Source organism: Protopterus annectens, chromosome 7.part0, assembly GCF_019279795.1.
Source record: "Protopterus annectens isolate FY-2018-M chromosome 7.part0, PAN1.0, whole genome shotgun sequence".
In the NCBI taxonomy this organism is placed as follows: domain Eukaryota; kingdom Metazoa; phylum Chordata; order Ceratodontiformes; family Protopteridae; genus Protopterus; species Protopterus annectens.
Genome location: NC_056739.1, coordinates 573,107,351 through 573,179,439, shown reverse-complemented (window position 1 = coordinate 573,179,439; position 72,089 = coordinate 573,107,351).

The following is a 72,089-nucleotide window of genomic DNA, read 5'->3' as shown; positions in this document are numbered from 1 at the left end:
CAGCTAATGGTCAGAGTGTGAGAATTAGGAATGCGGTGGTAACAACAGCCTTAGTACATAAGGATGGTAGTAATGAGAATTGTTTATCACCTGCTAGTAATTTACATAATATATCAGTTTTTGAGGATGCTAATACTAGGGTTGATATTTATGAACATGTTGATACACCTAGTGAGAATACGCCTTTAGATGCATGTGTAGCCAATAGTAGTAAAGTCAAAGAACTGAAAGAAGTGAGCACTACATCTGGGGGTAACCCCTCTGCCCCTTTCCCTATTGCTGTCCAATGGAGGGGGGGAGGGGGGAAGGACCGCTCCCTAAGCAGGGGACGGCAGAAGAAAAGGCAAGCAGATTTGAATCATATAGGCCCAACCCTGAAGAAAATGTGGCAGGGAGGGAGAGATCCTTGATATGGAATATCTCCAAGAGGAATCTAACTCAGGATGAATGTAGCATCTTAGAGAAGGGCTTAACATTTATCCCTTCCTATAAAAGTAATATAACAGATAACATCACTGACTTAAAACTTTTTACACGGAATTTACAATTAAAATTAGATTTTGGTAATGCTGCGACCAGTGAACATGGGTTCAGGAAGCCCAGCACATTTATCCCTAACCAGCATCCCCTAATTGATGCTTTCTCCAAACTGGTAGAGCAAGAACTATACCAAAATGAACTTTTAAATAAACGAAGAAATTGGCATGGTAATCTCAGACCAGCACAGAGAAGAGCACTCACAACTCTAAAAAGTGACCATAGCATTATGATCAGACCGGCCGACAAAGGTGGACCGACGGTCATAATGGATATGGAGTTTTATGTTGGTAGCATGAAAACCATGCTTAATGAGGAAAACATCTACAATAAAATTAATATGTGTAAAGTTAATAATATTATAGGGAATGTTGTAGATAGTTTGAACTTTATGTTCAGTGAAAGTAAAATTAGTGAAGAGTTGTATAGATATTTCATAGTGGATAAACCCACCATTCCATGCATTCAAGGGATACCCAAAATACATAAACATGGCAGCAACCCACCTATGAGACCTATAGTTGCTGGGAAAGGTTGGGTGACTGAGCCTATTTCATTATATTTAGAGCATATTCTTAGGCCCATTGTGAATAAACATGTACACATTTTAAGGGATACGAAACAATTTTTGGTTACCCTATATGAAAGGATGCCTAACAGACAGGGATGTGATAGTAACTTTTTAGTGACTTTGGATGTTCAGTCGCTGTTTACAGTTATTCCTAATAAAGAAGGGGTTAATAGTATTAAAAGGTGCTTAGAAAGAGATGGCACCTATTCTAGAAGTAAAATAGAAGTTATCTGCGATTTGATGCAAATTGTTCTGATGAATAATGTTTTTACTTTTGATGGTCAACTCTATATACAAAGGGATGGCGTGGCTATGGGCACTTCTTGTGCCAATAGTTACGCCAACCTAGTTATGGCAGAATGGGAATATACACATTTGTTTCAGATGAGTAAATTCAAAGAACACGTACTGTTTTATACACGTTTTGTAGATGACCTTTTCCTTATTTGGGAAACAGATGAGAATTTCCTCGCAGAACTCTTGGACGAGATGAATACAGTCACTGATTATTTAAAATTTACAATGGTTAAATCCAGAGAAAAAATCTCATATCTGGATGTATTTGTGGAAAAGTTACCCAATGGCTTTTTAAATACAGGAGTGTTCAGAAAATGCTGCTATAGGAATACTTATTTACATAGAAGCAGTATGCATCCTGAACATATTTTTCACAACATTATTAAGGGTCAGGCTATAAGGGCATCCCGTTTACATTCTAATGACACTGATTTTAAAAATGAAATTAATCAGTTAAAACTGAAGTTCTTGGATCGTTCGTATAGTATGACTGAAATAGATGCAGGCATGTCAGAAATTGATGAGTTAAGAACAGGTAGAGCCATGCCATATTTTGGAGAATGCAGTAATAATTCTGCATTTAAAGCTATGAGTATTTATGATGTTAACAGTATTAGAGTACCCATTTACTACACACAAGATGTGAAAAAAATTAGAGATATTTATAATAAACATTGGGAAATATTGCTAACAGATCCTAGAATTTCTAACATCATTGATAATCATCCCAAGTTTATATATAAAAATAAACCTAACTTACATAGGATGTTGTGTGGCCCCAATAGAGTGGACAGGTCAACATCAGGAGTAGAAGATGTTACTAAGAAATGTCACAGATGTAAGTACTGTGAATATATTAATGAAACTAATATGTTTATACATCCCATTAGTTCACAGCAGTACACGTTTCAAGTAAATGCTACCTGTGATACCATGCATGTGATCTATTTGGCCACATGCACACAATGCACTGCGTTCTATGTAGGCAAAACGGATCGGAAGCTTAGGGATAGAATCAGGGAACACTTGTATAAGATCAGGACAGGATCCAATAACAATGCACTATCTAAACATGTCAGTAATACTTCTAATGAACATTGCTTCAAGTTCCAAGTAATACAGGTTAATCCTATTACTGTTCGGTGTGGTGACATCTGTAACAGAACAGAATTGAAAGAAGTTGATTGGATTATTAGACTTACAGCTGACTGCCACCCAGGCCTGAATGATAGAGTGTCTATCAAGCCTAAGCTTAAGGCAAGGAAGTTACGCTCCTGCCGTTGATTATTTTTGCAGTGATATGCTTATGGACTTGTATGTGGATACATTTTAGACATCTGTACACATCCCCCCCCACCTCTTCCTTTCTCCCCCCCCCCGTGGTATTCCTGCAGAATCCAGTATATGTTATGTATACTATCTATATAATGTATTGTGTTTGCTTAAGAACATGAGCTCTATGGGTAGCGGTACATCATCTTTGCTAGATTTGTTTAAGATTGCATTACTTATATAGGTATACTATCTGGTTATTATTCATTTATGGACAGTCTATTTAGTTATGCAGCTTGAGTTGTAAATGACAGCGCCCCTAAAGTTTCTTCTGGCAAAATTTCTTATGGCAGAAAATTTTTATGGTTGATTTTTTATATAACTAAACAAATGTGTTTTAGATGCATGAGTAAGATGGGATGCAGTATGCAATGCTTGTTGATAACATTTGAATAAGCATTCCATAAAATTTTTTTACCATGGTATTACATTTTTAAAAGTTTAATATACATACTTTTAATAGTTTTGCATGTATGTATTTTGTATGTAATAGGCTTTAAAATTTCAGCGCTACCACTTTATTTTATTTAAACTATTCCTTAACAGGTAATGACATCATTTTTTCAAATGGAAAGTGTATTTATGTACCTTGTTTGCATAGCATTTTCAATGGCCTGAGGAAGACTATTGTTGAAAGCGCTCACCTTTTTATGCTAATTAAAGTTTATTCCGCCTAACGCTTGGTTGTTCTTGATTTTGGAACTTTGTTACAAGCTATTGTTAGACGGAGGGAAGCAGCTGTTTCTACATGTGCTGCTTTGTCTGTTTGAAACTGCTTTTCAGAGTGTTGAAAGAACTACTTCAGAGTGGTGAATCTCCAGGTTTGAAGAATTACAAACCTGCTATTTGGATTTTTTCCAGTTGGATTTATTTAGCTGAGTAACGTACTTGTTGTGACTGCCTGTTTGTGCCTTCCACTTTTTACCTTTATTTATTACTTCTTTCTTTGGGAAGGTACAGTGGTGCACCTTTTTTACATATTTTGAATCTTTTTCTTATATGTTATTTGTCTGCCACTAATTTAGGCAAACTCGATCTGAGGTAATTTTGAGAGAAACATTATAGGTAAAAGCCTGGCTCAAGAGTTTGGGAGGTGTGAGCTAAAATAAATGGCTGTGTCGGTTCCGAGGCTCGGAACCAAGCCCACAGTCAAGGATTAGTGAAGATCGACAATACAGATGGAAGATTATGGTAAGACATAACTTCTTTTTCCTTCTTTGCCATGGATGGTCTGCACCTCTCTTACCAAGGCGTTTGCATGTTTGGTAAAGCCCTTGGTGCCTCATAGTGCCTTTTTTTGGCAGGGGCTATCTTTTGTACATTAAAACCTATTGCATTCTAATTTGAAGCACATTAGTTTGAGTCTACTGAATGCCAAGAGTCTTAGCAAAAAATGCCTGAACTTGAGGCTCTCCTGAAACCTAAAGACATTCATATATGTGCAGATGTTTATATTGATCACTGCTGCAGTAGCGTTACTTATATAGCCAATGATATAACACATGGCCAGCTTACAGTGCTTCAGGGCACCCTCCATGCATCCCAAATGTCAGTTGACGAGTTGAGCTGACAAAAAAGACAAGTTTGGATGACAAGCTCTTCAGAGCTTTCCTGCTGTTGGAAAGAGCATTCCTCTGCAGGCTTTTGATGACCAAGGGTTGACTTGGGCTGTTCCTTTGCTGGGCAGATAAGTTCCTTTGAGGAAAGCCTTCCACATTTAAATAACTTGTTTGACTTTTTGTTCTTTTCTGTTTAGGAATTTGTTTAAGCAGTGAGTTTGTGTTTAATTGACTGTCAGGAGCAAGTGACTTAACTGTACTTTTAAATGGGAGCAAGCTTTTCCTGTAATTTTAAAAGTTGATTAAAGTAATGTCTAACCACTTTTTCTGTGGAGAAATTGTGTTTATTTTACTTTCTGGTGTATTTTATTGTGTTTGCTTTGAACTAAGTGACTTTTAAAGATTTTAGGCATTTACTGGCTCTTGCTGCTAGTTTTCCCTGGAAAAGAGCCACAATTTTCGCTTTGACCGTGGAACAAACTACCTGTTGGTTGGTCCTTTTTCCACCCACAAAAAGAAAAACTTAAGCAAATACCCTTTGCTACCAAAGCAGGTTTAGGAATGTGCCTAAGCCTCAGGTGGGTGACACTGCTGTGGCCATTAGTTGTACCTCAGACCACTCATCTTTTACCCCAGATCCCTCTGGTGTAGCACCTATAACCACTATGGACTAGGGGCTAGCCATGTCCCCTGCGGCTGTTCGGGTCCTCTCACTGGGTAATGGAGTGCAAGTTTTGTTGGTCCTGGGAGAGGGAATGGGGAACACGCCCCTGTTTAATCAGAATATTGTGCCCATCCCTGGGGAAGCTGTTGCTCCCATTAATAATACTGTTGGCCTCATTTTTTTTTGTCAGAAATAAACAGAATGCCAAGCATGACAAATTTCTTTGGATAGGAGTTGTATATGAGTCTAGCTCACAGTATAATTCAGGCTATTTATCTTTCCTGTACTTTAGTTTAAGGTAAAAGAAAGAAGGATACCTATTTCCTGAAGAGATTCAAGATTCTGAATCTGTGCAGGAAAATGCAGGGGCAGATACAGGATTTTTTTCCTCAGATTTCTCATTCAGACTCAGAGGAGAGCTCAGTTTATGATTCTCCCTGTGGGGATTGCTAGACTGTGCCAGTATTTTCAGTGGGAGAACACTGAGGTTTCTCAGTCCTTCAGAAAATACTGAGTTATTACAGAAGGATTTTCCGGATCCTATACCTATGCCTCCTGTTCTGTTGCTTTAGAGGATGTGTGTAATAAAAACTTGGTATGCTTTATAGACAGAATGCCTACCTCACATCTGCTACTAAAATCACTCTCTCTACTTCCTTCCTTATCCCCTGCCTTCTCTATGGCGCCCCACTACTAACTAATCTTCAGTCCTTGTTAAAAAAACAGCTTACCACCTGCTATAACAAAATTGCAAAATTCGCCACCAGCCATAAGTCCTCCACTCATCACTGTTTCTCCCTCCATAAACTAAAATGGCTAGAACTTCCCAATCAACTAACTTACACTCAACTAACTCTAGCCCATAAGCTTATTCTAAACCCCTCCCTCTGTCCCTCCCTTTCCTCTGCCTTTAAAATGCACCTACCTAACAGAGTTCTAAGATCAAATAATCAAAATCTACTAGAAGTACACAAACCTACTCATCCCCCAGGCAAAAACCTTCTCTCCTTCAGCCTCGCTCGCCTCTGGAACTCCCTACCTCCACCCATCCGCACCACCTCTAACCACTCTACCTTTAAAAAGTCTCTTTTCTTATATCTAGCATCACAGTGGGAATGCTCTTGCTCCCACCCTACATAACTAACTCTACCTAATTTCTTTCAGTATCACACCCTACTTTTATTTAGTTACTATGTTTCTTCTCTAATCTGTATTGCTGTTTACATTTGTTCTACTACTATCATGTTTCTTTCAATGTATTAACTGTTATTACTGCTATTCTGTATTTGATAAGTTGGATTTTTATTTCTGCCTACGTAGTATTAATATCTCTCTGTACCTACATTGTCACTGTCAAATGTTGAATGTACATTTTGTCTTGGAGCTTTTCTCCCCAGAACTCCATTGAAAACGGGTTCTTTTTGGCCCAATGGACTATCCTGGTAAACCAACTGCAATAAATAAATAAATAAAATAATACTGCTTGCAATTTTCTTGATAGTTAGCCAGCTGTTCCTAAAAAGGCAGATGGCAGATAGAATGTTTGAAGTTCCTCAGTCTTTTAAGTTTTTAATAATTGTCTTAGTTTCTGGTGTCATTCTGTGGAGTAACAATATTTGACAGCATGGAAGGAGATGACTAACAGACCACAATGATTTGCCAGGCATGGTCTGCACCTCTCCCCTCCAGACTTTTGAATATTAGCTAAAACATTGTCTTACTCCATAGTACCTTTTTGAGGCAACACCAAACTGCATATCAGAACCGAGAAAACCTAAAGGTGTTACTGCTCAACGCTAGCAGTCTAAACAAGAAACTTCACTCCCTACAAGCTGTCCTCACCCTGGAGAATGGTGACATATGTGCAGTCACTGAGTCATGGTTTAATGCCGCGGAGAGCACACTGGCAGCATAAGGCTATAATGCCTTCCACATATTTAGACCACCTACTACACAAACAGGGACTGAAGGAGGAGGTGTCTCAATTTACATAAAAAATAAGTATACCTCAAGGCTAGTCAAAGAGGGTGATGCACTTGAGCTTCTCCATGATCAGATCACCATAGGCAAAATTCCATACCATTTCCTTGCAAGCTATTGCAAGCTGTAGGTCCCCCTCTGTGACCCAGAAAACCCATAACACATATTTAAGCTTACTGGAGAAACACTCACCATCCAACCCAATACCATACTCATGGGTGACTTTAATTACCCCCATTATTGACTAGGAATCATATTCAATACCAAATACACAGGCAGGGAGATCCCTGGATTTTGTAATACAAACTCCCTGGACCAGATTGTCGATATGCTGACCAGGGGTGCAAACGTATTGGATCTGATCCTCACTAATATGGAACAGCACTGCACCCCCCCAGTGTAATGTCCCCTCTGGTAAGGTCATACCACAAAATGGTCTCCTTTGAAGTACAAATAAAACCTGGAACCCCAGCTAACCCTGGAATATTTAAAAACTACTCTAAGGCTAACTTCCTACTATTAAGTGATAAACTGGCAAAATTTCAGGCCCCCATAAACCCTGAGAATACTGCTGCCTACACGGAACTTATCACAGAAACCCTATACAAGCATGTTAATAGCTGCATAGAGGCAGCTGTACCCAATAGCAATAAGTACAGAACTAACTCAAAACAATCCTCCCTGGTAGAATCCCATCATCAATATATTGTATAGCAGAAGAAAGATAATCATGACAAAAATTAGAAGGTGTAGCATTTAGCAGGATAAAAGCACTCTCATAATACTAAAGAAACAACTCAGTGAATTATTAAAGTCTACTAAAGCCAAATCTGAGTTAAATTTGGCCCTCCAGGCCAAGGACAACTACACAACATTCTTTAGCCATCTCCATAACCTCAAAGCTAATACACAATTGTGTGCAGAGCTCATTGTTAATGCAGCCACCTATATTGTGCCAGAAGATATAGCAAACCTACTGGCAGACAAATTTGGCTCTGACTTTACCCATCTGTCTCCCTCAACCTCCCCTCAGAACATACCATCAAATATAACTTCCCCTCCTATCACTAGGGAACAGGTCCTTAATGCCCTCTCTAAGGCCAGGAACACTGCATTGATGGGCTCAGACAATATCCCAGGATGCCTTTTAAATAATATAAACATCAGGCCCTCTGGAATCGCTATTTAACCATAGCCTCCAAACAGGCTTCATGCCTCATGAATAGAAAACAACAATCATCCTTTTACACAAAGGTGGGCCACCTACGGACCCTGGAAACTACAGACTCATAAGTCTCGCTAATCTCATATGCAATGCCATGAAAATAGTTATCATGAAGTTGATAATTAACGACATAGGAAACAACAACAAATGACATAGGAAACCTCCAGACAGTGGACCAACCCAGTTTGGTTTTGTCAAGGGCAAGTCCTGCCTACTCATTCTGGTGGACTTGTTGGTCTCGAGCTACTGGCAAACCTTGAGCTTTGCTATCGGCCGTGTCGGAGCCGAGGATCGGATCTGAACCCATCAGTGAGAATAAAGGCGAGATAAACAACTCACATGGAACGTTATGGTAAGTGCATAACTTCTTTTTTCAGACCTTCGGATCTGTTGTTAATTTCTTGTGAAGGTAAGAAAAGGGGCCGATCTGTGTCAATACAGGCTATTTCTTAATGGTTGTCAAAGGCTATTGCCTTTTGTTATACTCACTACAACAAAACTATTCCAGGCACGGTCAAAGACCACTGTACCAGGACATTGCTTCATGTATGGCTTTTTTTAAAGGGATGGATTCTAAAAGTATTCTAGAAGCAGCAACTTGGTCATCTATACAAACTTGTAAAGGCATTACAAGCTTGATTCCTTCTCTAAGTCTACATCAGGCTTTGCTAGGACCATTCTCCAGGGACTCCTGGATCCTTCCCCTTCCACCTCCCAAATTTTGTAAGATATAGTAATCTACCTATATAGCTTAGTTTACTGCAGCGGTGATAAATATGAAAAACATAGTACAGTTATGTAAGTAAACTTGCCATAACAGTAGACATTTGAATGACCACTGCTGAAGTAGCAGCTCCCTACCTCCATCCCCTTGGGGTTTTTTTTGGTATATTGTTTATGAGAAGGTGTGAACTTTTATTTTTTGTTGTTCCTGGTACTGTTGGCATTAAAGCTCTGAACGGCTTGGCACCCAAACCTGTCATTTTAGTCAGCTCAGCTCTAGCTGACTATTGGTTTGGACACTTGGAAGGTGCCCTGAAGTTTTGGAAGCTGGCTGGATTTTATATCCTGTTGTATGTTGCGTCTTTCGGCTTTTCCCGGTTAGGGGTCACCACAACAGAACTCCGGTCCGCTAATGATTGGCAGTAGATTTTTACGTGCCGAGTTGCCAGCCCTGACGCACAACCTTCAACGAAGGTACGCCCATTCACGCATGTCTCCACACAGAAGACGCTCTAGCTGAGAATCGAACAGGACAACGTCTTACTGTGAGGCGACAACGATACTGCAGCACCACCACTGCAGTCTTATTTTATATCCTGTTGTATACTATGCAGAATATAATCCATATAGTTTAAGTTACTGTAGCAGTGATCATTTTAACATCTATTGTTATGGTAAGTTTACTTATATAACTGTTCTTTCCCTTTCCACCACATCTCAATGACATTAATGTGCAGAGTTAACACCAAAGTCTGAATGGAGACACTTCAGTCTTTGATATCCCTGCTTCTAGGTACACTTTGATGGTGTCACTGGGCATGATGGATACCTTCTGACATATTAGAACTTGAGAATCTTGTTCCTGTGCTCTGCAGTCAGACATTTTCATTTCCAGTACAAAGTGCTGCTTTTTAGTTTATTTTCTGCCCAGAAAGCTAGCACTGGGTACATCAGTTATGATTTTGTAGGAGAATGGTTTCTTGGTATTCCTACACCTAAATGGCAGAATGCTGATGGCTCCTTCAAAATATTTCTTGGTGGAAGAAAAATACTTTGGGCTGTGACCCATTGGCATTGCGTCTTAGGATCCTCTGCCCCACTTTTATTGTTTTCTTTCCTTCTTCTCCATATCTGACACATATCTATAATATTATCTGCAGTAGGTTGGAGCTGGAAAGAATCTCATGCAGTGAAATGACACCTCCCAAGGGAGGCAGGAGCTAGAGATGTCAAGAGGCAAAATTCAGAAAGTTAAATTCTAAAACATGATGTGGCAAAGAAATTTTGAGCTCTAACTAGTAGTGCTTATTAAGGGTATAGAGCGAAGAATGTGAAGAAGCAACAATGCAGTTGAAGTGGTTACAGATCATTTGGCAACAGTCAGCTCTTTTTATCCAGGGTTTATGGGTTCAGAATGAAGAAGAGAAACAACTGGTCTGTCTTCCATCTTTTTCATCTAAAATCTGAAATTATTTACATTATCTCCAACACAGAAGGTCCTCAGTTCATTATCTTCTGTTCCAAGAAAGAAATCAGGGAAATAAATAGACTGATAGACAGAAAGCTTGGAAACCACTTCATGGAGAAAATGTAGATGAATCCTGAAGATGGACGTGGTCCCTGTGAAGAATGAAGGTTGATAGCCTGCAGCTCCAATAGTTTTTCAGGGAGTTAAAATGCCTACCAAGTAAAAAAAGCCAGCTGTTTCAAACAGCTGATGGTCCATTTTGTACATTCAACTGCAAAAGGGGCCACATGGTCTTTCATAGCAGGTCAAAGACGAGTGCAATAAAAGAAGTTATGTACTCACCATAACGTTCCATGTTTGTTGTCCAGTATCTAGCCCTCATTCTTGCTGGTTGGGTTCAGAGCCGAACCTTGGCTCCAACTCGGCCACATACGAAAGCTCAAGAGCTTCAACTGGCTCAAGGCTACAACCTATCCCATAATGCTTAGCGGCTGTTCCCCAGATCTCATTTGAGAGTGTACTCCCTAGAGTATGCTAACATGCAGATAGGGCATTTTTGAAATATATTAGTTATAGAGATAAAGAGGCAAGAAGGGAATCAGACCATATTTGCCTATTTTAAAGTCCTCTAGATCCTCCAGGAGGGGGGATGGATGGGTGGGATGCAAGAATGAAGGCGAGATACTGGACAACAAACATGGAACGTTATGGTGAGTACATAACTTCTTTATGTTATGTTGTCCTATCTTGCCTTCATTTTTGCTGGTTGGGACAGAGCCCCCAGCACCTTTTTCTTGGGTGACTCAAGGGAATAAACTCTTCAGGACAGTGGAACCAAAGGATGCCCTGTTCAGGGAGGCCACATCTACTTTGTAATGAGAGATTATAAATAAGAAGACATCAACTTAGGTGCTGTTGCGAAGGACTGCCTTCATCACAGTGTGGTTCAAAGCATTACCATGACAGTTTCTTTCCAAGGAGAGGACCCAGGTGGTCATGATTCTGGCATCCTGAGTGGGGATGTAGACGTTTCTGGAGGCTGTCACTCTTCAACACCTTCTGGGACAGTCAGCATTTTCATAATGCCCTTTTCTCACTTTCACATGGACAACAGGGTACCACTGATGGTAGACCACCATTCATTGCACATCTCTGCTACCATGAAGGTAAACGATCCCCTTTAGTCTGGAGGTGGGCTCCCCTTTTTTACAATTATACCTAGCACAAGTTCTTATGATGGATGTTTCTATGTTTCTTTGGTCGACTGGTTTAGCCATCTGAGGATGTCTGTTGTTCAGGCCAAGTAGAGAGACCATGACAGGCTACTTCAAATAAAATTGTGAGATCTGAGAACTGTTTGACAGTGTGATATCTAAATAAGCAAGAAGGCACACATTCATAACCACTTGCAAGGAAGCAGTGCAGGTGTGGTAGTAGGCCAATGACCATAGCATCTTTCTGGTGGTGGTTTCAATATGAAATAGCAGACCAGGAGAAAAAAATTCTGCTGTTTACTGCTGCTCACACCAAATAGAAGGCATACTCAGGTTGGGTGTATGTATAAATATAACATTTGACCATGTGCACAAGCATATTCATACACTACATTTCATACCCCATGGGAGACCAGCAGCCTAGCTGGCTTCCTAAATTACAGGTCAAGTCCTGTTGAAAATCAAGCTGAAATGTGGGGAGTCTTGCATATACAGAGTCTTTCATGATTAGGACAGTCTGAAACTGGATATGGTTTGTAAAAAGGAAATTGTGACAATCCCCAGGTTCTGCTCCCTGCAGTTGAAAATAAGAGAGAGAGAGAGAGAGAGCAGTGGATTGTGCATGAATTCTTTTCTTCCTTGTGTAGGAGAAGATTGCTCTGTGCCATTCCATAATTCCCATTTGGTTTCACATCTGCTAGGAACTACAGAATAGATAGGCCAAGGTCCATTCTTATTGTTCCTAGAGGTTGGAAAAGTTGTTTCAGATCTACATATACCTAGCCGCTCCAGAAACCATCCTGGCCAAGATTAGGGATGTTTCAAGCAGGTGGAAGGATTACCATTGCATCTCAGGACCTGGCTGATCTAGCAGTCTCTTTAATTCCACTGTATTTTTTGGTTATCTCAGAGGTTATAGAGACTGGTGGGATGACTTTAATTTGGCAGTGCCTTGCTTCTGTGGAGAGGGCAATAAAATCCTAACTAAAGTGATGTTGACCTGAGTTCATATAACATCTCACACACTTGAACAGCCAGGAGAGGGAAGATAAGAATGAGTGACTAATATCATCTCACCCCATCCTGGGGGATGAGAGAAGTAGCTTTGATAATACATCACCATCAGGCAAGGGGATAACTTGGACAAAATTGAAAACAGCCAGACCAGAAATGTGGGCTTAGCTATCCCAAATGAGTGACATTTACCCTCATTAGCATTTGGGTGGTAAATAGCACATGTATGTGGAAAAAGTTGTAAGAGGCCTGTGGAGACATGGTTGCACGCGTTGGTTATTGTGGGTGGGGTTATGGCCTAGCCATGCATCTGGGATGCATGGCTAGGCTTAAAAAGGCCCTTGTGGTCGTTAGCCTAGTAAACACCTGTGAACCTCTGAACTAGAAATGTCCTTGTTGCCAGGCTGCTGGTGAGGGCACAAACCACTGCCTTGGCTGCCAGAATGACAGCACCTCCAGTTAGCTGTCATCTACTTGCTGGGGGCGCCCAGTACTGGAGAACAAATAAACTATAGACCAGTGGGGGAGACAGTGATTGGTAGGCACAGAGATAAAAAAAAACATATAGAAAAGAAAGACTTTAATTTGGAAAACTTTATTTTGCCAAGAAGAAACATTTATGTATTTGGATGGAGAAATCCTTCGTTCTCCATCTTTGAGTGTGCAGATCTTTCTAAGCTATCTTAAAAGCGTATTTGAATTGGACCTTAGTTATTCAACAGTCTATATGCACATATCAGACGTCTCTTGTCATGACCTTATACCTTGTTAAGGATAGACCTCTGACTAGGCACAGACTTGTCGAAGTCAAGCACTTCCTAAATAGTGATGTTATGTTGTTCTATCTCGCCTTCATTCTTGCTGGTTGGGTTCGGAGATGAACCTTGGCTATGACTCGGCCGTATACCAAAGCTCGAGAGCTTCAACTGGCTCGAGGCTACAACCTATCCCATGATGCTTAACGGCTGTTCCCCAGATCTCGTTTACCTCTTGAAGCATCGGGATTGTCTTCGCTGGCTCAGGCTAGTTATTTCTTTTATTATATACCTTTTGCTATATTTTATCTAAAAATCTTCATATTAGACTCTATTATACCTTCCCAATCCAAGTAGAGTGCTCATGTGTGTGTGTGTGTGTGTGTGTGTGTGTGTGTGTGTGTGTGTGTGTGTGTGTGTGTGTGTGTGTGTGTGTGTGTGTGTGTATTGTTATTACTTGGGTGTGTCTTCGGTTGTTCTCCTTGGTCCCTTATTTTTTCTTTTATTCCCCTTAAAGAATCCATTTAAATTAGAGGATGCTTTCTATTTAGTCCCTTTCTTCCTTCAGGGCTTCTTCCCCTATTTGTTAAGGAGTCACCGCTTAAGTCAGAGGCGTCTCCTTGGGTTGGAGGAGACTGTCGTTTAACATAGAGACTTCTCCTCCTCCCATCCCTTTCCTTTCCTATACAAAAAAAAAAAAAAAAACCCTCCCTTTCTACTTGCCTTTTTTCTATTGCAGTTATTGTAGTTACTGTTAGCTGGTATTGTTGTTGTTGTTTTTGGCTTAAAAGATGTCTAAGGAACCTGGTAAGGAGTCGAGACAATATGGTTTTAAAAAGTGCGATTCATGCACCCAGAAAATGTCTCTAACAGATGGACACATAAGTTGTGTGTATTGTCTAGGAGCAGTCCATCTTCAGGACTCTTGCACCATTTGTCATGGCTTTAGTGCAAGGGTTTTACAGGATAGAGGAAAAAACAAACTCATTTTGAGGGGTTTGTTGAAAGGCCTTTTTGAAGAAGATAATCAGGACTCCAAATTGGATAAAACAAAAAAGTTGGCTCTGGTGTCTGAGCCATCAACCATTCAAAAAGAGACAGTAACTTTGGATCCGAAGGTTCTCCGTTCCGACAAATCTGGCCCTCCCCTGGTTGCATCTGAGTCTTCAGAACTGTTGCAAAGCTGGAAAAGGAGTTGGTCACCGTCATTGGAGCTGATACACTCTGTGCCGCAATCTCCCCTGTTACAGTCTGTGGCAGGTAGTCACAGGTCATCGACCCATTCCTCTCGGTCCTCCAGGTTATCGGACAATGACGTGGAGTGGGTGGTGAAGACGTTGCTGTAGACGGGGGCCCTAGCAGAAATTCTTTCGAGCCCAGCCCATCGAATCGTGGAGCCAACCACTGTATTTCAGATACCATCTACTCCTCCTCCAACTCGACTGAGTTCGGAGCCAGAGTATCAGGAAGTCATTGTGCTATATCTCAGCTTCGACTTCTGCTCAGATCTCGTCCATGCTGTCTTCCATCAAGGGATCTGGGAGCTGACACTCCTTGGTCGGCTCCGGGGGGGGGGGAGTCGAATCTGACCCTTGTTGGAGCCGACTCTCCCACTCGGTGCTTCGGCTCAGGTGAGTTTGGCTCCCACATCAGCCTCGGAGCCACCCTCATTGGCACCTGGGAGATCTTCCGGTTCTTCGGGACTGGAGTCTCTCTTGGCACAGGACCGCGGTACCTTCGAGGTGATGCGGAGTGTGCTCTCCACTGAGTCTACTCCACCTTCGGCTCCAGCCACTATTCCCCCTAAAAGCCCGGCATCTTCTGCTTCATCATCCCTCCATCAGCCCCAGAGTAGACAGTCAGTGCCCCAGGAAACCCCAGTGGGTGGAACCTCCTCTTCCAACACCTCCCCAGAAAATCCCCCGAGGAGGTCCCTTGTCTCTTTTTCAGACATCCTTGAGATCCTTAATCAGAGGGGCAGCTGGAAATCCCTCTCCCCTTCTGAGGATGAGTCGTATACCTAGAGGCATTTGGCTCTCGTCCCTCCACCTCTTGGGTGTCCCCACCCTTTGACCCGCTCCTGGGTGTTGTGAGTCGGAAGGTGTGGGACTCTCCCGAGTCAGTGGACCTCATTCCGAAGAGGTGAAATAAATTCATTACACCCCCAGAGGATAGACAATATTTATCAAAGGGAGTTCTAGTAGATGCGATGGTGCTGGCAGCAGCCACAAAGAAGAAGTTAGCTGAAACTTCTGCATCTGTCCATCTGTCGAATAAGGACTCTTGTACGATGGACAGATATGGGAAGCATATGTTCTCATCAGCGCCCTTTACCTTATGGTCGCTGAATTACTTATCACATTTTACCAGACTCCAGAGGGATCTCCTGAAAGAACTGGGACATACCCTACAAGGTGTTACAGCCCAGGGTTTATTGGATAAGATAAATTTCCAGCTTGCGACCTTAACTTCTATCACAAACTCCTCCATGTGCCTCATTCGCTATGCAGCCGATGAAGCGAGCAGGGCAGCAGGCACAGGAATAGCTCTTAGGAGACATTCCTGGATGCGCCTTTACGAGTTGGCTGAACCCTTCAGCTCTTCCTTTATTAACACCCCATTTGATGGCTCATCCTTGCCCAGGTCAAAAGTAAAAGAGACTCTCACCAGGAGCCAGCAAGATGGCAAGACTCTATCTGCCATCGGAGTACATTTTTCTGCTCCTACCAGACCTTATCCTAAAGGTCAAAAGAGCGGAAAAATGTGGTTCCGGAAGTCCAAAGGAGCCTTGCTGGACGCTTGTGATGATCCTTCCCCCAGGGGCAGAGGGGGTGAATAACAATGGAAGATGCTGTCCATGCGGCAGGGAGGTTCTGCAGAACCAGAGTGACAGCGATACATTCTCCGGTCGGCCCTCCCAGTGCTCCTGAAAGGAGGCCCGACTCTCTGCATCCGGAAGCAGTCAGGGGAAGAACATCTCTGTACCCAGAAGCCTGGCTGAAATTGACTCAAAACAAATGGGTACAGTCCATTATATCCAGGGGATACAACATTCCTTTCCACTGCCCGCCTCATCCATCAAAGTCCATCCCAAACATTCCACCTGGTCAAAAGGATCAAGCAACCCTAGAAATTCAACGGTTGCTAGAAAAAAAGAGTCATCCAAGAAGTCCCCACAGACCAGATCGGATCCGGAATTTACTCAAGGTTCTTTTTAGTTCCAAAAAAGACAGGGTACTGGAGACCAATATTGGATCTCAGCAGACTAAACAAGTCAGTAAGGAAGGCAAAGTTCTGGATGGTAACACTGCAGACTATACTCCCTTTCCTGGGACAAGACAACTGGATGTGGTCTTTAGATCTTCAGGACGTGTACTACCACATAAAGATGGACAGGTGCTCCAGAAGATTTCTATGCTTCCGGCTGGGAGCCAGTCATTACCAGTTCAGAGCTCTGCCCTTTGGTCTCACTACAACCCCCAGAGTGTTTACCAAATGCATGGAAGTAATCACGGCTCATCTGAGATGTCAGGGATTCCAGGTGTTTCCATATTTAGACGACTGGCTCCTGATTGCCACCACCAAGCACCTACTAATCAGAGCCAGGGAGTCCACCATCCATCTCTGCTCAGATCTAAACACAAACAATTTGGTAGCAAAATTGTCTTGAGAGAATACAAATTCTACGCAGTCAAGTATCTATTCTAATAAAAAAAAAAAAGGCACAAGCAAAATTCATTCTCAAGGTCCTAGGCTCAATGGCAGCAGTGATAACACTAGTCCCACTGCACAACTACACATGTGGATACTACAGAGGCTACTCTTTGCTCCATACAAGAGTTACCCATGTCTCACAAGATTCTCATTACAGATGCCTGCAAGAGAGACCTACTTTGGTGGTTTCAGTCCACTCAGGTAACAATGGGCAGACCGTTCATACTTCCCCAACCTGCTGCTACAGTAACCACGGACGTGTCTCAGATAGGGTGGGGGTATTATCTGGGACAGACTGCCCAAGGAGTTTAGAAAGATCACGAGTACCCTTTGCACATCAATGTCCTAGAGATGAGAGCGGTGCTTCTGGCATTGCAAGCATTTCAGAACTCTGTTCCCATGGGTACTATTGCAATTCAGACAGACAATATGTAGGTGGTATGGTACATCAACAAACGGGGAGGAACCAGATCCTATCCCCTATGTTGAGAGGTCCAGAGAGTTTGGCAATGGGCACTTTCTTCTCAGCACTTTCTGATGACAATGCACATCCCGGGGAAATCCAAAGTAATAGTAAACAGGCTAAGCAGAGCAATTCTCATGCCTCAAAAGTGGCCCCCTAAGTCAGGAAGTTGCGAATCAATTTTTTCTCAAATGGGGCCAACCTTGCTGCGACCTTTTTGCCATTCCATTCAATGCGAAATGCAGCAGCTATTTTGCCCTCATTTCCCCTCCGGGAGAGTCACCTAGGGATGCACTCATGCACAAGTGGCCCCGGGGACTTCTTTATGCCTTTGCCCCTTTTCCATTGATTCCGAAGTTTAATCAGAAAGCCAAGTCTTTGAGTCGCAGTTTAATTCTCATTGCTCCTTATTGGCCTTGTCAGATTTGGTTCCCCTTCCTTTGGCCCCACCTTCAGGAGGACCCGTGGATCCTGAACCCAGTGCTGGATCTTCTGATGCATCAGTCAGGGACGTACCACCCTGCTCTTCAGAGCCTTAAACTGACAGCTTGGTTACTCCACTTCCAATCTTAGCTTGGCTTCCAGAATTATCCTCTGCAGTATGTCACATTCTGGTTTCCTCACACAAAAAGACGACTAGGAAACTTTACACAAGCAAATGAAAGAGTTTTTTTTTGTTGGGTGGACAAAAACATATAGATCCCTTTACAGCCCCTATACCTTCAATTTTGGAATTTCTAACAGAAGTCTTTAATCAAGGAGCACGGCGGCCACTATTCGAGTATAATTGGCCACTATATCGAATTATCATGTGGGAGATCTCGGAGCCAATGTAATGTCCCACAGATTATGCAAAGCATTCCTCAGGGGTACCTTTCTGTTAAGACCACCCTTAAGAGAATCTCCTCCCCCATGGGATCTAAATTTAGTATTATCATCTCTGATCCTTCCTCTCTTTGAACCAGCATCCTGTTGTGCACTAAAATTTTTATCTTGGAAAACAGTCTTTCTAACAACAATTACTTCAGCTAGGAGAGTTTCAGAACTGCAGGCTTTGTCTATCCGTCCTCCATATTTAATTTTCCACAAAGCTAGAGTTTCCCTCCGAACAAATCCTTCATTCTTATCAAAAGCTTGTTCTGAAGCAAATTTAAACCAATCTATAGAACTGCCTGTGTTTTTTCTTAACTATGGCAACAAGGCAGAATATAAGCTTCACCAATTGGATGTGCATAGACAGTTGCATTTTTACTTGCACAGGACCAAAGATATCAGAAAGTCAGAGCAGTTGTTTGTTTCCTATGCAAAAAACAAAAAAGGCTTGACAGTCTCAAAAGTTACCTTGTCCAAATGGCTTACTGAGACCATCACTTACGTCTACAATTCTCATAATAAAGAACCGCCAGGGAGAATAAAAGGACATTCAACTAGAGTGGTGTCTATCTCCATTGCCTTTCAATCCAGACCTCCATTGGATTCAATTTGTGCTGCTGCTACATGGGTTAATTCTCACACCTTTATCTCTCATTACAAAGTAGATGTGGCCTCCAGGAACAGGGCATCCTTTGGTTCCACTGTCCTGAAGAATTTATTCCCTTGAGTCACCCAAGAAAAAGGTGCTGGGGGTTCTGTCCCAACCAGCAAAAATGAAGGGGAGATAGGACAAGATAACATAAAGAAGTTATGTACTCACCATAACGTTCCATGTTTGTTGTCCAGTATCTCACCTTTATTCTTGCATCCCACCCATCCATCCCCCCTCCTGGAGGATCTAGAGGACTTTAAAATAGGCAAATATGGTCTGATACCATTCTTGCCTCTTTGCCTCTATAACTAATATATTTCAAAAATTTCCTATCTGCATGTTAGCATACTCTAGGGAGTACACTCTCAAATGAGATCTGGGGAACAGCCGCTACACATTATGGGATAGGTTGTAGCCTTGAGCCAGTTGAAGCTCTCGAGCTTTGGTATGTGGCTGAGTTGGAGCCAAGGTTTGGCTCTGAACCCAACCAGCAAGAATGAAGGCGAGATACTGGACAACAAACATGGAACATTATGGTGAGTACATAACTTCTTTTATTGCACTCGTATTTGACCTGCTATGAAAAACCATGTGGCCCCTTTTGGAGTTGAATGTACAAAATGGACCATCAGCTGTTTGAAACAGCTGGCTTTTTATACTTGGTAACCATTTTAACTCCCTGAAAAACTATTGGAGCTGTAGGCTATCAACCTTCATTCTTCACAGGGACCACGTCCATCTTCAGGATTCATCTACATTTTCTCCATGAAGTGTTTTCCAAGCTTTCTGTCTATCAGTCCATTTATTTCCCTGATTTCTTTCTTGGAACAGAAGATAATGAACTGAGGACCTTTTGTGTTGGAGATAATGTAAATAATTTCAGATTTTAGATGAAGAAGATGGAAGACAGACCAGTTGTTTCTCTTCTTCATTCTGAACCCATAAACCCTGGATAAAGAAGAGCTGACTGTTGCCAAATGATCTGTAGCCACTTCAACTGCATTGTTGCTTCTTCATATTCTTCGCTCTGTACCCTTAATAAGCACTACTAGTTAGAGCTCAAAATTTCTTTGCCACATCGTGTTTTAGAATTTAACTTTCTGAATTTTGCCTCTTGACATCCCAAGCTCTTGCCTCCTTTGGGAGGTGTCATTTCACTGCATGAGGTTTTTCCCAGCTCCAGCCTACTGCAGGTAATATTATAGATATTTGTCAAATATGGAGAAGAAGGATAGAAAACAATAAAAGTGGGGCAGAGGATTCTAAGACCCAATGCCAGATGTTTGGGAAGTAAACTGGGGCATTACAGTTGATGATGCTAACAGGTGGAAGTGATGTGGTAGGAAACAAAGAACTGCATTGAAGTAATAAAATGTAATATAATGTGCAGATCCCAGGTTTTAAATTGCAGTTTGTTCATGCCTCATCCAAACAGGCCTTGTCTTCCATTTTTTCAGAATCTTATTTTATATATCAGAGTTAGCCCTACTAGTTCAGTAACCTATTTTCAGGGAATACTTGAGGTGGTATTTATTTATTTGCATTTGATTATCTGGAAAACCCAACTGGGAAGGTGCCTATACTCAGTGGAGCACAGAGGGAAAAACTCCAAAAGATTAAAAAAAAATATATATATATATATATATATATATATATATATATATATATATATATATATATATATATATATGGGTCTACCTGAGATGGTCGACAAGCCATTTGATCGACACTCATTTGGTCGACAATTAATTTGGTCGACAGGCAGATTTTCCCCCCTCCCCAATGTTGTGCTACCCTGGAGTTGATATATATATAGTTAGGGGGGTATGGGGGGCACAGCCCCCCACATTGGGGTGTGGGGGTGAAGCCCCCCACATAAAACTGCTTGTCGACCAAATGAACTGTCGACCAAATGAGTGTCGATCAAATGGCTTGTCGACCATCTCAGGTAGACCCATATATATATATATATATATATATATATATATATATATATATATATATATATATATATATTAGGAACAATAATTTTACAGTCACTGATTTAATATTTAGAGAAATGTTAGCCATTTTAGAGAAATTAAAGGTAAGTTAGTACAATAAAAACAGAAAATGCAATATGAGGTGAGAGAAAAAAACAGGGTTAAGGTATATTTAGACAGAGAATCAATAACACTCAAAAAGAGGAAAATAAAATAAGAAATAACAACAGCCACAGACAAAAATAAAAACAAATGCTTTAATCATCTCTAGCGCATCAGCTAAATCCCCTTCAGGAAGTAAAAACACAGTACAGATGCTCTCAATGTATAATCAGACACATTAAAATTTTAGCAAGTATAAGTAAGTAACACAATTAGTTAATAAGGTACTTCCAATTGCATTCATTATTTGTACTTCAGGATATACAGAGCTTACATATACAGCAATTTATCTTTAAGGGTAGTACGTTCACCCAGTTTCATCACCACTTGTTCTAAAACCCAACCTTTTAACAAAGCTGAATTACCCCAGTGATGTAATTTAACGTGCATAGCCAGAGGGCTTTCCAAGCATCCCTTTTTAATATCCCTAATATGTTCTTGAAACCTTGTCTTAAAAGCCCTCTGGCTTTCCCCAACCTAAAATAAATTACATGGACAGCGCAGTGGTGCAGCAGTAGTATTGTTGCCTCACAGCAAGAGGATCTCTGGTCCGATTCTTGGCTGGGGTGCCTTCTGTGTGGAGTCTGCATGTCCTCCCTGCATTTGTATGGGTTTCCTCCGGGTGCTCCAGTTTCCTCCCACATCACAAAGACATGTGTCTGGAGTGTTTCTCCCCGGGCCTCTGCTGAAAATTGGCTTTGTTCCAAGTCGGTCTTCCACAGTAAACAAATGTTAAATAAAGTATAAATTATTCCCTCAGTATTGCACGTGAATTCCTTAATAGGATTAAATTTAACATTGCTGATCTTAGCAAAACAATTTAGAATTTGATTACATATTGAACATTTGCTACACTGAAATGTTCCATGTTTTTAAGAAAAAGTTGCTTAGAAAAACCACTAGCTAGAAGAATAAAATTACTGTGGACTACCATATCAGCCAAACTACGACCTCTGTTGTAAGAAATACAGGGAATAGAATTTATCAAACTAGACAATTCCCTATTTTTAAACATAATTGGCCAATAATATCTCAAAAGCCCAAGATTTGATCACTAAGAACATCATAAGTGGTAACAATATAAATATCTCTTTTCTTATTATTACCACTGTATACATCACCATTCAAAACATTGAGAGAGTTATGTCTAGTAGATGCAAAGGCATCAATTTTACAAATGTCATCTTAACAAGAAAAATATTCTCTTTTCTTCATCCTCCATTTGTTACCTTTTACATCAAAAATGACTTCAGTATTACTACATTTCCCTATAACTTTTACAAAAGGAATCTAAAACGCTCTCTCTGTTATAACTTCTATATGAGAGGGACTGGAGGGCATTGGCAATTTGTTCATGCCTCATCCAAACTGGCTTTGTCTTCCTTCTATTCAGAATCGTACTTTATATATCAGAGTTAGTCCTACTAGTTCAGTAACCTATTTTAGGGGATACTTGAGGTGGTATTTATTTATTTACATTTAATTATTTGAAAAGTCCTCTTATGGTCCTCCTCCAATATTAAGCTAGAAACCTTAATTTTGGGAGATGTAAATATTGACTGGGGAAAAATCAGTAACCCTAATCACTCCATAACTATCAACCTATTCAACTTCACTCAGCTTACTAACTGCATTACTAGACCTAACAAAACTAATCCCCCTGGCACCATACTTGACTGTATCCTAATATCTCATCCTAACAAAGTTATAAAATCTGGTGTCACTCCTGACCCATTAGGAGACCACCACCCTACCTTCTTCATTCGAGCCACTCCCACCTCCCCACACTCTCACCACTACAATCAAACTTGTAACCTAACTAACTTTAATCCTACTTCTTTCTCTAACTCCCTTAAGCTAACTAACTGGAACCCCCTAAAACACTGGCATTAGATGAAGCTGTTGACTATTTCAATTCTACATTCATAACTGTCTTTAACTCCCTAGCTCCTATAAGAAGAAAAAGAGTTAAAACATAAACCACCCCTTGGCTCACCAATGATACAAAAAAGATTATGCTACAAAGGGATAAAACCTGGAAAGCCTACCTTAAACACAAACACCCTGAAATCTTCCTTAAGTTTAAGCAGTTAAGAAACCTTGTCAAAAAATCTAGTCATTACAGATAAAAAGTCTTACTACATCAAACTACAGGAAAACCATGAAAGAAATCCCAAACAATTCTGGAATTCTATTAATTCCCTCCTTAGGCCAGATACAAAAAACAACCCCTGTCCTGATACCAGCAAATCTGACCCAGAAATTACCTCACTAGTCAATTCCTTCTTCACCTCTTCCATCGCTGAGCTAACGAAGACTTTCACCAACAATAACCCTCCTCCCCTACCTGCTCAATCTTCCCTTCCCTTCTCTCCCCCTGTATCCACCGACCTAATAAAGAACCTGCTCCATAAACTAAAGCCTTGCTCCAATGCCCCTGATAGCATTCCATCCTCCTTCCTAAAAATAGCTTCTGACGCCATTGCTCTACCTATCAGCATCATAATAAATAGGTCTCTACTCGAATCCTATGTACCTAAACTATGGTGCTCTGCTTTCATTCTTCCTCTCCATAAAGGTGGCAAAAATTGTAATGTCTCCAATTTCTGCCCCATAGCCATCCTCTTCCCTATATCCAAAATCCTTGAAAAATGCATCCACCTGCAGCTCTTGCCATTCCTTACCAAACACCAACTACTCTCTCCAACCCAATATGGCTTATGCCCAGGACACAGTACTAACACCACCCTTCTCTCCTTCTTACATTCTGTCAATTCTGCACGTGATTCCGGTAACATAGTATCATCCATTCTACTAGACTTATCCAAAGCTTTTGACACCATCTCCCACACCCACCTTCTAAACCATCTCTCTAATCTCAACCTTAGCCAAAAAACTCTTTCCTGGTTCTCTAGCTACCTTTCAAATCGGTCCCAAGCTGTGAAATGGAGCCAAGCCACCTCTACTTTCCTTCCTGCCCTACCGGAGTACCTCAAGGTTCCATACTTGGCCCGTTACTATTCATTATCTTTATTAATGACTTCCACAAAGCCATTCCCAACACCACAATTGTGCAATACGCTGACGATTCCACTTTGATCTGCTGCGCCCCTAACCTAACAGAGCTCCAAGCTCTAACACAAAGTGCCTTTTCAACCACTGAAAACTGGATGCTCCAAAATCACCTCTCCCTAAATGCATACAAAACTAAGATACTCCTTTTCTCCCCCTCTAAATCCTCATCTCGTGATAAAAACTAATTTCAAATTACCATCCTTAACTCCACTATCGAGATCGTAACCTCCACCAAACTTCTTGGTGTTACAATTGATGACCAACTAAAATTTAATACTCATATCCAGCTAAACATCAAAAAAACACACATAAAACTTGGCTTACTGTATAGAAACAACCACTTTCTCTCTCCTCCCACTAGGCTAACCCTTGCCTCTACCTGCCTCCTTCCCTCTCTACTATATGGCGCTCCTTTGCTCACTAATTTATCATCCACACTTACCTCCAAACTGGAACAATGTTACAACAAAATCTCCAAATTTGCCACAAATGCCAAATCCTCCTCTCATCACTGCACCTCCCTTCACTCTCTAAACTGGCTTGAACTCCCGAATCAACTTGACTTTCTCCAAATCACCACAGCCCACAAATTATTGTTCCATCCTACTAACTGCCCTGCTCTTTCAAATATTCTACAACCTTATACCCCCTTAGATCCCCTAGATCTTCTCACCAAAACCTGATCACAGTACAAAAACCCAAGCGCCCAGCAGTTCAGCTTCTCTTATCCTTTACCCTAGCTAAAAAATGCAATGCTTTGCCCACCTCACTAAGAACCTGCAACAACCTAAATAACTTCAAAATCCAACTTCATTCTTACCTCTATCTAAATAGGATGTGCAACTGCACTCTTCAGCCCACACCTCTCAAGCTATCTTCCCTCTTCTCTCCAGGCTAACCGCTTTACACTCCTAACCTCTTTTAAAATACTGATTGCACAGGTAACTAAACAGTAAATTCTTGTTTTTATACTATATGCCTGTTTTTTTTTCTTTCCTCTTGAACATAATAGAAATTGTTAGTATTTTTTGCTATTTGTAGCAACTTGTTATTTGTAATTGCAAACTGTGTTTGAATTTTTCATGTAATTAAAATTGTTTCCTGTGGAGCTTTTCTCCCCAGGCCTCCACTGAAAATGGGCCCCCAAGCCCAGTGGACCTCCCCGGTAATCAAACTGAAATAAATAAATAAATAAGTCTGACTGGGGAGCTAACTATATTCAGTGGAGCATAGAGAGAAAAACTCCAAAAGTATTACAAAACATTTTTAAGAACAATAATTTTACAATCATTGATTTAATATTTAGGGAAACTTTAACCAGTTTAGAGAAATTAAAGGTAAGTTAGTATAATAATAACAGGAATTGCAATATGAAGTGAGAGAAATCAACAGGGTTAAGGTATTTTTAGATAGGGAGTCAGGAGAGAAATTGATTGATGTAAGGAAGTGAGTGAAGAAGTGGGAGTAAGCAGGTGTAAGATATTAACAGGTACTTGCTCATATTTAGGGATATAGTTTATCCTGAGGTTGAGCAAAAACAGAGCTAATTTTTGGCTAAGAAGTCTTTCAGAATGTTTTTAAAGGAGGGTATTGACTTGATGGCTACATATAAAGTGTTCCAGGCCTTAGATTTAATAGGTTTTTAGACAGACAGGAGTTTTTAATCACCAGATTGTAATGACTGAGTAGGAACACAGTTTTACAGAATGGTATTTAGTGCTGGACAATTTTATAAGTGGTAAGAAGATGTGCATGTGTTATGTGATGGGTTCTAAAAGGTATTTTTGCAGATTTAGCCACTTTATTGTAGCATTACTCAAGATTTGTTTTTGTGATGCTTGGGGGTTAAGAATGGGAGTGGCATAAAGTAGTGAGGGGAGGAGGTATGTACTGGCAAGCATAGTTTTAGCTGCATTTGGTGAGAAAGTTTTTGGCTCTATACAGCATCCCTAGTTTTTTGTGATTTTGTTTGTGCAATTTTGTATGTGCAGGTCAAATTTAAGCTTATCATCCATTATAATCCATAATAATTTGCTGAGAAGTGACTTCAGTTGTTGTATTATTAAGAGAGAGGGTTTTAAATGTTTTTTCATGAGAAATGGATTTCATGAAAAACATAGGCTGAGTATGAGTTGTGAGTTACAAAGTCAATGGCAGTAATAGCTTCCCAAGTAATTTTTTTTGAGATGTGCCAGGCTGTCTGATATGCATATGAATGTGGAGTCATCTGCATAATTGTATTAGGGAAGCCTGTTATGTGGATGTATGGAGGGTGCTGATGAGAATGTTAATGAGAAGGTGACTTCCTAGAAGTATTCATAGTGACTAGGGAAAATTTTTCCAGTGCACTGCGGAAATACCACCACACTTTTCAATAGATGCCATGAGATCTTTCTTGATTTTTTTTGTGTAAAAGCTGCTATATTTCTAATCATATTAATATGCAGAGTATGCTTTCCTCATGTATGGGGCACAGATTCTTCTGGTAATTAGCCCACCCTTACTAGCTAAACAGTGTAGCAAGTCCATTAGTCATTTATAATTCGCTCATTTCAAGACAAGCAGTTACTATGTACTGCTCACATACATTGTATCTTATTGTTCACCTGTTATATCAAGCAAATTTGAGGCCCTCATAAACAATAGCTGGCTAGTACAAGGGTGTTCCTTTTGAAGACTATTGCCTTCTTATCCTTTGTCTAGTTTAGACAACTGGTTTATTTTCTTTAACTATCAATTATTTATTATATCTCCTCTCACCCTCAAACCACCTGAGCTCCCCTCATCTTGTTCTTCATGTATCACTTTCTCCCATAATTGCCCCTTTTTTTGTGATACTTACAATGCCTTTTCATTTTCTTTAGCCATCTTCATCAAGGCTGTTACTTCCCTTATAGTTGATTCTCTCAATAATCTCCATTTTTAATTGTTTTTTTACAAGCAGTCCATAATAGCACAACAAGATCTTTTCTAAGGTTATTACCTGAGTTTTTATAACTTAACGGATATTCTTTCTCACTTTCCTGCCATGGTGCACAGAAATTTTCCTGATAACTCACTTAAGTCTCTATGAAACCTTTCCAACTTTCTACATCTTCAGAACCTGTGTTTCCACAACCCCTTCTCTGACTCTTGGTATCTCCAACATCTAACTTCCTACCTATGAAGCATTTTACTTAATCTATTTGGAGTGTAGAAATAATTTTGTAAACATTTCCATGCAAATATGTGGTACTTTCTTTCTTTTGTTACTCTTGTTGGAGCATCACAAATTTATTTCCATTGTTCTTTCAGGTCTCCCACACCCAAAGTTTTCTCCCTTCTCAAAATTAGTCTCTTACTACTTTTCCCTTTTTTGTATCTCCAAATGTTTTGTATGGCTGGCTTGCTAGCTTTTTGCACCTTGCTTCATCAATTCTAGCCTCATTTAGTAATAGTACCAATAAGTTTTTTTGTTATCATCCTGCACTTCCTTACACTACTTCTCAAGTATATTTAGAAGCCCTCTACTCTAGAACCTCCATAGTTGACCACGGACATGCACCACATGTACTCAGTGGAAGACCGACGTCTCTATATTGACCACCTTTGTAAGTTATATCTTGACCACTTGGACTGTGACACACAATATTAATTTACCCTCTATAACTTGACCAGTTGAGACTACTCTACACCAAGGGGTAGAAGGTGTGGGCTTTGCCCCTTAGTTGTATTTTTTTTAGTACAGGTTCTTTTTTCATGTTTTATTATTACCACATGTTGGATTAGGCCTAACTTCCTACTGTGTATCATGTCTTGCTGAAGATTTTTTCAACGTGAAGGACTAGTCTGAATTGTAGATAAATCCTTCAATTACTGAAATTTTTTGCAGTTAATCAAGACATGATGGCCCAAAGGAAAGAACTCAAAGTGCTGACATTGAAGGAAAAGGTTGATCTCCTACATTTTTTGGAAAGCAGCAACCAAAGGAAGATGGCAGAACATTTTGGTGTTAGCAAGACCACAGTTAGCAACATCCATAAATGTAAACATGAGTACTTGGAGAGATATGGTAAGGAAAGCTGAGACCTACAGCAGAAAAGGAAGAAAACTTCCCTCTATGAAGTCAATAAAGCCACATTAAGCTGGTTCAAACAAATGAGGGCAGTTAACGTCCGAATCGCTGGGCCAATGATCCAAGAAGCTGATAACAAATTTGCACAGGAATTTGGGGTGGCAGATTTCCAAGCATCAAGAGGGTGGCTTGAGAAATTTAAACTGTGACACGAGATCTCCCAGAAAGTCTTGTGTGGTGAATCCAATGAAGTTCCAGTAGACGTTGTGTAAGAGTTCATCAAAAAGTTCCTGGATTTTGCTAGAGGCTTCAAAGATGATGACATCTTTAACACTGATGAGTGCGGACTCATTTTCAAGGTGTTGCCCAACAGAAGCCTCATCATGAAGGGTGACAAATGTAAGAGCGGAAAACTTTCCAAAGAATGTTTCACATTTCTGCTTTGTGCTAGCTCATCTGGAGAGAAACTAAAGCCCTAGGTGATTAGTAAATCGACAAAGCCATGTGCATTCAAGAACCTGATGCCCGAAGACCTCCCTGTCACTTGGAGATCAAAGAAATGCGCATGGATGACTGGTGCCCTATTTGAGGAGTGGGTAGGGGGTATCAACTGAAAAATTAAGAAGAAATGGTCTATTCTGACAGTAGACAACTGTCCTGGCCACCCGCATGTGAATCATCTCACAAACGTGATACTGAAATTTCTGTTTCCAAACACAACCTCAAAAATCCAACCTTTTGACCAAGACATCATGAAAATATTTAAAATGCACTACTGAGCCGAGCTCCTGCAGTGGGTCATTACTAAAACACAAACCTGTGTTCCACCTGTGGAAGCAACTTCACCCTCTGCATCAGTTAACGCTCTGGATGCTGTCCTCTGGATCAGTTCTGCTTGGAATGAAGTTCAGCCAGAAACGATAGAGAAGTGTTTAAAGAAAGTTGGATTTCTCACAACCCAAGAGCACATTGTTTTGGCTCCATCAGACAGTCCATCTCCCATGGCAGAATTTGAAAGATGAGATTTTGAAGGTTTTGTTGCCATGAATGATGAAGTGGCAACCTGTAATGAACCTGACCCAGAAGCAATTTTCCAAGCGATGTTGACTGTAGTACAGACCAGCGTAAAAGTGCATGAAGCAGCTGATGAAGTGGAAAAAGCAAGTGATGATGACACAGGAATTGCAGAGACTCCAAAAGAAGAGAATGTCAGGCATCTGATAATGCAGATGAAGTCATTTGCTGTGGAAAAATGCCCAGGTATGCTGAGTGGTGTAGCCAGCACTGAGAGTGCTTTCTCCATTTACCCTTGTAATAAGAAAAAGAAACAGACCAAGACTGGCTCTTTTTTTCAGAAAGAATGATTAAACCATGAGAAAACAGTAAATGTATTGATTTTGTATGATACTGTATGTATGATTTTACTGTGTTTTGATTATGTATGATTTTGTATGATATTCTCTAATAAAAGCTGTATAAGAAAATAAAGTACATGTACGTATCAGTACAGCTGGCCTAGTTCTTTATGTTGACCACCGCCGTATGTTGATCAGTTTGTTACATCCCCTTGGCTGGTCAACTTATAGAGGTTCTACTGTATATGTCATCCATTTATGTTGATGTATCATGAATAGTTCCTGAATTTCATTCCATTCCAACCTTTCCTCTCCCCTCCTCAACTGCTCCCAATATATCACTTCCTCTCTCTATAAGATTCCGATTCTTTATCAAGATATTTTTCAGAGGGAATTTCAGTTTGGCCAGGCCTATTACTCTTAGTTCAAAATTCCACCACATCCCTGTTTCCTTTTAATTTGCTATCTAGCACCTTACCAAGGGGATATAAAATTGTTTTTAACAAGTTTCACATTTAATTGTATCTAAACACTTGTTTCTTTTCTCCTGTTGCTCTTCTAAAGATGTTAACAAAAACTCTTTCCAATTTGATCTCTACTTGGGATCCTGTAAATAATATAATAGTCTTAACTGAATGGCTGTGTGATAATCTTCCATACTGGGGACCCGAATCTCTCCTCCTTCCTGTGGTCCTAACAAGACCTCCCAGTCTAGGCCTATAACCTTCCCAAATATATTTAGATATTTCTCTGCTAAGATTGTCCAGATCCTTTAGATCCAATCTGTATGCATATGCCTGCCCAAACTAGAGAATTAAAGGAACTGTACATTTTGATGGCTTGAATTGTTTTTTTGATACAGTTCTGTTTGCGTTGCTTCCCATGTCCTAATCATAGCTTTAATCTTTCCTTTCAATTCTTTCCGTGTTTTCAGTGGAGATTCCTGGGAATTTCTGTTTATCTGGATTCCAAGGTAATTCATACTGTAATGTTCCCAAACAGAGGGAACTGAAAGAACGGATTACAGTTTACATATATAGATTTCCCCCGGGATTCATGAAGCTCAGCGCAAGGACGGTTTTAGCCTTGCGCCAAGCGTCCTCCTTACAGATAGTGCAGCAGCGCCATATGAATATTTATGAGGGCGCGCTGCCGCACCCTCAACGTGCACAGGAAACATGTGCGAGTGCAGGGGGCATGTTTAAGTGCTCTACGGAGGCGTAAACATGCCCCCACAGTTGCACAACCTACTATGCTTACTATTAGAGCCCGCCTCTAATAGTAAGCAATTAAGTCAGTGTCCCTGGATACTTTGGTTAGAGCATCCGCCTAACGAACAGACATTCCCGTTCCGGATCCCACTGCAGCACATACCATTTTCCATTGGTAATCTGTATATGAACATATTTTGACATCTGTCTGCTGTATAACCTGCATAATAACAATTAAAAGTGAACTGGAGCGATGTGTCAGTGTCATAATGAATAAGGCACTAGTAAGCAGGTTGAAGCATATATAAGCAGTAGTAAGCATATATAAGCACCAGTAAGCGTGTTTAAGTGCATTTGCACGGGGTATGCATTGCCTTACATACATATATATATATATATATATATATATATATATATATATATACATATATATATATGGGTTCCTATGAGTTAAACGACACGTCGTTCCATCGACAGCCGGCAGATGGACTTCAAGTAACCGAAACGTGAAAGGAACGAAACCTGAAACCAACGAACGTGAGTTAACCGAACGTCAAAGGAACGAAAACCGAAATCAACGAAAGTCAATCAACCGACACCGACGCGGAGGTAAGCGAAATGTGTAAGGGATGTGTATGTATGCAGTAGTGACGGACGTTATGGTGCGAGTAAGGTAAGTGTGCGATGTACACGGTCTGTGGGGATGGGGTGGGTTAAGTGAGTTAGGGTTAGGGCTCGGGTCGGGTAAGTGTGTAGTAGTGATATCTTGTGGGTTAGGGGTGGGTTAAGTGAGTTAGGGTTAGGGCTCGGGTCGGGTAAGTGTGTAGTAGTGATATCTTGTGGGTTAGGGGTAGGTTAAGTGAGTTAGGGTTAGGGCTCGGGTTAGGTGAGTGTGCGAGAGTGACAGACCTTAGGGTTAGGGTTTGGGTCAGGGTTGTCGATAGGTGTGCATGTCAGGTTTAGTGTTGCTTTGGTAGGAGTTTGGTTTGCTTGTGTTGTGTGTGTGTGTGGTGTTTGGAGTGGGGATCCGTTTTGCTTTTTAATTATTGTTGTTGTGGTGTGGAGTGTATGAGGTGTATATCGTAGGTAGCAGCGCGAGTATGTATGTAGTTGTGTATGTGTTTTTGTGGTAGTGATTGCACTTGCAGGTATGTGTTGTTTAGTGCTAGTATGTAGTTTAGACTTGTCGGTTGAGTGAGTTTCGTTTATGTTGGTTTTCGTTGTTTTGCCGTGTCGGTTAATTGGAGTCCATATGCCGGCTGTCGATGGAACGAAGTGTCGTGTATCTGATATGAACCCATATATATATATATATATATATATATATATATATATAGTTACAGAGATATAGATATATATATATATATATATATATATATATATATATATATATATATATATATATATGTGTGTGTGTGTGTGTGTGTGTGTGTGTAGATATACACAGATATACAGCTATGATAGGAAACAGCACACAAGAATGACATATGCTCACAGGCTATGCCAATGGAAGTGAGGGGCCCAAGCAAGAAACATGTAACACGTAGCATGACCCCCCCCCAAGCCAGACAGAGGAAACATACACACACAAACCCACAAACAATGTAAATAGTCCACTGCTCCCCAGACCACAGCCAGGATACAACCGGGGGGGGGGGGGACAAAGTGCACCCATGAAATCTAACCTTGGAGCAGACAGGAGTGTCCCTTTCAGGACGCCCCAAAAATTGACATATAACCAAAGGAAGGTGATACGACGACCATTCTGGCTGGGGTGTGTACATGCCCAGAATACAAGGGTGGGAAAGCCTGATGGCCCATGGGTTGAGACAACGTACAACATGGGTTCCGTGAAGTGGAGAGTGGGCAGCATGTAGTGGTGTGTTCAGACCCGACCTACACCCAGAGTAAGGATGGGTGCAGTAGAGGAGGTGCGGGTGGGGGAACTATGGGTAGCTAGTTATGGGTCTAGGTGTGCAGGTGTTGGCTGATGTCTGTCTATACGGACAGCCCCAGGGATGTGAGCAAAAGTGTTCATTGGGCAGAGGCGTCGCCCAACGAGCAGCCACACCTGCTACGAGTCCCACTGCAGCAAAGTCTAATCTACATGGCAGAAAACGGAATAACCAGATGTAGATGTATATATGTAGAGGAATGTGTGTGCATATCTACCCATAGCTACATGGAGATATACCTCTCCCTCTCCGTAGTACAAATGTATACTTACAGAGACAGAATACATATACATACCCACATATAGATATATACATATACAGACACCCATACACCCATATCTTGTTAGATATACATAGACAGCAATATATAAATATATACACATATGCATTCATGTACAGATATATCTGTATATAGTAATGTAGATATATATACATATATATATATATATATATATATATATATATATATATATGTGTGTGTGTGTGTGTGTGTGTGTGTGTGTGTAAATATACACATTTAAATAGCTAGGATATGATACAGCAGTTACGAATTACATATGTTCACAGGCCGTGCTAATGGGGGTGAGGGGTCCAATCAACAAACGTGTAACACGTAGCATCAACCACCCCCACCTAGACAGGTGAAACATGCAAACACACGATACAAGTAAACACACGACTGCTTCCCAGACCACAGGCAGGATACTACCAGTGGGAGAGACCTGCCAGATCTAATCTTGAAACAAAGACTTCAATGTCCCTTGTGGGACACCCCAACATTTACTGATCATTGGAGTCAGTCCCTGTAATAATTCATCAAACCAGGCTGTAGATGTACATGGACCAGTAGGTTGTGCAAGCCTGATAACCCATGGGTTGACACAACATACAACATGGGTCCTGACACGTGGAGAATGGGCAGGGTGCAGTGGTGTGGTTAGACCCCACCTGCACCCACAGTAAGGATGAGTGCTGTAGAGGAGGGGCAGGTGGGGGAACTATGGGTATGCAATTATGGGCCTAGGTGTGCAGGTGTTGGCTGGTGCAGTTGTATTAGGACCGCCTTGGGGATGTAAGTAATATTTTGAAATGGGTAGAGCTTACGTCCATACCTTTCAACCCCTAAGAGCAAAACCACTGGACAGAACATAAACCATTGGGGGAACAAATAGGGACAGAAAGCACAAATTCCACTTACAACCTTAGAAAGCTGATAGAATAATAGGTATGCATTAGCATGACTCGGCTGAAGGATGTGGGGTCCTAAACCCAATTACTTGTTTGTATTTAATGGTGTCAATTCCCAGGTATTTGCCAGAAAGTTGCAGATTGTAAGAGGAACACACCAATAGTATGAAGCCAACTCTGGACAGGCCGCAGATTCTGTATAGTCGACCGGCATGCTTACATCTAGTGGGCAGCCATTCCTGATATGGGTCCCACCGCAGCACAGTCCAGTTTAAATGGCTAAGTACAGTATGACCATATGTGTCATTGCATAACCCACTACACAACACCTACGAACACATGGTTGCAATACCCCACTGTAGGCATGTAAGCTGATGTAATAGGCTTCACAAGGTATTATTGTAGTCCTCACCCCCACCCAGGGGTGTGAGTGTCAGATGCAAACACCAAATGCAATGCATTTGCAAGTGCAGGAGCAAGCGGGTGTAAGCCTATTTGGCCGCCGGTATGCTAGTATCACACTGGTGAAGCAATGCAGAGGCTAACTGAGTGTAAGAAACTGTAACCAGAGGTTAGCATTGCTTAGCTCCACGCAAACCCGCGCACACCCGCTCACTTTGTACCCATCTTAATCACTTTGTACCCAACAGCTCATGTTCTGGCCAGCAACAAAATAAACAGCCTCTGCAAGGCTAAAACTCAGGACCCTGTACAGCACAGTCACAGTAGTTAACTACTACGCCATGATAGCAATACATATAAAGGAGGTATCAGCAAACTAATCCTCACCACAGGGAAATCAAATCAAACATGTGAACTGAATCTATGTACAGTGTAATGTTCTATAACCGGCCACAGACCATAAATATGTGAATTGGAGTACTGCAGTAAACATAGAGTTGAGGTGACACTGTAATAACGTTATGAAGTCCCCAGGACCCCATACAGTGTATGTACACATGAATGACGGCTACCAGACACATATATAACCTGTAATGAATAAGACATAGCTTAGCCTTTTTGAAACCTGCCAATTACAGAAAAGTGCAGGAATCCGGCCCTACTTAAACTGAAGAGGCAGGAATACGGCTCATAACTGGTTGTAGCATTCCCCTGCCGGCAGAATGGCTGGAGTAGGAGAAGGCACTCACTTTAAAGCGCAGTGCTGGGGCATTCAGAAGTCCAAATTCATGGTATGGCTCCTGGTAAAACACCATGACAGAAGACTACTGCAGGGCCAGTACCAGGGCTCGCAGTATAAAACGGAGGCCTGGGGCAGTCTCGCCTGTGACCTCATTAGTGCCATAGGTATCCCCCAGACTGGTGAGCAGGTCAGGCACAACCATGCAGACCTGAAGCGGCGGAGGGGGGATGTCCTGGAACAGTGAATCCAGGAAACAAGGCAGATGCAGAATGCCCCAGAACTGAGTAAGTACTCCTTCCACTCCATAGTTAATGATTGCCTAGCTTGTGTATACTATGGATAGGTATGGCTAAATATCACTAGTTCTCTGACAGCTGCAGATGAGCGTGCTGCGCACCAGCAAGCCTATGATGCTAGGCTGCAAAGGATGCGTCGCGAGGCAGGTTAGTAAATAGCCTGCATGTACTGTCATAACAAATAAATGTAAGAGCCTCAGAAAGTGTTGTACCAGTATACAGATTTGTGTAAAATGCTGCGAATAAAGGTGTAACCCCTACAATGCTTCTGTTTACTCTGTAGTCATATGTTGTTTTACTGTTAAGTTATTAAATAGTACTGTTGTAGTAAGCAGTGTTACCCACACTGTGGTATGCAGATAAAATGTGTATGAAGTGCTGTATAACAGTGTTGGAAGTGCAAATAGGTCAGTCATATTAGACTAAATACATTGCAAAGCCTCACAACAATTGCCTGATAGCATAGTGTACAGTGATCTTAACTGTAATGCTTTTGTCACACACAGCAGGGCTTTGGATCCCAAGAGTGCCAGTGAGTTGTATGCATAATCATTCCACACAACTGCACACAGTTTGTTAGAATGTTCAGAGAGAAAGCTGTATGCATATATACACTTAACAACTGTACAGATTATGCTAGAATGCTCAAATAGAAAGTGGTATGCATATTCATACCCCTCAACTGTTCCAATCTGCCCAGTATGTCCTGATAAATGGCCCACATCACCTGCCTTTTGCCCTGTTCCCCTGACAAATTAGTGTGATGATCCAAGAAATGTAGGCAGCTGTAAATGACATATAACTGATAATCAGACTTATCAATAGTCAGAGAATGTACATGCAAACATACCTGTCATCCCAGCATCTCATCCAAAGTGTATGACAGCAGTCAGCAGTCTTAAAACATGTTGCATTACACCTGCATCTTGTGAAGCCTGTACGTAAGACACAGGTCCCGTGCATACTAATCTACAAACATACCATTGTACAATATAACGCCATTGGGTAGTGTAATAATACACATAAGGGACAGACCACTGCAGTGACTATGAGTGTTGTGAAAACTACAAGGATTTATTAGTTATTAAATGAACTCTCTCTCTCTCACCCCTACCATATGTGCAAAAATAACCGATTTACACAACTCATTTGGTATGTCTACACTCCTAAGACATATGTCCTATTGGTTTATAACTATTCACATCTGTTTCTATGCATGTGCCATGATAAAATACCCCCATATTGGTGTCCTGTTGCCATCAATGAAACCTGCATGTTGTTGTAATGGCCACTGTTTACCCATATATGCATGTGCTCTGCCTGCTCTGCAACTATTTTATATCTGGTGCCCTGGGTAATGGGAATACCTATGCATGCTCTTATAACTAATCGTGAATGCTGTTGACTATTACTAACCCATATCTGCCTTAAACATGCTACAACATAGCTCGTATGGGAAGGCCGGTCTCAGCGGACCCACCTGTCCCACCTCAGCTGGCCATGCCACCGGGCACCAGCACATGTGGGGCCCAACCTGGGACCTCCTCATCTGTTGGCCCTGCAGCACCTTCAGGTGGAACCACTTGCAGGGGATGGGGTTCGCCCCCCCGGGAGCTGGAGCGGACAGGAACAGGTCACCCATGGTATGGTCCGGGCCGTGGTGCGTAGGAAGCTCGACAGGGATATTCGAGACCACCTATGCCAGCTTGAGGGCCAAGTGGCACAACTAGAGGGTGAGTCTGCCCCTCCTACACAGCCCCCAGTACAGCCAACTACTGGGCTGTGAAGGTGCAATGGTGACTGCCCATGGGTGGGGACCTCAGTCCCACTGTATCCATTTGTGGGCTCATGGGCTTGTGACTTCCAAACACCCCTCCCCGTCCAAAGTGTCCCCCCCCACATGTCATATAACGCCCCTGTACGCGTCTTGTTTGTCTTGTCTATCATCCTATCCAACATTTCCTCCCTGATCATACCTACTCTCCTTCCCCAACATCCCATTTTCACCTAAAAGTAAAAGAAAAAGAGGGCAATCTGTTCCCACAAAAAAAGCACGCCCCATACATAGCTGTCCATTTCGCACATGTGTCCACTGAACACATGTAAACGTTTCTAATTGGCATCACAACATACTATTGTTGTCCTAACCCCTTTATCAGGGTTGTGAGTGTCCAAATGTACCGACAAATTTATTGCATATGCACAGCCATTGTTGTAGAAGAAATGGACCTTCCCTACACCCTTCCTGCACATCCCTAGCTACCTTGCCTACTGTCTTTCCCTCTTTGTGCCCCTTTTTCACCACTTTCCTATCACCCCTTTTTTCTTTTCTTTTAAAGAAATTAGCACGGGGGTAAGTGGGAGTAAGCACTTTTAAGCAGCAGTGAGCGGGTTACAGCCTATTTGCGCAGGGGTAAGCACTGCCTACACAGGTTAAGCAATCAAGAAGGTAACTGAGTGTAAGAAACTGTAACCAAAAGTAACCACTGCTTACCGTCGCGCAAACCCGTGCACACCCGCTCACAACTGCTTAAAAGTGCCTTAATCACTCCGTATCCAATGGCCCTTGATATGCCCAGCAACAAAATAAACGACCTCTGCAAGGCTCGAAACCAGGACCCTGCACACCACAGCCAATCTGATTTACCACTAAGCCATGACAGATATACAGACATCGGATGTTATCACAAACAGAGCATCCAGCACAGTCATTCAACGGTATAGGAAATGTATTCCATTATGTAGATTTATGTGTGTGTGTTTATGTCCAGATATATATATATATATATATATATATATATATATATATATATATATATATATATATATACATACATACATAGATATAGATATATCAAGAACCTACCATGTGACAACAAAGCAGTAAAAAAGAATGAAAAGGGAAACACCAGCAACTTCTGTATTATGTAGTGGTGCTGTCCTATGTAATATCAAGACTCCCTCAGACAGACATGTGTCATTAATACGCACAAACATTTGTACATTGCCCAAATACATTACTTTGAGCATTTCATTTACATTAACGAAACAGTTCCTGTCCAATAATTATGTGAGAACAGTACTCTTACAAGGTGCTGTGTGCAACATCATCATCATTAAAAAGTTAAATGGGGTAACCATAGCGGGACAGGTAGTGTTGTGTGTACAATGGGGTTGTCTGCATAACGTGTACCTGGAACCTTTAGTAGTCATGTGCATACCAGGATCATGTGCCTGAGAGAGGGGTGAGGACAACAGTAGTATGTTGTGATGCAAATTAAAAAGGTTACATGTGTCCAGTGGACACGCGTGTGAAATGGACAGCTACGTATGGGGCAAAAGTTCTTCTGGGAACAGATTGACCTTTTGTTTCCATTTTCGTAAGGTGAGAGTGGGATGTTGGGGAAGGAGAGTAGGTATGCTCGTGGAGGATAAGTTGGGTAGGATGACAGACAAGACAGCATACAGGGGCGGTATATGACACATGTGGGGCGGGGATACACCTTGGACGGGGAGGGGTGTTTGGCAGTCACAAGCCCATGATCCCCCAAATGGAAACAGTGGGACAGAGGTCCCCACCCATGGGCAGCCACCACTGCACCTTCACAGCTGCAAAGGTGGCTGTGCTGGGGCTGTCTAGGAGGGGCAGGCTCACCCTCTATATGTGACACTCTGCCCTTGAGCTGGCATAGCTGGCCTCGAAACCCCTTATTGAGCCTTCTACGCACCACTGCCTGGGCTGTACGATGGCTGACATGTTCCTGTCTGGACCTGCTCCCAGGGGGGGCAAGCCCCATCCTCAGTGGCGGTTCCGGCAGAAGGTGGTGAAGAGCCAACAGAGGTGGAGGTCCAAGACTAGGCCCCAGACGTGCTAGTGCCCGGTGCCATGGCCAGCTGAAGTGGGACAGGTGGTTCCACTGGGACCTCCAATCCCATACAGCCTATGGTGTTGCAGTTTTAACACAGATAAGGCTTAGTAATAGTCAACAGCATTCAGGATTACTTATAACAGCATGCATAGATATTACCATCAACCCAAGACAACAGATGTCATACATTTGCAGAGGGAGCGCAACACATGCATATATACTGCATGACATCTATCCAAAGCATAGATGACTTGTGGCTGCAGCTATGAGCAGTGGCCCACTATTGGCATGTCACTGTGATAACCTCAGACAGTGACTGTCATACCACTGTTTCATGTGACTTATGTCCAACCAGGGATGCGATGGCAGTAACTCATCACTATCACCGTGTACTGACTGCAATCCTCACACTATGCTTCTGCAGTTCACAGATGTGTGTTCTGTGAGTAACACAAGAAAGAAATGGTTCCACACACTGACCAGTCCACAGATGACCCTACAGATGAGATTTTCCTCACAAACAGAGCACTGTCTTGTCAGTTATTAAAACATGCATACTGGCCATTACCACACACAACTTGTTAAATTGGCAGTAGTCTGAATGAAACATAGCTACACTTACATGCTGTAGTCATGTCTGGCACATCACCCTCCTGTCTTTAGGCTATTTTCTACTGTGTATGTCGTTTGAGGAATATCCAGATTTCATCTGTGATGCTGTTTACCAGGCACCAGATCCAGGTTCCACTCACAGCGACTGTCATGGGCAAACATCAACATGATGTTCCTAGATATTGTACTGTGTTTCCATGTAATTGGCTATGGGAATGTCACCACCACTGTTCCACATGCAATCAGCTAGAGGAGGACTGCAATAGGTGCAGAGGCCATCACCTGATCATGACCATCACTTACAAAACACAAGCTGCTGCTGAGCAGGTGTACATTTCCACATCCACCAGAGAGTGTGTATGAGGGGCAGACAGAGGCAAAGTACATCAGAGAAGGGCTGGGAGACTAAAACCTAAGCATAGTCTGTCACACACCTACCAGTACAGGGGTTCAAACCCCTGACTGACTAGCTATTACTATTACAAGTGCATGTAGTTACACCATGTGCCACATAGCTGACATGTTGGTGTGCTGTAAGAACATATATGTGTGCTGGTGAGTGACATTTGCAACAGAGATATAATAGACATACATTCGGTGTAGCACACATGGCTGTCCACATGAACAGATGTCATTGTCAACACAACCACACTCTCTAAGGGACTCAGACACATTGGCACACTTCGGCAGGCTCACAAATACACTTCCTAACCTACTTAGTTTGACACACTACAGTAATGCACAGGTATTACATGCACCACAGGGGTTATCCTGAGGTTCTATGGGCTAGGGCATGTGAATGTGTCTGACATCAGTCAGTATGCCAGTGGGAGTTATACTGGGTGCGACTGTGGTTGGGAACATCATACCCCACATGCAGTCACAAGGTGCCAGTACTGACATGCGTGTGTGTATTGCTTCATGGGTCTGTTGTGGTTGGCTGTGCAAGATGGCTGTACAAGGCTGGGTGAGGGGTAATCCTTGGCATCAGGCCACCTGACAATGGTCTGCAGTGTGGTTCAGGGTTGTAGTGTCTGCAATGTCCCACACAGATGGGTATTGTATTAACTGTCCTGTCATCCTAGTTACCATTGTGTGTGGCCATTGCTTTGCAATGCATGCCATGTTTGTGTTTGAGAGTCCTTGACATGGACATTGCCTGGGATGTGCATGTCCCACATTAATGTACAGTGACATGTTTAAGTGTACCTGGTTTGCCTGGCATATGTTGTGTACACACTGTTATCATCAGATGTGCCAATCCCGGCCTGGTGTGGCAGGACTTGCTAATAGACAGCAGGTTGACCCTGCACCTGCATTGATAGCATGGTACAGGTATTCCCTGGTGTCAGTGGCATCTGTCCATACAGGGCATGTGTGTAAGGCATTGTATGTCCTTTGTGGATCACATTTGATGGCACCACATATGTTGCAGGAGTCCAGTGGGGAACATAGTGAAAGCACATTGTCCGCAATTATGTTCCTGTTGTACTGGTGGATAGGGTGCCATGCCCTCTGCAGCTCACTGCATTCACACCATGCCTATCTGTCAACAATGTGCAGGGTACTAGCAACACAGCTGGATTGTCTAGGCAAGTGTATTTGTGTATGACACATGGGTTCAGACCATATTCTGGGTAATAGTAGGGTTGCTTACTTTGTTCACCAGGCCTTTTGCCAGATGTAGGGGTATGGCTTACCAACACAGTCTCTTGGCTGATTGAAATCTGTAATCCTCGTGAGGTGGACATTGTGACATATAATATGGTCACCATATAGGAAAACTACAAAACCCACTCCTCAACATGTCTAGTGGTTAGAGACTCACAGCCACCTCCACACAGGCTCTGACTGTCAAACACACACACACCTGCCACATCATGGTATAGAACTCCTACCTAACTAGTTTATCACACTACAGCAGTACGCAGTTATAGCACGTGCTACAGAGATTACTGGACTACCCCATCCCCAAAGGTGTATTTCACAAAGAATGACATCAGCAGGGTTACCAAAGTAGGGCATTTTGAATATCCTGCAAGTGAGTAGCCCAAAATGCATTACTCAGAAAACAGACTGTGAGACACACACAATGCATCCACAACTGACATGTGTTGGTATAGAACCCATGACCAAGATCTATATCACACTACTGCATGGAGATGTTACAGGATGCACCACGAGGATTACTAGGGAAATTGTTCCCCATAGGTGTATTTGACAAGGAATGACATTGGCAGGATCACCAACGTAGGGCATTGTACATGTCCTGCGAGTGAGTAGGCTATAATGCATTGCTCCCTACACAGACATTGAAACACACAGAAAGCATACATAACCGCCATGGTTGTAGATGGAACCCTATAACAGTTCTAAATCACACTCCAGCAGTAGGCAGTTACCCGACTCGCTACAGAGATTACTCGGTTACAGCAGTCCCAGAGGTGTATTTCTAGGTGGGTGACATCAGCACCCTTGCCAAAGTTGAGTATGCGAATTGTAAGGTGTGTGCATACTCTAAAAAGCATTGTTCCCTTCTCAGACAGACACACCCACACACACACCCACACACAGTTGGCAAGTCTGGAATTAGAACACCTACCAAACTAGTTTATCACACTGCAGCATTAAGCAGTTACAGGACGCGCTACAGAAATTATTGGGTTACAGCACTCCCAGAGGTGTATTTCTAGTTGGGTGACATCAGCACCCTTGCCAAAATTTGAGTATGTGAATTGTAAGGAGTGTGCATACTCTAAAAAGCATTGTTCCCTTCTCAGGCAGGCAGACACACAGACACAGACAGTTGGCAAGGCTGGGATTAGAACATCTACCAAACTAGCTTATTACACTACTGCATTACGCAGTTACAGGACATGCTACTGAAATTACTGGGTTACAGCAGTCCCAGAGGTGTATTTTTAGGTGCGTGACATCAGCACCCATGCCAAAGTTGAGTATGTGAATTGTAAGGAGTGTGCATACTCTAAAACACATTGTTCCCTTCTCAGGCAAACAGACACACACACACAGTTGGCAAGTCTTGGATTAGAGGACCTACCAAACTAGTTTATCACACTACAGCATTATGCAGTTACAGAACGCGCTACAGAAATTACTGGGTTACAGCAGTCCCAGAGGTGTATTTCTATGTAGGTGACATCAGCAATCTTGCCAAAGGTGAGTATGTGAATTGTAAGGAGTGTGCATACTCTAAAAAGCATTGTTCCCTTCTCAAGCAGACAGACACACACACACACACAGTTGCAAGTCCGGGATTAGAACACCTACCAAACTAGTTTATCACACTACAGCATTACACAGTAACAGGACGTGCTACAGAGATTACTGGGTTACAGCAGTCTGAGAGGTGTATGTCTAGGTGGGTGACATCAGCAGGATTGCCAAAGAAGGGCATTTTAAGTGTACTGTGAGGTATACATGTCTTGTACCTGTGTGTACCCGCTGTTTACTGTCACAAAAACACATTTACACCCGCTTACAACTGCCTTATTCAGTCCTAAATGACATTATCAACACTTGCAGGTCTTGATCCCTGGACCATGCACACCAAGGTCACTGGACTTACCATTAAGCCATCTGGGTTGTACATGTTTTATGTTTTTTATAATACACATTTTACTACAGGTATTCCACAGTACTGAAAACAAATGGGACAGTCACTTTGTGTACATATGTACAGTAGCCTTGAATGTACTGTACTCTGTGAAACAACATAGACAAGTCTACATATGTACAACTGTTATACTAAATACTAAATACATATATGCACTTATGGGATGTGTACACACACACACACACACACACACACACACATATATATATATATATATATATATATATATATATATATATATATATATATATATATATGCATATACACAGACACAGCTATAGCCATATATATAAACATGTCTGAACACCCTTTGTAACACAGAAGGGTTCCAAAGGAATTGATGTGTACACAAAACAGAGGCAATTCTTGTTTTATAACACTTAAATCTTAATCAGTTCAACAGAGAAGGGATGGTTGTTGTGTATGTGGAGTTTAGGGTGGGGAATGATGGCTAAGGAAATATACCCCAGGGATTGTGGAGTTTGGGTGGGGGAATGATGGGTATGGACATACACCCCAGTGACAACATCTGTGTCACTGCTCGACAGTGGCACAGGAAAATAACATACCCAACAGTAGTCGTTCTTGACTGTCTATTCTTTTCTATTCCTGACTATGTAATAATTTGTAGACTCCACTCACCACAGATGACTACCATGGTGTGCAGTATGTTAAAAGACATAACAAATGTGTATGCCTGGCTACAGGGTAGTCACACACACACAAACACACACTTGCCAGTACTGTGCTTACAAGTCTTGCCTATGTAAAGGTAACTAGTACAGTGGTATGCAGTTGGGGTATGTACCACAGAACCCATACAATTACACTTACTCTGATTCTGCTTCTGAGCTGGGTGACATCACAGGACTGATTACTTGCAGTGCGGAGAGGGAAAAAGGGTAGTTTAGCAAATGACAAGGATAAAGGCCAGTGCAAAAGGTGGTTTCTCTTTGGAAAGCAGTAAAATCCACTGTCTTGATAGGATGCAGACACAAATATACACACACACACAGTTGCCAGTGGTGGGATCAGAACTCCTGCCTATCTACAGAATACTATTACAGTACTACACAGTTATGAGACACAACACAGAGATTACAGATTTCAAGGCAGTCAGAATGCCCTTCTAAGATTGAGGACATCAACAGGGATACTGACAGTTAAGATGTACAGAGCTGTAAACCTGTATGATTAAAGTAGGAGTCCATTACAACCTGTATGCACAAACAAGACACATCATCTGCAGGTAAGACATAGGTAGGCCTGAGAGGTATAGTTGTAGCACAACAAGCCCTGAACTGGAGTATGTCCATCTGTGGAATGGACAACTACTATTACTATACAGGGTTACAGTGGTCATGCTCATACACATAGAATCACAGGACTTGTTTAGATATATTGACTCCAATTACACAAGGTCACATTGGGCATGCAAATACACTTAGTAGCACATGGCCACACAAGGTTATACTGGGCATGCTCATACACTTAGAAACAAAGGGCTTGTTTGGATGCACTGACTCAAATTACACAAGGTGGCAGTGGGTATGCTTATACACTTAGTAGCACAGGGCTGTTTGGGATGCACTCTGATTCTAACCACAGAAGTCCACAGTGTGCATGCTCATACACTTAGATGTACAGAACACATTGTAATGGACTTCTATTGTAAACACACAGGTTTACAGCTATGTACATCTTAACTGTCAGTATATATGCACATCATACAGGTTTACTACCAGATACCTGTATGTGGCCTGTAAATGATATATCTGCGTCTGTGCTGTGTGATACACATGAATACATGTACATGAAGTACTGCCATATATATGTGAAGTATACACAATCATGCATGTGTGGAAGTGGCAGACAGTAGGTTAACTGGGACACACAGGTAGATGCTAACTGCAGCATGTGTCACACACATATTGCTGCCCTGAAAGGCATACATTGATATCAGGTTGTGGACAGTGACATTATACTTGGAACAGTGGCATGTGCAAGCATAATATGTGAGCCCCAATGGTACTGAGGTGCAGGTGTCAAGATGACCTCTCCTGGCTGTGTTAATAGTTGTCATTATTAACAGGACCGCTCCAGTAAGCGTATCTGACATTGATCAGCTGCACAACGTCTGCTGCTGTGCGTCACCTTAGATGTAGCATTTGATACTAAGCACAATACTGCCACTCGCAATGATGTCATGGTACGAGTGGCAACTGCTTGACCAAAACAATGAGTCAATTGCCTGCTGTAATTATGATGTTGTCCAGTGTCTGTCATTCCGGGATGTCATGACTGAAAGAAGACAAGCCTTTGTCACAGAGCACATGCATCCATGATTCAAGGTAGTGTGGATAATACTTAGGTCTCATTTACCCATATAGTGGCATTCCACGCAAAAGTCCTAAACACAGAAGTAACACCCTGACACCTACAGGACAATTGCATTGGATGCTTATGCTAACCAGTGCTAGATGTGTGGCTTTCGTAATCCATTTGCTCAATGTAGAACCTACAGTGGGGGAATACTGACATCTGTGCAGTGAGGAACACCTGGCTGAAGGCTTTGTAGTGCACAATAGCACTACCACCATATAACTCAGATCCAGACATGTGGGCCATAACACTGGTACGGACCACTCCAGGTGGTGGTGTCCACATATTTATAAAGGCTACTCACAGGTAAAGACCACTACTCTGACATAATTCATCACAGATGAGTCAGGTACAGGTGACAGTGGCAAAAGCTGCATTCTAGGTTGTATCCTCATATACGTCCACCACCATGTACTCAGACTACCAACACACATTCATACATGTGGTATGAAATTGTATGGTACAACACCAAATAACCTTCGACTATTGGACTGTACCTAGCCCTACATCAACTGTGCAAAGTACCCATGTACTGATACAGTTGCATAATGTGTTATGCAATGCAATAATATCACTGTTTGTAACCAGGTCAGTTGTACACATACCAGGGTCCCTCGGATGTTGTCAGCATTAACTCAGTTGACTGTTGCTGTACACCAGTAAACAACACCCTCATGGTTGGATATGACCTAGATGTATCTGCCCTGGATATGTACATCCCACACTCATACAACTTAAATGAAAATACCATAGCTGTTGTTGTCCTCTGTACATACAGGTGGCTACATTCATTACACACATGCACTTGGAAAATAGGTCCATGGCTGCTGAATGCTAACAGTACATATGGTTTGATATCTATGTTGACAGAGGTAATATTCCCTCTCTACTGGTCACCCATGACACCTATCATATCATACAACAACCCATGTGGCTTGTATGTCATTAGACATATCCACCAAATGCAATGCCTACAAACATATCCAAATAACAGGATCATAGGACCTACACACATAGCCTGTACTGACAGATTCAGGGAAATACAGCTATGCTGTGTATGTTCCTGAGTAGTTACAGGTGATATGTCCATGACATGTACAGCAATGTGTGCCCACAGCTCCTACATATACCCCATGTAAACAACTGCAAGCCATGCATGCTGTGTGCTGTCTGGACATTAACCTTATTACCACAATAGCCAGAACGTGCTGGGTGAGATGTTTACAAGCCACAGACCTCACACATGCTTGAATAAGTGTAATACCTAGCTCAAACAGAGCACATTGCTGGCACTCTTCAAGTAATCATGAGGTGTATGTGGCAAATATGATGTATGTGTGGCAAATATGATGTGCCCTGGCTTCATAGTGGAACTGTCAACTAACAGTTTGTGGGATCATGACATGGAATATTGCTGTGTGTGTGTGTGTTGCTGAATTGCTGTTGGCATAAATGTACACTTGGCTACTCAGTGAAGGTGGTTGTGTGTCTTACCAGTACATGAATACAACATCCCATTATGGTGTAATGCTCTGCTAGGTTTCACACATGGTGTGGGGAAGGTGTGGAATGTATCCTCTTGATCTGCTAGTCCACTTACTGATGGAGACTGCATATGTGTACACATATTGATGTGTGTTTAGATTCCATGCGTGTGCAGTGTCTTATGTTTGAAGGTGACTGTTGTCTTAGTACATCATGCAGTTGCAATGCAGCCTCAACATTACCAACTGTATATGGTGATATGCTCAAAGTACAGTAAGCTGTACTTTAGGTATGGACAGATGTTTGGACATAACTACTAAGTGGCGGGGCTACTTTGCAGATGAATGATTACTGTGGACAGCTCACAGGTGTGTTACAACCATTCCTACAATAACCTGTGTAACTGCTAAGCTATGGTTTTGTTAATTGAAGGGAAGACACACAACATAGAATGCAGTAAGGGTGACACTGATGGCAAACATCTTGACACTTGGAGCAGTAACACCTCCCCTGTTGATATATTATGCATATATCAGCACAGGTGGTAAAGGAAAGAGTCAGTACGCTTTGTAGCATGTGCGATAGTGCTGTCGCTCTGTAATACCTATGAGATTGGCAGGTTTCCTGATTCACAGTACTGGCACATGTGGGTATGTGTGTGTCCATATATGTCACGTATGATGGTGAATATATCCCATATGTTTTTCACTCTTCTGTACACTGTTGTAGACATCTGTACAAAGTGAAGTTTAGTAAGCAAGACATAGGCAGGTATTTGAATCTCACACATGTCAAGTGTCTGTATGTGTGTGACATAGGTGTATATCTTTGTGAATGCCACAGTGTGTGTGTCTGTGTGTGTGTGTATATGTATGTATGGCTGTCCAGTCCCTGGAGTGAGGCTGTATTTTACCATAGTGAAATGATAAGACCCCCTTCCCCCATCCACTCAATGCAATCTAATATCCCTGTTGATGTCATCAGTCTTAGAAGGGCATTCTAACCACCTGCAAACATGTATGCCCTGAGGTGAGGCTTGTTGTTACTGATGAACCCCCCTCCCCACATACACTCACCACAATCTAGTATCCCTGTTAATGTCCTCGATCTTAGGCCATTCTGACTATCTGTACATGTGTAATCCCTGTGGTGCGTCTTATAATTGTGTAGTACTATAATGATGATTTGCACATAGGCAGGGGTTCTCATCACAACACTGGCAACTGTGTGCGTTTGTCAGAGTGTGTGTTATTGTGTCTGTGAATCTCTGAGTGTGTGGGTGTGTTACTGTGTCTGTGACTCTCTGAGTGTGTGGGTGTGTATGCATCCTGTCATGAGAGTGGGTATTACTGCTTCCCAATGAGAAGCCACCTTTACCCTTGCCATCTGCTAAACCACTCTTTTACCTCCTCCCTGCTCCAGGTAACTATACCTGTGATGTCACCCACTATGGATGTGATGGCTCTGGCCACAGTAACTTACTACATAGCTATCATGCTCTTGGATCATTAGATCAGTAAATATGTTTGAAACTTGGGAGATTATAACTGTGATGTGGAAGCTACAAAGTGCATGCAGGTATTGTCATACAGACCTGTGAGTAGTCTACATTTACGTATGGGACACTAACCGCAAAGACTGACATCCCCTGGCACATGCAATTACACCTAAAAGAGGAAGGCAGAACATCAAGATCAACATGCAGTTATTGTTGTTACACATGATACATACTGTCAAAAGTACAAAATGCATTCTAAAACTGTAGTACATGGTATGTCTGCTGCCTGTCAACACTACTCACCAATTGTAATCTACAATTGTCTTCCTAGTATGTTCACCCTGTGCATCCGACCATATGAGCATGTCCCTGCACCGATGGTGTGGATGACAGGGATGCGGCACAGGCATCATTATATGCACATGGTGATAATATTTGCCAGAGGCCTAAGCTGCACCATTGGATGACATTATGTGTGTGGGTTAGGGTCTTTGATCTCACTGGGCATTTGTGGATGTTATGCGTGTGTGTGTTGAGGTGCCCTACATTTGTTTCTGGTGTGTGAGTGTATGTATGCACACAGGTCTGACGTGGCTGGCCTAAACAGGGGTATTATTGACAGCTGCAGACTGTACAGGGCAGGTTACACAGTTGACGGTGTCTGGGCATGGCCACGTGACCTGCGCCTCCCAGGGGTTGCACTACCAGGCAGAGGTCCAGATTGGGTACTGTCTGATGACACATGTCCACTGGAACTGTGTCCCTGTTGGGACCATCCAGGACCACCTGCACGTGGCCTGCTGTGTCCTGGTGTGGACAGCACACCACCAGCTGCACTGCTGCTGCTACCGCCACTATGGGAGTGGGCATGTGAAGTAGCATGTTCATGTAGACCTTCAACAGGTGATGTAGCTGGCCTATGTCTATGTGCCCAATGCCTCACTTCCACCAGATGTTCCAGCACAGACATTCCACGCTCAAGGATTGACATGCCACGGTCAAGGACTCCCACCATGTCACCCAATCATCTAACAAAACATCTGCAAGATGATGGTGTGCATCTGCAATTGCCTGAATGTTGTCTGTTAAAGAACGGACAGCAGCCCTCTGAAGCCTCAGACCTACTCTGTTGTGCTGTTCAGCATGTGCCTGTGCCTCCATTACAGCCTGAAACATGCGTCTGGTGACACCAGCTGATGTGCTATGTCTTGCTGGGGCATGTTGGCCAGAGGTCCTCCTACGAGCAGCACTGGGCACATGCCTGTGGGACATCACCAGTCAGTCGGCTGGGATCATGGTGTGCAGGCATACCTTCCATAGTCTCCACACTTTCCTGTTCCATGCTACCATCCGCCAACTGTCCTTCCTCTATGGCCACTGGTGAGGGGGAATCTATAGGCATGAAAACTGTGCACCGGGGATGAGGGGGATGCAGGTGGAAGGGCAACCAGTGGCACAGATTCAGCCCCTGACAGCCCTGCCTGTTCCTCAATTGTACTTTCATCATCACTGCTAGAGTCTGTGGGGACACTAACATCAGGTGGAATGCAGGAGGGCAACGCACCTACATCAACACCTGTGAGGGGCAGACAAGAACTGTACATTACATGTTATACAGCACAGTACACACAGACAGACACAGACAGAGACACATGCTATGGCACCCAACGGCATGCAACATGCATGTGATATGGCAGCAGGCATTCAGCTTAGACAATTATAGTAGTAGTTATCATACATCCCTGAGTTTCACACAATAGCATGCATGTGTTATAGCAGAAGGCAAGCAACTTACACAATTATAGTAGTAGTTAGCATACATCCCTGAGTTGCATCATTTGTGTTAGTAGGTTATGCCCCAAACCTGCAACACAATGCATGCAGTATGCACTGTTGCACAGCACTGTCATGTTTTGTGCAACATACCCCACATGTTAACAGACCATCGCTGACCTTTGTACATCTGCCACTGATGCTTTGTGTGGTCACTGCCCCTATGTGTGAGGAGGACATGAGCTGAAGGGTATGTTGAGTAATACTATGTTTGCCTGAGCCCTAGCTTGCATATCTCCCCCAAAGCAGTGCATGTCTGTTCAACATTATTCTGCTTACCCCTGAGCTGAGTCTACAGACAATGTGCATGTGGCTGTACACACATGCTTGACATGGCTGTCCCTTCTTTGCAATGGTGCCACAGACCAACACTGGCTAACAGTACACCAACCTTGCCAATCACATGTAGTCAGTCTTCTGCTGATGTGTTGAATGACATGCATACATGTTTAACACAACGGTGTCCTTTCAAATATACAGTGAGGTAATGGTGTCCCAATGCAGAGACGTGTTATACTAACATGGACCTTCAGCTGACGGAATGTTGTCAGTCCACCCTACAGATATGCAGTGACATACTGCACATTGAGCTGATGTGCATAGCCATTGCAGGGCATCATGTGGCTTCACTATTGCTATACCTTGTGAGTTATAGACACAGGTCATAGCCATGACTGTTCAGATACAATGCATATCTAATGTGGAATGTGATCCACGTCACTGAGGTGTATACACACTAAACCCTAATGTGGAATGTGTGACACAGGTCACTGAAGGGTATACAGAGAACACCCCTGCACATCTGCAACCATATTGCTGATGCCTAGCAACTATGCCCAGACATAGCTAACTTAGCAGTACTCCATGTCCCACATGCCATCTGTGTACCTCACTCACATGAGGAGCAAGCATGACAGTGATGTCTGACACTGGCAAGGTGAATGTACTGTATCTGTGGCCTGATGTGGTTGTATGTGTATGTTGAGCAACACATGTATGTATTTGGATTCTGTATAGGTGAATGCTTTCATGTCGTGACACACTCATGATGTTCAAGACATGTTATGTGGTGGTTTCATGTTATGCCTACACAAGCTGTGCACGGGCCTGTATGATGTTTAGTGTTTCACATCTGCAGTATCACCATTACACAAAGGCCATAGTTGTATTGTGTCGAGCCAATGTACAACAGGGTGTACACGCATGTACATCACTTCTACTGTGTGTGTTGCTTCATGTCCCTGGCCATCCTCCATGGCCATGTGCAAACATGTTTTGTCCAATGGTTGTGATAGGCATCTATTTGACATGTCAGTGTTGTCCCATATGACATACACCCATAGATGTAATTTGCTCCACTCAGGACAGGGTTATGCAGACAAAGGTTGGTATGTTTGGGATGTGAGATATCATGTTTTGCAGGATAGTTAAGCAGTGTTGCAGTCAGCCCACTAAATGTCATGGACATGTCAGATAGCACATGACATTGTGTGACATTCATAGCAAGGGTATAATCCACAAGGGTGAATCCTGTGGGCTGGTCATACTCCAGTTTCAAAACATGTAGAGTGTGTGCACACATATGCTCTCTGTATAGTATTGTTTGTATTCCCCACATGTGTAATGCTGATCTGTAGTACATGTCCCTACAGTGAACCACACCTCCACCATTGTATTCACAGCTGTCCACACATCTGGAAATGACAGTTTGTAAGGGTTAGCGTAGGTATTTTATATAGTCTTCAATTATTCCACATGGGTAACCACTGTGATGCATTGCAGGTCTGACCTGTATATATTAACAGGGCTACCATACATTATGTGTACGTGTGTTAAATGGCCACATGGCAGATAGCATGCAATTAATATGATCTGTGCATTACCAAGAGTGATAAATAATAACAATCTCACCTGCAACAGGCTGCTAACAGTGGGAAATGCCAAAGGTACCTAAATAGGAGTGTCACAGCAGTAAGATCATTGTCCACACCTGTGTGATAGCTACAGGGTGCAATGTGCATGTTGGCACATAAGCCAGTACAATAGACTATACTATGGAGTATACACATCTGTGCATACATAGAGTAGCAAACTATAGTATGTGGCATGTGTGCATACATGCCTTCCATATGATGTTACATTAAATATTGTACAGTAACACATGTAACTATATGAAATATAGTTTTGTTATATGTGCCATAGTGTTTTACCAGGCAACTCCAGGCTCAGTGGTTATGAGACACCCAGCGCCACAATACCAGCTAAAGCTTATGGATGGGGTTCTACTGGTGTCCCCAGGTTGGCTAATAGCTCCTTGGTACGTGTGAGTGGGGGCTGGGTGAGTGCCCCCCCACCTGTTGCACCTTTTTCCCCTGGCGATTGCATTTGCATGCTGTTTCGCCCATCTAATGATGTTGGTGGAATGTCGGCGCACCTACTGCTAGGTGCGATTGTGGCCGCCAACATAATTTACCCTCCTGCGCTGTTCTTCCCACTGGGCATCTCGGTGGTGTGCATCCTGTGGCACATGGCTGAAGAGTGTTACATGGTTGTCGAGGAGGTATGGAATGAGGACCTCATCCTCCAAGCGGGTGTATGGTGGCAGCCTGGTACGCAGCATACCTGGAAGACATAATGATGGAGACAGGTCACAGTAACTCACAGAGAAGTAAAGAAGTACAGCTGAACATACATGTGTATCACATTTATTAAAATTACAAATATGTCTTTGCAAATCTACATGACACTAACACCACTGACATGTTTAACTCACACACATTTGACACATACTGGTGATTTGATGTTATCACTATATATGTGTGTTTCAAGTGATGACATTGCTCATACTCCATGTGGATGTTGTCTTGATGTGGGCATGTCTGTTTGCCTGTACTGTTGTCTTTACCTATCAGCACATGCCTGGATGTGTTCACATTAATGCAACAGACCTTAATGCTGTGTATATGTCACATATATAGTCATACACACCCTTAAGGGACATGACCTGTGACCCTGCAGACTTGCTCACAGAAAGTTTTACATGTATGTGTTTTGCCATATACAGCTACATGGCACTGTACAGCAGTTTAACATCCTGCCATGTATTACCTGTGTTGCACATGTGAAACACTTGGAACAATGGCTAGATTGATCATATTTGCATGGTTGGATATAAACTATAGCATGTATGGTCATAGTGAAATAGTAGGCTCTATGCTCTGGGTCATTTATGAGCCTAGGCTGAAAGGTTACCTAGCTGTAGCCAACAGACAGTTAAGTTTCAGTGGCCAGTTCAAGCAGTGTCTCGAACTGATCCACAGGGTTACTGATATATCTGCCATGTGGTCATCACACCATGTCTCAAAGAGGGGCAATGTGCAGCTTTGCTGGACAGGGATGCATAGTATGGTAGGAGTATGTAAAGTGTATGGGACAGGGATCTGTCAGACATGTTGTGATCCTTGTACTAGAAAGGTGGATGTCCATGAAGTATGTGTTTATTTGAAATCAGGATGTGTAAGTGTAGTATGTCCAACATCTCTGTGTTGGACATGGCTTTATTCAGGGTAGGCATCGTGCTACATAGTGGAGCTAGGGATTGGGAAGGCCGGTGTAGGCCATCTGAACATGGCCAATAACCCTTAAAGAAAATATGTGATCTATTATGGGTCACTTGAGGGTTGAGTATGGCTGAACAATGATCTCTATATTCCTGGATGGCACCCTGTGGTGAAGTAACTATAAAAGGAAAGGCTACTGTACAGCTGCATCCCATACACACACAGTTTCCATTATGTTGACCACTGCCTAGGTGGTAGTTCATGGGTACAGGGTTTTTAATATAGGGGATGACAATGCAATACTTAGCTGTCAGATTGTGGCCATATGTCACACCACACATCTGACCCACAAAGGCCCTTCTGTATGTTGCCCGCAGCACTCATTGAGTCAACTATTGCTCCTAGTTCATAATAATTTGCAAACTTCAATAGGCAGATGCCTTCTGTGTTAGTCTGTGTGGTATAGATAACAATGATGGGGAGTACCAGGAATTAAACCTGTTTTACTGTAGCTGGCACTGGTTTGATGTGTGTGTATTAGTCAGACACCTTCTGTAGTGCTAGTTCTGCCAGAAGTACAGTTGCCAACCACTTCTGTGACATAGGAATATACACCTAGTTTACTGAGTGTAGCTGGAACACAGTATGGGTGATGGTGTCCTAAGACCTGGCAAGGTCATGATATGCTGTGTGAATCAACCTTACTGTCATCTACAGCTGTAGTGACTACATCAAATAAGTTGATCAAGGTTCATGGCCTTACAGACCAGACTCAGCAGGGTAGTAGTGCACTATTTCCCATTATCAGTGGTGTCTCCCCCTTTGTGGGGTGTGATAACTATTGCTGTGCACCATCCAGTGTGTACACAGTCTGACATGAAGCTATGATTGAACATGATGTGTATGTGGAGTTCAAAAGGTGGTGTGAGTGTATGGGTATGTGGCTAATCATGGCAGACAGGCAGCTGACAGTATGTTTGCCCTCATATACTTGGTGTGTAACACAGTGCTAGAGTTTTCATTTACAAATGAGTACTATTGGGCATGTTTCTGGCCACGTGTTCTGAGGTGTGGCACAATTATGCAAAGTATGTCATACAGTTTTGTATTTTGTTGTCTGTCTATTCCAGCTTGGGAGGTCTCTTGTTTGGCCAGATACTTAGAAGCCTCTGTGAATGTGTGTGATTTCTGGTGGTATGTGTGGGTGGCCTTACTGTGTTCTGGTAAGGTATGTGTTTGTGGTGATGAGATGCATGTGTTAACCTACACCTCTTGACTGTCCAGTCCAGTCATGGCTGTAGACTGGACTGCCTTCCTGCTTACCCCTGTAGCTGCATCCCAGAAAATGTGTGGGGTGTGGTGTTAGGTGGGTTTGGCAGTGTACATGGCATAGAGATTACATTCCCCCAGGATGGTCACATACACAAAGCTAACATTAGTAAACACCAGTAGCTGACTAGTGGACATGTATGTATGAGCATTCAGTACTACAAATATGAACTACTGTATTAAGTTTACTTACTGCTTATGAAGATATTTTAGACAGTGATGCTCACAAGTAAATATTTGTGTTATGGACGTGACAACACTGGCTATTACAGAAACATAGTAGCTACCTTTAGCAGCAATCCTCCTCTGAGGAGCACATCACATCCTGATATTTGATTACAGATGATACAAGTGTTAACAGGTCTGTATCCTTTTCTGGATATATTCTCACATATCCACCAGAACCATGAGCTCTGTTGGACACAGACACCCACTCCCCAAACAGAGTCAAGTATCAATAGACTTTGCTTCCACTATCAACATGATCAGGATATAATCAGATAGTGTAAGCCATCACCTATGAAGCAGCTATTACACATGGGCAGCAGTCTCCTACATCTTACACTCCTACTGAAGATGTTACACTGGAGTTAAAGATGATATGCATCCTGTTTCATTACCAGTACTGTGCACAACCTTACATACAGTATTTGCAAGCGGCTGTTAGGTTGGCAATGAGAGGTTAGGCTACACATACCTGAAAGTTCAACCAGTGTGTCTCTACTCTCAATATCCACTCTATGTAGGTGTGCGCATCGCCATTCGGGCCAGCCCTGTAACAAGGGTCACTACACATTTGCATAACATGTACACATGCACAGCTGTTATTACTTGCAAACGATACTAGTGAGGTGGATATTACATGTCTTATGTGCATGGATAGTTACCTAGCTCTTCCAATTTTCTTTGCTATCATGCTACTAAACTGTCATATGAATACAAGTCATATGTATCTTGTTATTGAGTATTGTAATTGCCAATAGACATAACTAACGTTTGCATAACATAACAGAAATGCTATGTAAAATGGAATACAGATCTGCCTAAAATACTGTACATTATGCAGTTATTGGCACAATATCCCACAATGCAAATCATATTTGCACAGTACACCCACCTTTGACATGTTCATCTCACTAATACACCCATACATATGTCTACTGTTACAATATATCAGCATATACTATCCCCTGTTATAGCACATACATGTTGGACCAACCCTGACACTGACAGTGGCTGGAAAAGAATTGGTAAATTCCAAGCCCATATATATCATCACTTGTGGTATACTAGGAGTTTGCCTTATGACCTACAGCAGTACACACATAGAATACTACAAGCATTACTACTGCTCAACAATACATCACTACAAGATAGCTATTTCCACTATATGCATTGATTACACTGTTATTATTACAGAATAGGTACTACATAGACATCATAATGTTATACATACCTTCTTAATTGGAGGTGTTATTGACTGGTGTATTAATCGTTTTCAGTTTGTGTTTCAATCTTTTGTTGGGTATTTTGTACTATTCTGCAGGTAAATACAGATGGTTTGAATGTGTGACAAGACATCCTTTTATAGTTAGAGATCAGTAACATGTGCTTTCCTGATCACCAATTGGTGTTCCAAAGTAGTTAATTACATGCACATCAGCTGTGCAGCTACTCCCTTAGCCAATACCATGGCAACGGTGGAGTATAATTGAGTACTCCACTTGGGTGTTGTCCGTTTGCCTTACTTGTGAGGAAGACAGCCTGGAAGTGTTGTTTGAAATCTATTGCAACAGCTGTATGGAGACAAACACAAATATATTGTGTGTAATGCCTTGAAGATTTGGTCTAAATGTGAGTACTGCTGTTATATTTCTGAACATTGCTACTTGTTCAGGGTTTGTCTGTACCTAATACTTCTGCATATGTTTCAGTCTGGCCAGGATGTTTGACCAGCTCAAGGCTGTATGGCTATGCATATAATGTTAGGGGGGTTACAGTGTGCTCACCAGACAGCTTTAGTTTGGTGTAAATGTGTATCATACTGTGCTGATAATCAGTAATTGGTAACACTTCCTGGTGTAATTACTTTTCAACCCTCTGAAACAGGATTAGTTCAAACAAAGAAAAATACACAAAAGCCAGCACTTTACCGGTATACTTTAATAACAGCGATCTGGTACCACGGCAATTCGTCTTCAAGGATCACACTTAATTGAATGTGGACATAAAATTTATATACACACACTCTCATCAATTAACATTATTCAATAATTTCATTACATAATCAATTAATTAATTAACATTTTCAAATTTTTAAAGTGACCATAAATTACTAAAAATAAATAAATATTTATCACTTAACATAATAATACTTAAATTCCCTATTCCTGATTCATGCCATTTGGTTTTAAAGTCTGAAACTTGAAAATCATTCTAGTTTCTAACTCCAATAGCTTAACTACAATGTCATCCCCTCTATTAATAAAGGGCTTTCCCAATACACAAAATATTAAACTAGTAGAAGAACTATTATGTGTTTCTTGAAAGTGTTGTGCAACAGGGCTATTTAAATTCTTATTTCTGATATCTTTTAAATGCTCCAGAATACGAATTCTGACCATACGTTTGGTCTGTCCTATGTACCACATACTATTACATGAGCAACCCAAAATGTAAACTACCCCAGTGGATTTACAATTAAAATAATATTTAGCAACAAAAGGTATACCATCGATGATACTCAAATTCTTAACCTTATGACAAATACTACAAGAGCCACAAGAAAAGGTTCTACATACTGAAGAAAAAATGTTATTTCTTTCAATTAAGTTGTTATTCAACAATTCTTTAAGATTTTTCCCTCTTTTGTAAGAGAATGTAATATGTTTTGCAAAAAGATGACCAATGGTCTCATCCTCACTAATAATGTACCAATATTTTCTAACTAAGGAAACCAATTTATCAGAAAAAACAGAATATCTAGTTACATAAAACTGCTTTTCTTCATCTTGAGTTCTTTGAGTGTAAATGTCACACCTCAGATCAGAATTCCTAGTAAAAATGTAATTTCCATCAATATTTTGCCCAAGTAGTTTATTTTTGCATGCTATTAACTGCGTTATGTTGTAACCCCTTTCACTTATTCTCAGTTTAACTTTATCCAATTCACTGATTTTTTCATTTTTATTACTTGTATGGTCATAAATTCTCTTAAATTCACCATAAGGTAACGCCTTCAATAAATGACCTGGATGCATGCTTGTTGCATGCAAAAACATATTGACAGAAGTAGGTTTTCTAAAGGGCCTAAACCCTATATTTTCCCCATCTTCAAACAATGTTAAATCCAAAAAATTAATCTGTTTTCTATCCAACTCATAAGAAAAACCAAGATGGTGTTCATTATTAAGAAGATTGTCAAAAAATACAAAAAAAATCATCTATTTCTCCCTTACAAATAAAAATGAGATCATCAATGTAACGCTTATTTAATATAACATTATTCTTAAAAAAAGAAGTAGGACAAATAAACATCCTCTCAAAATAACCCATGTATATAATGGCATATGAGGGCGCAAAAGCTGCCCCCATTGCCGTACCTTTTAGTTGCAAAAAATATTTGTTCTGAAACAAAAAATAATTATGAGTCAAACAAAATTCTAATAAAGCCACTAAAAAGGTAGTCCTTGGCCCTTCACCCAGCATATCAGTAATAGACTCCAACCTCCATCTAATTTCAATATTGGTATACAATGATTTTACATCTATAGTAACCCAATAATAATTATTGCACCATTTAATTTGGGATATACTATTGATAAGATCTTGAGTGTTGGAAATGTGAGCTACTATTTTATGTAAATGAACCTTAAGATGAAAATCTAAAAAAATGTTAACATTGTTCAAGAATGAACCTATCCTTGAAATTATTGGTCTGCCTGGAGGTTTATTTAAATTTTTATGTACCTTGGGCAGGGCATACAAAATGGGGATAGCAGGTTTCCTTATGAACAATCTATAAACATCTTTGTGCTCAAAAAAAACAAGGCGTTTGCCTCTTTCCAACAAAAATAATAATTCATCATTAAATAATGTAGTAGGGTCTTTGTCTAACTGTTTATATTCTTCACCATTTTTCAGTAAATTATGAACCATATCACAATAATCCGTTCTCTCCATGATAACCCAGTTATCACCTTTATCAGCACATTTAAATATATAGTTGGTCTTGCATTTTTTTAAAGCCTTCAAAGCCAACCATTCATTTTTGCTCAAATTATAACATTTTCTCTCTTTACCAAATACATTAAATTCTGTAACAATTTCTTTAAAGAGAACCTTAAAAAATACCGAAATGGCAGGTACATGAATGTTGGGTGTGAACTTGTTGTTACTCATAAAATGTGGCACAATTAGCTTCCCATATCCAGTATGATAAACAGTAACATTTTCCACTTCATCAGTTAATTCATCTGATTCATAAAATTCGGCTCCTTCATACTCATACACAGATAAATTTAATAAACTTTCATCTAAATCAACAGTATTAAGAGAAACATTTGAATTAACATTTCCAGAAGCAGATACATCCTCTCTGTTAAAATAAACTTTCAGCAATAATTTTCTAATGAAAGCTTTAAGTTCTAAATATAAATCTGCTAGAGAGGGGAAAAAAGTAGGTATAAATTTACTGCCTCTGAATAAAACATTTTCCATGTCATGAGTTAATTCCAAATTAGATAAATTAACACACTTTAGAGTCTCTGTGCCAAGTCCACATACCAGTTCATTGTTTGAAACGATTCCTTCCCTTTCTTCCATTCTTTCCTCTACTCGACTTGTTCGTCTGAAAGGAATCTTCGGTATTGGGTGAAACTGGTGGAACGTTATTAGCCCCAGTATTATTAGTTGTCACAGATGCAGAACTGGCTAAAGTTACATTTTTAGAAATGTTCCTGTCTGTGGAAGACGCTGAAGTGCTTCTCTGTCTGTTGCTTTCATTTCTCACCTTTGACCTGCTACGTGCAGGCTCACGTTGCCATGAGAACAAAATACCAGTCTCATAGTCCTTTAAGTCACGCACCAATTTACTTCGTTTTCGTTGAATTATCTCACTTTCCAACTTACAAATGTTTTCATTTACTTTAGAAATGTGCATCCTATAACAGGACTCCCCCACCACCTCGTCCTGTAGATGCAAAATTTCAGCCTTAAGTTTTTCATGTGCTCTCATATTACGTTTAATCAAAATACGAAGCCAATTAATGGTACATGACAATGAAGCCTGCTTCCACTCTTCGAAGAGATCAAATTTTTCTTCCGAAAATTGTGTAGCAGGAAGTTTATCAATACGCAACCCCCTTGGAGTGATATTTAGACTTATATATTTCTCCAGGAGGCGCGTATCCAAAAACAGTGCTATTTCCTTAGCCATAAGCCTCTCCAGCTGAATGAACCGCCCATCTGCATCTCAATTGCTGCCTACATTCCAGGAATCCATAGCAGTAAACTTTCTTTCTCGCTCACTCATGATATCAGTAAAAAGCAACGCTCCTGATGGATTACTTTGTTCAGGGCTTCCATTAACTTGCGACATAATAATAATAATAAAGTGCTGGCTAACCGATCAACATCAAAAAACACCACAGCAAAGGATAAAGAAAAATACACAAAAGCCAGCGCTTTTCCAGTATACTTTAATAACAGCGATCTGGTACCTCGGCAATTTGCCTTCAAGGATCACACAAACCCTGTAACATCAGCAGCCATTCCATTGTATAACAGCAACTATTTCACATAGGGCCATGTTAGTGCATCTCTGTCCAGGTATTTTAAGGTTTCAGCAGATGTCGTACAGTGGGTGAATAATTGGTTATGGTATGACAGTATGTATTGTTGTAATTAGTTTGGGTGTGGGGGAGATGTTGGTGGGTGTACATAGCAGTTGCAGGTGTGTAGGAACTGCTTTTATACATATTTTATATGTGTGTGGGGGTTCTTTCCCTTTGTGAACACCTATCCCTTAGTGGACTAATACTATGGTAATTGCAGGCTGATTCATTAAGGCACTGTTAAATGCTTCCTGTATAGCATGCAGGTTTTGTTAGTCCTTGAATCCCTTTTGCAATACATCAGAATGTAATAAAGTTTTGCTAAATGAAAGCTGTCTGTGTATTTCTGTCATGGATATTTGCAGTCATTGTGTTGGTGACTAGCCCTATTTGGCTCATGTCTATAGAACATATTTGTAATAGTGTATTGGCATATACTCTTCATAGGTTATGTTCATATTGTTTGGGGGTGGCAGAATGTGTGATTGCTATGGTCCATGTTATACTCAGATTTGAACACTTCAGATGCTGTATGCACACATGTATGTGTGTGTGTGTATATACATATATATATATATATATATATATATATATATATATATATATATAGATAGATATATATAGATATATATAATATATAATGTTAAGTTGTCAATCTCGCCTTCATTCTTGCTTGATGGGTTCGGAGCCTATCCCTCGGCTCCGACTCGGCACTTGCTAAGCTCGAGAGTCACTTTTACCAGCTCGAGGCAGCCCCATATCCCATGATGCAAGGCGGTAAGTACCCAGATCTCGCTTGCCGCTTAAACATGAGGTCCTCCTTTTACCAGCTCCTGGTAAGTGATTCACTATTTTGATATTTAAGCCACTTTTTGCTAAAAAACCTTTTATTTGTAGACTTAAGTTAACTATAAAGATTTCCTGACAGAAAAGCCCTGTCCCTGCTAAATTATTTTAGTCAAACTTTAACCATCCCATCCCCCCCCCCTGTTAGGGTGTGTGTTTGTTTTTATAGTAATACCTTTTTGGTATTTTATTTAATTTAATTCTTGACTGGTGTGTGTGTGTGTGTTGTGAAGCACCATGTCAAAGGAGAGGGTCTCAGGTTTTAAGAAGTGTGACTCGTGCTGTCAGAAGATGTCTCTGACAGACGGTCACACTTCTTGCCTGTATTGCCTGGGGCCTCTTCACCTGCAGGACTCCTGTGCTATTTGTCATTCCTTCAGCCAGAGAGTCCTGCAGGAAAGACGTAACAAGCTGATACTTAGGGGCCTTCTTAAGCCGGAGGGCTCTCCGGCTCCATCAAAATCAGCCAAATCTTCCAAGGCCCAGGCTTCTGTGTCTAAGCCTGCGGCCTCCGGCCACTTCGTTCTGAGTCGAGATCGCCCGCTGGAGCCGATTCGGGCTTAACAAAGCCTTGGGCACCGATGGCTATCGGTGCCGATTCTGCATCTACCACTTCGTGTCGGCTCGATCGGTTCCGACCACCATGTGGCACAGGCATCGGTGTCGGCTCCGATCGGCTCCGACACCGTTACTTTTGTGGCTGTATCGGCTCCGGCTGGAGCCGATGCATCGAGGCTTCCTGTCGGCTCCGATAAGTCTTCGGCTCCGACAGGATCTATAGTATCGGTTCCGATGGCTCATTCCAGGAAGAGGTCGAGGTCTTCTTCTTTGGAGCCGATACTTTCGGCTCGCTTCACCTCTCCTTTCGAACGGAGCCATCGGAGCCGATCTTCAAGGTCATCCAGACTTTCAGACCATGACCTAGAGAGAGTGGTCAGCAGATTACTTAAGTCACAGGTACTGGCCCAAATGTTACATAGTCCGTCTCAACAGACGACTGTTGGTCCACACCCGTTACAGTTCCTCCTTCAACTCTACCCCAGAGCTTGGAGTTGGAGTCTTCGAATGGTTACTGCTACGGCTGGAGGACAGATACCCCTTCTGTTCCTTCAGCCTCTACTCTTATCTCCTCTTGAGACCTTCCTTAGAGGGATTCGTGGTCGGGCTTCCATGGTCTCCTCCGAGGGGTGAGTGGCATCGGACCCTTGTCCGAACCCGCTCTTCCCTTGGAGCCTCGGCCTTGGTGAGCTCGGCTCCGACATCTGCCTCGGAGACTTCCCTTCGGTGGTCCCTGGAGTTCCTAGTTCTTGAACGGGTTCTCTCGGACCTGCCTGGGAGGGGAGCATTCGAGGTGATGAAGAGTGTGCTGGCCACTGGTATCAGTCAGCAGTCTGTTCCCGTAGCTCCTCCTCTATAGTGCCTGTTGACATCTCTGCCACTTCTCTTGCTACAGGACTCAGAGATCCTCCGCCTCAGGTTTCCCCATTGGGAATTTCCCCTCTTCCGAGGATTCTCCTGATGTTTCGGGAGATCCTCCTAGGAAGAGGACTTGTAAGAGGAAACATGTAGACTCCCCGAGTCTGTCACTCGATACTGACTTTGATGAGTCAGAGGGATCCCTAGATCCCCTCTGAGGATGTCTCCTTTTCAGACATCCTAGAACTCCTTAAACAGAGGGAAACTGGCCCACCAACAATCCCTCTGAGGATGAGTCAGTATACCTAGAGGCGTTTGGATCTCGGCCCTCCACCTCCTGGGTGTCTCCGCCTTCGACCCCCTTATGCAGGTTATTGCCCGAAGGCGTGGGCAGCTCCTGACTCTGTAGAGCCAGTCCCTAGGAGGCCTTCAAAATTTATCACTGCCCCGAGTGACAAGCAATTCCTCACTAAGGGTGTCCCGCTGATGCCATGGTGGTGGCTGCGCCACCAAGAAGGAACTTGCAGATCCTTCCGCACTGGCCCATCCTCCTAATAAGGACTCTAGGACCATGGATAGGTAGTAAGCGGATGTTTTCCTCAGCGACCTTTGCTATGCTCGCTGAATTACCTATGTCACTTCACCAGACTCCAGAGGGATATCCTTAAGGAGCTGGGTGAAGTAGTACAGGATCCTACAGCTGCAGGAGCTCAAGAAAAGATTGCTTCGCAGCTAGGAACCCTTAATTCCATTGCAAACTCCTCCATGCGGCTAATATCTTATGCTGCTGATGGAGAGTAGAGCCAGGTACAGGTGTGGCTCTTAGGCGCGAAGCCTGGATGCGGCTATGTGATTTTGCTGATCCCTTTAAGGCGTCCTTCACAAATTCTCCCTTTGATGGGTCAGCTTTGTTTGGCCCTCAGGTGAAGGAAACTTTGACCAGGTGCGAACAGGACGGCAAGACTCTTTCTGCTGTAGGATTCCGTTTTTCCACCCCTTCGAGACCTTATCCCAAAGGACAGAAAGGTGGGAAAATGTGGTTCCGTAAATCCCAAGGAGTCACGCCGGATTCACGTGGTCAGTTTACCCCTAGAGGCAGAGGGGGTAACAACAACAGACGCCGCTCTAGAGGCAGAGGGGGTCCAAAAAACCAGGGAAACAGAGAGCCTCTCTCTGACAAGCCCTTTCAGCATCCCTGAGATGTTGCTCGACTGTCCCTCCTTGGAGGCAGTCGGCGCAAGATTATCACTGTACCCAGAAGCCTGGCATTCCCTCACTCAAGACAGATGGGTACAGTCGATTATATCCAAGGGTTACATAATTCCTTTCGAGGAAAGTCCCTTCCCCTCAAATTCCCTTCCAGATGTACCACCCGGACTAAGGGAAATTGCAGAGTTAGAAGTCGCAAAACTACTGCAAAAGAGCCATTCAGCCAGTTACAATAGACCATTCAGAGCCGGAATCTACTCAAGGTTCTTTTGGTCCCCAAAAGACGGGAGACTGGAGACCAATATTGATCTCAGCAGACTCAACAAGTCTGTGAGGAAGACAAGATTCGAATGGTCACTCTTCAGTCAATTCTGCCCTTCTTACAGAAGGACAACTGGATGTGCTCAATAGATCTTCAGGATGCGTACTATCACATCAAAATTCACAGACGCCCAGGAGATTTCTCCGCTTTCGGCTGGGGTCCAGTCATTTCCAGTTCAGAGCCCTGCCCTTTGGTCTCACTACAGCCCCCAGAGTGTTCACCAAATGCATGGCAGTGGTCACGGCTCACCTGAGACGCCAAGGATTCCAGGTGTTTCCGTATCTCGACGACTGGCTCTGTCAGCCCACCACCAGGCATCAGCCTTATACAAGCCAGGGATTAGCCTTTGTTCTCATTTGGGCATCTCGATCAACTTCAAAAGTCATCCTTATCGCCCTGCCAGTCTATTACCTTCATAGGCGCAAACTTAAACACTGTTCGGATGTCAGCTACCCTTACAGATCAAAGAGTTTCAGACATTCAGAGTCATGTCAGGATCATTCTGGCCAACAAGAAAGTACAGGCCAGAATGGTTCTAAAGGTATTAGGTCTCATGGCTGCGGCCATTACTCTTCTTCCCTGGCTCGATTCTACATGCCTTCTTCAGTGGATGCTGTTCACACAATGGTCATACCAACAACTTCAATGCGCCACCAGATTCTGGTGACACAGACATGCAAAGAGCATCTTGCTTGGTGGATCACATCTCCTCAGGTTCACCAAGGCAGGTACTTTGTACCCCCATCCCCGATAGCCACTGTCACCACGGATGCCTCCCTGATTGGGTGGGGGGGTCATTATCAGGGCAGGATGGTTCATGGACGTGGCAACCGCTCGAGTACCATCTGCACATAAATGTCCTGGAGATGAGAGCAGTGCTTTTAACTGCAAGCCCTCAACGACTTTCTTCCCGTAGGGACAATTGCAGTCCACACAGACAACATGTCTGTAGTTTGGTATATCAACAAACAGGGCGGAACCAAGTCCTACCCTTGTGTCGAAGCTCAGACTATGGCAATGGGCGATCTCCTCTCATCGGTTTCTGGTAGCAACGCATATCCCTGGGAAAACCAACATTGTAGCGGACAGATTGAGCAGAGCTATTCTCATGCCTCACGAGTGGTCTCTCAAGCAATCTATAGCGGAAGAGATTTTTCTGGAATGGGGTCGTCCATGTTGCGATCTTTTTGCTACTCCCCAAAACAGCAAATGTCCAGACTTCTTCTGCCTCTTCCCTCTATCAGGCCATCCTCCCAGAGACGCTCTGACCCAGGATTGGCCCCAGGGACTTCTTTATGCCTTCCCTCTGTTTCCTCTGATCCCTCAGGTTATCCAGAAAGCTACCGTTTTGAGAGCCAAATTGATTCTCATTGCCCCTTACTGGCCTCGACAAGTTTGGTTCCCGTTCCTCCATCATCACCTTTTGGTGCAGCCGTGGCATCTGGACCCAGTGCCAGATCTTCTGATTCACCAATCGGGTCAGCTGCACCGGTCAATCCCTTCTCTCAACCTCACAGCATGGTTGCTCCACTTCCTTCCTTAGCCAGGCTTCCTTTGATCTCTAACCCAGTTAGAGACATCATAGTAGCTTCGCTAAAATCCTCTACCAGGAGGATTTATACAAGCAAATGGAACGTTTCTCTTATTGGGCTAAGGCCAAGAATATTGATCCTTTTACTGCCCCTGTTCAGGCAGTCCTGGACTTCTTAGCAGAGATTTTTCATGCAGGCTCCTCTTCTTCCACAGTCAGAGTTCAATTGGCTGCTATTTCCAATTTTCATGTCGGGATAGCAGATCATAATATTATGTCCCATAGGCTCTGCAGGGCCTTCTTGAAAGGAATTTTCCTACTAAAGCCTCCAATCAGGAATCCTCCTCCTCAGTGGGATCTAAATTTAGTGCTGACATCCTTAATTCTTCCCCCCTTCGAGCCAGCTGCTTCTTGTTCCCTGAAATATCTTTCTTGGAAAACTTTATTCCTAGTGGCTATTACATCGGCCAGGAGGGTGTCTGAACTTCATGCTCTTTTGGTTCGACCCCCCTATTTGGTTTTTCACAAAGACAGAGTATCTTTGAGAACTAACCCAACCTTTTGCCTAAGGTCGCTTCGAAGAACAATTTGAATCAATCCATTGATCTCCGTGTATTTTTCCCTAACTATTCAGATAGAGCTGAACAAAAGCTACATTATCTTGATGTCCACCGTCAACTTAGATATTATTTGGACAGAACAAAAATTTAGAAAATCTGATCAACGTTTTGTTTCCTATGCGGATAATAAAAAGGCCTTCCTGTTTCTAAAGTGACTTTGTCTAGATGGCTTTCTTGGTCATCTCTGAAATTTATCTGCTCAGGGGAAAACAGCTGTGCTCAAAACCTAAAGCACATTCAACTAGGAGCTTAGCTACTTCTACAGCTTTTCAAGCTAGACTTCCTTTAGACACTATTTGTGCAGCGCCACTTGGGCCACTCCTCACACTTTTGTTTCCCATTACAAATTGGACTTGGCCTCCAGGGACAGAGCCAGTTTTGGCTCTACAGTCCTCAAGAGTCTGTTCCATTGAGCCACCCAGGATAGAGGTGCTAGGGACGGTCCCATCAAGCAAGAATGAAGGCGAGATTGACAACTTAACATTAAGTTATGTACCTACCATAACGCTCCATGTTAGTTGTCTTCTCGCCTTCTTTCTTGACCCTCCCTCCTTCCCCTGGCCTGGACAGACCTTGTTATAAGAAACTGTTATGCTGAAGACCATTCAGACCTGGTCCTTCTTCCATCTGTAAGTTTTCTTTCTTCCTTTGGGAAGTATTTTATGCTTGGTGCTATTGCCTTTGTCATCAAACGAGATCTGGGTACTTACCGCCTTGCATCATGGGATATGGGGCTGCCTCGAGCTGGTAAAAGTGACTCTCGAGCTTAGCAAGTGCCGAGTCGGAGCCGAGGGATCGGCTCCGAACCCATCAAGCAAGAAAGAAGGCGAGAGAAGACAACTAACATGGAATGTTATGGTAGGTACATAACTTCTTATTATTGCATACGTTTATATGTACCTCCATATATGTGTACATGTTTTTAACCTATCTATATATCTACATATATATCGACATGTATTTATATATCTCTCTCTATATATATAAATATATATATAAATATATATATATATATATATATATATATATATATATATAGCATACACCTTTCATTAGTACATGGCGATTTGTCCTATTTCCACACAATCCTCCTTTTTGTGTTTTAACCTGTCTGAATACACAACTGGCATAGGTACATCTCAGGTAGCTTAGTGGTAGGTTACTCAGAGGATGGTGCACATGGTTGCGGGTTCTAATCCTGGAAGTGGTTATTATTTTACCTCTCAGAACAGGCACTGGTAGGGAAAGTGTGATTAACGCACATTTAAGCGGTTGTAAGCAGGTTTGCCCGTGGTCTGCGCGATGTTAAGCAAAGGTTAAACCTGTGAAGTGCTTATCCGTTTAACCGTGTTTAAGCACCACTTACCGTCGTGCAAACCCATGCAAAACCGCTTACAACTGCTTATAAGTGCTTTAATCAACCTGCATCCGACAGCCCTTATTCTGACCCTCAAAATAAATTAACAGCCCTTGAACCCAGGGCGATGAACACCACAGTCACTGACTTTACCACTAAGGCATCTGAGATATGTACAAATGTGATGGTGTTTAGAATATACATTTTACTACAGGCATTCCTCACTACTGAAAACAAATGTGACAGTCAGTTGGTGTACATATGTATAATGCATGTTAATGTTCATATGTTTGTGGAATTAAGTGTTGCAATGTGACCTGATAGGGTGTAATATGGATGAGAATAGTTCTTGTTTTGTTTCTTTTTTCTATTGTCCCCATACTCCATGTATAATCCTCCAGTTCACTTATTGAACATCCAACCCAGGCTCTCCTTGATGCATAATTTCATTACCAATCATTCCTCCACCCCCACCCCACTCTCCACATACACAACAACCATCCCTTATATGGTGAATTAAGTTAATATTAATAGTTATATAGCAGAGCTGCATGTGTTTTGTGTACACTTCAATTCCTTTGGATTGCTTCTGTGTCACAAAGTGTGTTCATAGATGTTTATATATATGGCTATAGATGTAACTGTGTATACATATATATATATATATATATATATATATATATATATATATATATATAGAGAGAGAGAGAGAGAGAGAGTTTAGGCAGAAAATAATTCAAAATGTACCACTTATATAAAGCAGGAACCGAATAACAATGAAGTAAACTACCCCCACTTATCACTGTCTATTCAAGAATTCTAACAAGCACTATTGTAGTTTGGAGATTTGTCTGGCAGAGGTGAGAGCTACCAAAGTAACAGTTTTCTAAGTACAAAATTTGAGAGAGGGAGATGCTGCTGGTTTGAAAGGAGGGAAAGCAAGTTTTTGCAACACAAAATTGAGGTCCCAAGCAGGGAGAATAGCTTTCTATCTATGTGCAGACATCACTGACATGTATGTGTGTGTGTGTGTGTGTATATATATATATATATATATATATATATATATATATATATATATATATATATATATATATATTTAGTATTAATTTGTGACAGTTATACATATGTAGACTTGTATACATTGATTCACAAACTACAGTACATTACAATGCACTGTACATATGTACACAAATACTGTGGAATGCCTATAGTATAAGGTGTAGTCTAAAGACCATTAAACATGTATACAGCTCAGATGGCTTAGTGGTAAGTCCCATGACTATGGTGTGCATGGTCCAGGGTCAACACCTGCGATGCTTTAAAAATGTGTTTTACTCTAGAATAAGGCTCATTTAAGCAGTTGTAAGCATATTTAAAAGTGTTTGTGCGACATTAAAGCAGTTAAACCAACTTTAAAATTTATAACCTGTGCACGCAAATATGGCCACATCTGCTAACTACTCAGGATGTATACATTTCAGTGAAGTAACATCTCACTGTGTGCTTACATAACATTACATTCTCTGCTGACTTTTTTCTCCAGCACACATGGGTTTGTTTGCTGTAACCATTACACTATTGACATTAAAGTTGCTTCTGCCTATTTCCTATTTAGATGATTTCTATGTGTAAGCTCGGCTAAGCAAAGGGCGGAGGCACCCAAACCCACTGAGGTTCACTTACTCTTGAAATAAAAACATAACAAATGAAATGAGAGACTATAAATTAAATTCCTAACTACATTAGGCATAGCCCTTCACTGACATACTTCATGAGAAACCTTGATGTGTGAATGGGTAACAGAATATACACCCCTGGGATCATGTGTCCCAGAACCATACAGCCAGTGGGTGGGGGAGCCACTCCAGTTTTATAGCTGCAAGACCTGTTGGGGAAATTGAATGGTGTTGATTTTTCACGTTAACATGCTCTCTTTAGATCACTAAGTGCCCCTATCACCCTCTGCCACCCCAGTCTTCAACAGCTTCCGGCAGTTCTGCCTGGAATCACTTCATTGGCTACGTTTGACAGAGGCTCAGTTACTTCATCAATGGTACGGAGAAAGCCAACACACTGTAGCTATGCTTCTAAATGCCTTTGGGCAGATAGCCTACTACCTATCTGTGAGCCTCTAAAGTGCAGCCATTACAGACATAATATGTGAATAAACAGAGCTTTCAGATCACAATATACAGTGAAAAATCACCATGTAGTCAGAAAATAGTTAAGTACAGCAAGAACATACAGAACACTGATACTTAATCACTCCAAAAGCCTATCTTGGAAGCTAGAAGACATGTATAAGTTTAAAGCTTTCTATTGCTTACCAGTAGGTTACCTACAGGAAAGATGAGAAACAAGCACAGATAGGAAATATGCACGCAACAATATCATACTGGCTTGCATGTGTCAGCCTTAGGCTTTGGAATACTGGCCAAGGCTCTTGGCGCCCCCATGGTGCCTTTTTTAGGCAAGTCTCAAAAGTGAATCCCACCTCCGTAAACAGCACAATAGCGAAATCAATGAGGGTTATGCTACTCAATGCCAGGGATTGTAATCACAACATGCACACACTCACAGCACTCCTCCGTATGGACAACGTCAACATCTGTGCAGTAACTGAGACCTGTTTTAAGGCTCCTGATTGCACACCAGCACTACTAGACTATAACCCATACCACACATTTCGGCCACAGAACATGGACTGACACAGACATGGAGGGGGTGTATCCATATTCATCTTCGGATACCTACACCTCCAGGTTAGTGGGGCAGCATAATACCTCTGAGATCATCCATGTGCAGCTAACATCAGCCACAACTGCAATGCAAACTGTGGCCTGCTACAGATCACCCTCCATGACCCAGGACCACCACTCCTCCTACCTGGAGACAGTGGAAAACATGATTGTCCTACCGAACACCCTGGTATTGGTCGATGTCAATTACCCTACCATTAACTGGGAAACTTACTTGAGTACTCACTTTCAGGCCCAGCACTTCCTGGAATTTGTCACCTCATATGCCCTGTGTCAGATGGTAAACTCCCTAATGAGAGGTGGAAACATACTAGAAGTGGTAATCGCCAACATGGGCGATAGGTGCACCACAGCAGAGGTAACCGGTCACTGGTTAGATCTGACCATGGACTATTCACTGATGATTTCCACATCCAACCATCTCCCCCACCCAAGAAAACCACAGTGAATACCTTTCCTATAGCTAAATTCACACTACTAAAGACAGACATGGGAGGTTTCACAGCCCCCACGCTAAGGGAAAA